The 68,312-nt window shown below is 33.2% G+C and overlaps 4 protein-coding genes, 1 non-coding gene and 1 pseudogene across 13 annotated transcripts; 2 read left to right on the forward strand and 4 right to left on the reverse strand.

The window, feature by feature from the left end:
• Positions 1-13,142: 13,142 nt before the first annotated feature.
• On the reverse strand, positions 13,143-14,729 carry LOC115992017 (ATP synthase gamma chain, chloroplastic). The gene has a single exon (XM_031116053.1). It carries the CDS (start codon positions 14,596-14,598, stop codon positions 13,474-13,476), a length of 1,125 nt encoding a protein of 374 aa, XP_030971913.1. The 5' UTR covers positions 14,599-14,729; the 3' UTR covers positions 13,143-13,473.
• A 3,947-nt stretch (positions 14,730-18,676) lies between these two features.
• Positions 18,677-22,253, reverse strand: LOC115991967 (pentatricopeptide repeat-containing protein At1g11710, mitochondrial). 2 transcript variants are annotated; one of them, XR_004092392.1, is made up of 3 exons: positions 22,130-22,253; positions 19,078-21,151; positions 18,677-18,993 (listed from the first exon to the last, which is right to left on the reverse strand). XR_004092392.1 is itself a non-coding variant. In XM_031115980.1 (3 exons), the coding sequence occupies exon 3, from the start codon at positions 21,111-21,113 to the stop codon at positions 19,152-19,154; it is 1,962 nt and encodes a 653-aa protein (XP_030971840.1). In that variant the 5' UTR covers positions 21,114-21,151; positions 22,130-22,145; positions 22,184-22,249; the 3' UTR covers positions 18,677-19,151. The 2 variants fall into 2 exon arrangements, 1 of the variants encoding a protein (XP_030971840.1); XM_031115980.1 differs by having other exon boundaries at positions 18,677-21,151; positions 22,130-22,145; positions 22,184-22,249.
• Positions 22,254-30,269: 8,016 nt separating this feature from the next.
• Positions 30,270-40,263, reverse strand: LOC115992043. Of its 8 annotated transcripts, XR_004092403.1 has the most exons (9): positions 40,099-40,263; positions 39,697-39,759; positions 37,940-39,470; positions 37,469-37,830; positions 36,696-36,889; positions 33,859-33,915; positions 32,845-32,904; positions 32,522-32,744; positions 30,270-31,962 (listed from the first exon to the last, which is right to left on the reverse strand). XR_004092403.1 is itself a non-coding variant. In XM_031116082.1 (3 exons), exons 2-3 carry the CDS (start codon positions 38,490-38,492, stop codon positions 37,523-37,525), a joined length of 861 nt encoding a protein of 286 aa, XP_030971942.1. In that variant the 5' UTR covers positions 38,493-39,759; positions 40,099-40,263; the 3' UTR covers positions 36,920-37,522. The 8 variants fall into 8 exon arrangements, 1 of the variants encoding a protein (XP_030971942.1); XR_004092406.1 differs by lacking the exon at positions 39,697-39,759 and having other exon boundaries at positions 37,940-39,406; XR_004092404.1 differs by lacking the exon at positions 39,697-39,759.
• On the reverse strand, positions 35,167-35,265 carry LOC115993439. Its single transcript, XR_004092975.1, has one exon. It is a non-coding gene; the product is annotated as a small nucleolar RNA snoR80 (small nucleolar RNA).
• A 347-nt stretch (positions 40,264-40,610) lies between the features above and the next one.
• LOC115992305 lies at positions 40,611-41,540 on the forward strand (annotated as a pseudogene).
• Positions 41,541-52,590: 11,050 nt separating this feature from the next.
• On the forward strand, positions 52,591-53,589 carry LOC115992347 (transcription factor CPC-like). Its single transcript, XM_031116529.1, has 3 exons — positions 52,591-52,851; positions 52,970-53,060; positions 53,250-53,589. Exons 1-3 carry the CDS (start codon positions 52,803-52,805, stop codon positions 53,341-53,343), a joined length of 234 nt encoding a protein of 77 aa, XP_030972389.1. The 5' UTR covers positions 52,591-52,802; the 3' UTR covers positions 53,344-53,589.
• Positions 53,590-68,312: the final 14,723 nt, after the last annotated feature.

Raw genomic sequence — 68,312 nt, forward strand, 5'->3', positions numbered from 1 at the left:
GAGGTTGTTCTTGTACTGTTGTACAAGCCTGAAGGCTTTTGTTGATGTAGTGGATGATATTATCTTTACTGGTCTTGCCCTAATTTTTGTAAATTCTTTTTTTTTTTTTTTTGCTTTAACCCTAGTTTTTGCAACTGATGGCTCTTGTTGATGTATTTGATGATGTTTCTTGACATAATAATTTGTGGGTTTTTTTTATTTATTATTATTAAAGTCATGAGGACTATTTTTTAATGGATAATCTGAACTGATTATGGAATTGGAATTCACTATTGTGGATCTATGCCTTGCATTCAGTTTGGATTTATATTTGGTTTGATCATAAGAAGTAAAAGAGAAATTCAAGGTTTTTTTTTTTTATTATATTAATCTTTTCTAAAACCACTAGGTTATATAAGTGTGTTAGCACCACAAATAAATCATTAATTTACACAGATAATGTAGTAAACAGTTTATTGTGGTTAATAATTATACCTCATCAATGGTTTAAATGGTTGTATTTTAAGTGTTATTATTTTTAATATACTTTTCCTTGATGATATGAATGTTTATGCACTGGCAAGATCTTTAAACATTGGCCACAGGCCTGTTTTGAGGGTTGAAGGTTGTGCTTGAATTAGCTTGTTAACCTCCAAAAGATAGCATGTGCCATAAGATAACTTAGTATCCTTACTACTTATACAAAAGTATCGTATGCTTGATCTTGTTTGGCTAAGTGTTCATACAACTTAAACAAAAGAAATTAAGGTTTAGGTTTATTTGAGTTGAGGTTCTAAGTCTATCATTGTCTTGGTTTAGTTTCTGCAAATTTCTAAAATTTAGTTTTTCTGTGTTTAGTAACTCTAAAAATTTACATTGTGTTGTCTATGCAACTTATGATAATTTAAGCATAAGATCAGAATATACATATTGAAGTTTTGAAAATATGACTTTGAGTTGAACTTTTAACATGGGGAATAGAATTGATATTTTGAGTTTTCTTTGGTAATCATAGTTTGAATTGAGAGTTCCATATTTGAATGAAGTTTGAGAAGATGACTTTGATGCTATCGTGGATTAATGGTTATTGTGGATTTGGGTGTGTGGTATTGACATTTGAGATATATTTATATTTTTCAAAATGTTTGACATATTATAAGTAGCTATAAGAGCATTCACAATGGGCAAACTATATGCCAAATGTAACCAAAATTTTGCATTCAGGGCCAATAACTCTCAACAGCCGAAAGGCTAAACATGAAAAAGTGTAAATTTTTTTGACATAGTACTACAATGCCATCCTAAATGTAGGATGGGTAGCAAGCTTGTAAATATTATAATATATTTTAATCTAAAATATCAGCCTCTTTTCACTCTCTTCAGTCTCCTGTCCCCTCTCTCTCTCTCTCCATTGCTCATCTCACCAAGCCTCTCTCTTTCTCTCCATTGCCTCTGCCAAGCATTCTTTCTCACTCCATGGGTCAGTTGGGTTAATTTTCTCAGCTTCATCATGGTGGTCCCTCCCTCTGAACCCAAACCCAACTCTCCCCTCTCTCTTTTTGATCTCGCCCAACTCATTGAGTCGAAACTCCATGGCCAGAGCTTCGAGCTCCACAAAGTTTTTGGTCTTTGTTTTGGCCATGCAAAGGCCATGGGTGGCTGAATTTGTGGTGGCTAGGTTTTTTTATCTTTGAATTTTTATGATTGCTAGTTTTTTTTTTGCTTGGGGTTTATTGCTGAGATTTTATTGCTAGTTTTTTTGTTTAGGGTTTATTGATGAGATTTTATTGCAATGGTGGCTGAATTTTTCTGGCGTGGTTCGTGGGTTGGTGTGTGGGTGGTGGCTGGGTTGCTAGCTGGTGGGTAGGGTTTGATATGGGTGGTGGCTAGGTTGCTAACCAGTGGGTATGGCTGAATTTTTCCCTACTCTTTCTTTCTTTCTACATATGCCTAATTGGATAGATCTATGGCGTTAAATCCTCATTGTTTTAAGGCTTGTTTGTGAGTATTAATTGACATTTTGAGAGCACAAGACATCAAGGCTTTTTTCAAAGTTGCAGCAAGGGTTGTTCTGGGTTTTTTGTTGGTAGTGGGTGGATGAGAAAGAGAGAAAAAGGGAAAGACAAATTAGATAGAGAATAGAGATGAAGAGGGAAGAGAGAGAGATTTTTTATATTATTTTATTGTGTAATTTATATTATTTTAATGTGTTGTATTATAAAATAAAAATTGGGATGTTGAGAATATTGTAAAATAGTATGATATAATTGATAAAGTAGTTTTTTGAGATGATAAAATAGGATATGATACAATTTTCGGATGGAAATGCTCTAAGAGCTCAGGCCTTATTGAAAGGTTAATAGTCTGTGATAGGATACCCAAGTGGCGAGGAGAGGTATCTACCAGGAATTGACACATCAAATGGGGACATGCCACGTGAGGACAAACTTAAAAGATAGTTTTATAAGGTTCTCTTAGTACTATAATTTAGTAGTTGTTTACACGTGCTTAGCTAAAGATAAAAAGGGGTTATATTTGAGTTTCAATTTTTTCTTTTTTTGAGAAAAGCATGAAGTGTTATGAAGCAATCATTAGCTTGATTGCAATCAAGCTAATGATTGATTTTCATATAAAAGTTGGGGTGCTAGAGGATCAAGCCAGCTAGAGGATTGTTGAAAACGGATATCTTGTTCATAAGAAAGGGTGGTGTTGAAGTATTCTTCTCTTAAAATAAATAAAAGAATTGGCATTTTGAGAGTTTTTGATTGATAAATACTTTTTTTTATTTATTTTAAAGTGGAAAAAGTTTTACTCCAAATTAATTTAGAGCTATATTTTTGATTTCTTTCAACCCACATTATAAGTGTATAAAGCTTCCACTTTTGTAGGATCTAAGAATGAAACCCTTTTTTTTTTTATGATGTAAAAGAACTTTACTTAGATTAGTTGCACGTCATAAAGCATTTTGTACAGTGCTCTTTACGGCTAATAATGGGCAACTAACCCTATCCGCTAGAACCAATTACTGAATAATCCAAATATTTTTCACTCCTGACAAACTAAACAATTTATCTCATGAGGCATCTAGGAGTGGAACTTGTTAAATTGAAATATAAAATAATTAAGTTGAAATAATAGTATCTTGTTGAGTACTTGAATTATGTTAGAATGATGATAAATAAAAATATGTGAATAATTTATAGAAATTAACATTATCATTATTGAATTCTGTTCAAATGACGATAAATATGTCATAAAAATAAAAGTGATTAATTTATAAGAAATTACATTGTTCTTTTCACAATATATTCTTAATCATTCAATCGTGATATATCTCTTTACACAAACCATCCAATCTAAAGACCCTTTTTTGAAGCTGATTATCTTCTAGTTGTAAATGTGCCTCCATAAGCTTTTGCTTTCAAGTCTCACTAAAATTACAAAATTCTAAATGAAAAGAATTATACTACAACTGTAGAAGTATAAAGCATAAATTTGAAAAACAAAGTAAAACTCATGCAATTAACCAATTAAGATGTGTTCCTTTAAAAGTTACCATGACTTTTGAGTGGAACTGTGGTGTGCTTTTGTATTAAAATCTTTTTCCCTCTCTTTTATGTGTGTGTTTGTTTCTCAAAAAAAAAAAAAAAAAAAAAAAAAAAAACTAATTAAGATGTGTTTGGGGCCATTTTTTGACAAACCTAAAAACGAACCGAACCAAGTAAAATAGGAGGCCCAACATTAAAGACTACCGGTCTAATGGGCTTGAGCCCATTGCACTTCCCTTTCTTTTGTCAAGCCCATGGAAAATTTAGGATGAAGAGGTATTTTTCGACTTATATATGGGACTAGATTAAAATTTATATTCTCCCATTTTGCCACAAATCTCATTGTTCAAAGTTGTGATCCTCTCAAGATCCACCAGCTAAAGCTAGCCCTCACTTCGTGTAAAAGGATTATCCACTTCGATGAGGGAATATCATGCTAAGATTCACCACATTTATAAATATAATAATAATTCTCAATTTTATGTATTATAAACTTTTGTGGGATGCGGTAGAACTAACCACGAAACCCATTGTGTTTTAACTTTATATATTATATATAATATACTATATAATAAAAGTTGGCTCTTAAAATACGTGGTTATAATAAATAATACCCTTTCCATCTGTCAAGTGTAAAATAAAAAAGCTCTCACCACACTATAAACCAGATAACATTGTTAAGCTAATGTTACCACACATGAAACTCTATTACCAAATATTATTGTATTAAATTACTATTTCAATTAACATTTTATTATTAAATGTTTGAGTATTTTTGAAGAAATTAAATATCACAATTTATTTTAAATTATTTTATTTATCTTTCCAAAAAAAAAAGTTTTGATACATGATAGGCTTCTATCAAGTGTCAAATATATCCTTTTTTTTTTTTTTTTTTAAGTCATGCCCAACATAAGAAACTCCCACTTTTTGGTAGGATCTAAGAGAGGTTATGGTAGACAACCTCACCCTTAATTTGTTTTGAAGAAACTTGTTGGGGAGATAAATACCTTGAGGAGACTCCTTGAATAGTTAATATAACATATTAAGACACACTTTAATTCAAAAAGCCTAAGCTCAATGGATATGTACTCAATTATGTTATATTAACCAATCATTCTTCTTATCATTATTTAATGTGGGACTTCACTTACACATGTATACCCAACAATCTCCCCCACATATGTGAGTCTTTACCTCTTTGTGGACTTTAAGACCTCTCTGAAGGTCATGAACAAGTCCTACTCACTCCCTCTTGCCTAATGGGTCTTTTCCTTCACTAGTACATCATACATGGGTCTGCACGAGTCAATTCCGCACGTTTTTTATCCTCCATGGGAACTTCACACCTCATCATTGTCTAACACCATTGGCAATAATACTCCTTTGTTGGGCCTTTTTCCAAGATCGTTTGTGTGGGCTTTATGGGCTTTCTTTGGTGTAATATACCTTCCCCACTCCAACTGTGAAAGGGAACCACCGTGCTCCATTTGCAAGAGGGTTTCAAATACACACACCCTGTTCCCACTCCAGCTACGAAAGGAATCTCGATTACCTTGCCACATTTGCCTCACACCTCCATGGGCTCTGATACCACTTGTTAGGGAAATAAACACCTTGCAGAGCTTCCTTGAGTAATTAATATAATATAAAGACATATTTTAACCCAAAAGGTCTAAACCCAATGGGTATGTCTTGTTACTACAGAAGGTTCAACATATTCTTGACTTGAAGAGGAATCTCATTTGTTGGGTTTTGTGAAGCCTAATTGTGTTTGATCCGGATTATGACCCAAACCGAAATAATATTGTTACAGTTTTGAATATGAGATTTTTTAAGGCTTAGTCCATGGAGCGGAGGCATGGGCCATTATGAATCCTGTGCATAGAATAGAAAAACTGTTGTTTTGGAGAGTACGGTTTGATGTAGTTTGTGAGAGAAAAACTTTACTGTTACATCTTGTATTTTTCCCTTAGAATAATGAAATCCCTGTAACTACGTGGACGTAAGCAAATTGTCAAACCACGTAAATATTTCTAGTGTAATTGTTTTCTTTGGTGCATATTTTTATCTATTTTTGCATCTCACAAATCTAAAAACTCATGATATTCCCCTTCAAAACTGACTCTCATACTCATACCCGCAACATGTCGCTTTTAGTGAAAGACACTATCCATTACACCAAGACTTGTCCTCTTTCTATCACATATCTTAAGTTAATTTTTTATATATCATTTTAAGGTTCTATTTCATTGACATTTGTACTATTTATTTTACTTTACATTGATTACTTTGTTGTTCCAACCAAAACTCATCACATCAATTAAAAAATCTCTCTACCAAAAATAAATCTCTATTATATATCTCTAGACTTGGCAAAAGAGATTGCGTTAGGCAAGTTCAGGCTTGACCGACTACGGACAGAAACATGTCAAACTAGAATTGATTACAATTTTTATGACCTTACTCAGTCTTTGATGGGTCGGATCAACTTGATATCACTCTGTATTTTTTTACAGTAAATAAAGAAATAAAATAAACTTTTTTAAGAATAGGTTAAAATTTTTATTTATAATCTTCAAAGGAATCTACATTATCTGCTAATCAAACATAACAAGAGGAAATGTTCTCTAAATGAACATTAATATTACAAGAAGATTCGTGAGGCCATCAAAATAGACACTCTATTCCATGGATGTCAATACCGTACCGTACCGGCCGTACCGGCCGGAATATACCGTACCGGCCAGCAATCCGGTACACTCGACCCCCTTGTTTCGTACCGGAAAAAATACCGGCCGTACCGGCCAATTTCGGGCAATACCGGCCGGTACCGAGCGTACCGGCCGGTACAGAAAAAAGTTTTTTTTTTTTTTTTTTTTTTTAAGTTTTGTAATTTTTGAATTTTTGTTAAGACAAAATGGTAACTTATTTGTATTAACTTATTAGTATTATTTGTATTCTTAGTATGCAATGGTAACTTTTAAGCTTTCTATTTTATTTTTTTTCCCTTTTAATTGATACTAAAGTCTAAAACCATGAATAACTAGTTCTAAATTGAGGAAATGTTTTATGGTAAACTTTTATATTTATTATAATATATATATATATACACAAACACATACATACATATATATATATATATATATTTATATTTATAAATATAAAAAATAGCGGTAAACCCGAAACGGTACACCGGTATTGACCGGTATCCGAAATATATCGTACCGGTGGCCAAACCGGTACGGCCTCCGGTACGGTATTGACATCCTTGCTCTATTCCCATTTCTATGCACAAAAGCAAACTCTCAAGAGCAACAATTTGTCAAAAGTAATTGGATCTCTTAAATCAAATGACCAAACAAGGTGGTTAATTTGGCAGTGGCCATTTTACATGACTTTGACAAACTCAGCATCATCACACTCACAGATGGAATCAAAAATACCAATCTTCTAGGAGAACTTGAAAGTCTAAATGGCTCCAAAATATAAGAATTTAGTCAGTTAATTACCAATGGCACTCGTGATTCATGAACACAATGGACTTTCGGGAAAAATAGTTTAGGATCCCAAAAAAAAAAAAAAAAACAATATAGGGGAGAAATAAAAACTAGATTCCAACTGACTTAAAATAGTACCGAAAGAAAAACATGAAAAGGACCACTATAAATATATATATATATATATATATATATATATATATATATATTCTTTAAGACATAGCATCAAAAGGATAAAACACAAGAGATGTTTGTTAACGAAGATGAAAAAAAAAACATATGTGAAGATTTTTTTTTTTAAATAAAAATAAAAACAAGAATGAAATTACAAATTAAGAAAAGAAAAAAAAAATCATGAAATTCCTTACTTGTTAGTAGGCATTGAAGGGAAGAGACTTGAACATATGGCAAGATAAAAAAAAACTCTTGTATCAACTTTTTAAAATTAGAGATCTTGGAGGAGAAGAAGAGTTAAATTCTTTTGTTAAGATTTCACAAAGAGATGGTTTTGATATGAATTATTAGTCAGAGTGATCTAGTGAGAATAGAGGTCGAAACGAAAGAGAGAGAATCACGGGGTTAGGAAAAAAACTCTAAGACAAATAAAAAGAAACAACATATTATTTTTGTCTTCCTTTTTAATATAAAGAAAGAAAGCATATCGGCCAGCAATAGTATCTATTAATAAAACAACCACAATTATTTATTTATATTATGCTAAACAAATGATTGATGAGATTAAACAAATGTGTATAATATTGTACACATTTGAAAAAAAAATGTACAATACTATTTTTTTTTTATTATATAGAATTATTGTACACATTTGTTTAGTACCTAGAATGTAAATTTTTATTGATATAACCATGTAAAGTACTAATTTTCATAATTTTTCATAAAATAAGTTTCCCCTTTGATAAAACAAACATAAATGCCTCGTGTGAATTAATTATACATTGGACATAGACAGCAATATTAAAACCTTAGATGCCATCCCCCACGGCTTACCTTATTTGAATTTTGAAACCCAATCCACCCTCCGAACCGTTCTTTCCCGCCACAACCTTCCACTTTATAAACCACCTTAACCCTTCACTCATTTCTCATCAACCACAAATATCATTCCCCAAACAAAACCCATCTCTCTCTCTCTCTCTCTCTAACCAGTAACCATGAAGGGAAGCCATAAGAACACCACTGGCAATAGTTATATGACAACAAAGAGAAAAGAAGGGTTTTATAGATATCTAAAGCCAGGAGCACTTGCCCAACTCAGGGATTCCAAAATCACAGCAAAGTGGCACCAAAAACTTGATCTCGAAACCCACATGATCTCTTCTTTTCAACTTGCACTTCATGGTGCAACTCTGTCTTCGCCTTCATCGCCAAATCAAAACAACAACACGCCATACCCTAGTGATGCTGTACCTTGTTTTGCTTCAAGGATCAATTACCACCCTCGGTGTCTACAGCGTAAAAAACTCTTTGCAGTTAGACCAGTTTTTCATGAGACCGACCAAGTATAGTCACAGAGGTTGTTCTTGTACTGTTGTACAAGCCTGAAGGCTTTTGTTGATGTAGTGGATGATAATATCTTTACTGGTCTTGCCCTAATTTTTGTAAATTCTTTGTTTTTTTTTTTTTTTTTTTGGTTGCTGTTACCCTAGTTTTTGCAAGGAGGATTTATATGCCTGATGGCTCTTGTTGATGTATTTGATGATGTTTCTTGACACAATAATTTGTGGGTTTTATTTATTTATTATTATTAAAGTCATGAGGACTATTTTTTAATAGATAATCTGAACTGCTTATGGAATTGGAATTCACTATTGTGGATTTGGATCTATGCCTTGCATTCAGTTTGGATTTATATTTGGTTTGATCATAAGAAGTAAAAGAGAATTTCAAAGTTTTTTTTTCTTTCTTTCTTATATTAATCTTTTCTAAAACTACTAGGTTATATAACTGCGTTAGCACAACAAATGAATCATTAATTTACACAGATAATGTAGTAAATAGTTTATCACGGTTAATAACGATCAATAACTATAACAGACATGAATTGCTAATAATACCGAATTACTTTTCATGAATAATGTATACTTTGATGATTTGATCCATTTTTGGATAAAAATTAAAAACAAATTGCTTTAGAATTTGCAGTTAGTGAAAGGGATTAATTGATTTACATAATATGTTCCTCTATATAGTATAAGGTAATTAGATCTAAATTATAATTAAGATTCTTATGATTAATTTGGGTGTTATATATTGTAGGGGTCAGACTGGTTAAAAAATTGTTGCACTCCATCTATCTTGTGAGGAAAGCGGTTGAAGAAGATATATTTGGGAGAAACCAATAGAGGGGAAGAGGGAAAGGTAAGTAAGATTTTTTTTTTTTAACAATTAAAAATATATTCTTTTTTTTTCCCTTTTAAAAATATTCTTTTTATTTCCTCATTTCGATACCTTGAAAGGCCCATATTGAAATTAGAACGTTTTAGTTCCAGTTGAGTATGAAATGTTACATACATCTAGATTTCTTACTAGCATTTTTTATGTTCTTATATATTATAAGTGTTCTTTTTGTGTGTCCATTATTGGTTTGAATCTCTTTACTGGCTCGTGCTCTAGTGGTTTGCAAATGTTAATTTCTATATCCAAGCAAGCATAGATTGAAGGAATTTTCTTTCATGATTTTAAAATTTTACAAATGTTAACTTTCTATCGGTTATCTTCTCTTTCAATAAATTTTCATTTGAAGTTTGAACCAAAATAAGCTACATACAGGTAGTAAGAAAAACAAGTGCATATGAATGAAGTTTGTATTCTTCATATAGTGCTTTATGAAAACAAGTGCAGTTTTTTTGTTAAAAATATTATTTCTGATTAAAACAATAATCATGCACTTTATTAGTGCTTTTTCGTTACTCTATAGTCTATACCATTTTGCGAACTGCATTATTTTGTTCTTGCAGATTGACTACAATTTTATCTGTTGTTATAGTCACTGGTTAATCAATCTCCTCCACTGATCTAGTCAAAAATCTAAGCAAGGCATGTCTTATTCACTATGCTTAATTTCAGCTGCAAATTAGTGAATCATTACTTCATGTTGCAAATTCTTGAATTGTTATATAAGTTTTATGGTAAAATACACATTCATTACTATTTTAATGTACTTTTCAGATAATGCAAATGGTTATGCACTGGTAAGATCTTTGAATGTTGATTACAAAAGCATGTTTTGAAGTTATAGGGTTGTTCTTGAACTTGTTTACCTCCAAATTAATGATAGCATGCTTAATAACCAAGAGATTGCATATCACATAGAGAAACAAAGATTTAGTATCCTTACAACTTATACAGAAGTATTTTGTGCTTGATCTTGTTTGGCTAAGTATTGATATCATTTAACATAAGTAATTAAGGTTTTATATTTTGGTTAAAGTTCTAAGTCCGTCATTTTCTTGGGTTAGTTTACAAATTTCTAAAATTCTATTTTTATATGTTTAGTAACTCTTTGATTTACATTATATTGTCTGTGCAACTTATGGTAATTTAAACATAAGATCAGAATATGCATTTTGAAGATCTGAAAATATGACTTTGAGTTGAACTTTTAACATCTGGAATAGAATGATATTTCAAGTTTTTCTTTGTAATCTTAGTTTGAATTGAGAGTTTCATATTTGGATGAAGTTCGAGAGAATGACTTTGCATGGCTGTGTCATGTGACCTAGATTCTGTTTTTGTTTGCCTTATGTGGATTAATCAACGATGATAAACATAATAGCAATATAATTAATGTGAATAGCACAAAAGGTAATTACTCGTTTATGTGTAAACCTTTATAAAAAGTAAACACTAATGCTAGCTACGTCTCAAATTAGCATTTTGTTTATTTCCTTGTGTATGCTGACACTATCATTTTGTAAAGTTTGCATAAATTAATATGTTAACTAAGTTTGTATCAAGTTTTCATTAATTTTCATAATCCACTGTTAATTAATAGACATCAAATGTTTGCATCAGTAATAGGCAAAAACATATACCTCATTAGTGGTTTAAATGGTTGTATTTTAAGTTTTATTATTTTTAATATACTTTTCATTGATGATATGAATGTTTATGCACTGGCAATATCTTTAAAAATTGGCCACAGGCCAGTTTTGAGGTTTGAAGGTTGTGCTTGAAGCTAGTTAACCTCCAAAAGATAGCATGTTCCATAAGATGATTTAGTATCCTTACTACTTGTACAAAAGTATCGTTTGCTTGATCCTGTTTGGCTAATTATTCGTACAACTTAAACAAAAGAAATTAAGGTTTAGGTTTATTTGAGTTGAGGTTCTAAGTCAGTCATTGTCTTGGTTTAGTTTCTGCAAATTTCTAAAGTTTAGCTTTTCTGTGTTTATTAACTCTAAAATTTACATTATGTTGTCTATGCAACTTATGATTTAAGCATAAGATCAGGATATACATATTGAAGTTTTGAAAATATGATTTTGAGTTGAACTTTTAACATGGGGAATAGAATTGATATTTTGAGTTTTTTTTGGTAATCATAGTTTGAATTGAGAGTTCCATATTTGAATGAAGTTTGAGAAGATGACTTTTATGCTATCGTTTTTCATATGACCTAGATTTTTTTTCCTAATGTAGATTAAGATTAATCAATAATGACAAATATAATAGTAATATAATTAATATGAACAGCATAGAAGGTATGTTGATTAAATGTTTGTGCATATATAAAAAAGTAAACACTATCGCAGGCTAGATCTCAAATTACCATTTTGTTAATGTTATCACCTTGAAAATGCTGAGATTATTATATTGTAAAGTTCACATAAATTAAGAGATCTCAACTGTTTATATCAAGTTTACATTAATTTGCATTATACACTGTTAATAGACATCAAATGTTTGCAACAGTAATAGACAGAAACATATACCGCATCAGTGGTTTGATTGGTTGTATTTAAGTGTTCTGGTTCAGCCTTAGCAACATAGGCTTTTTACTCTTAAAAAAATTCCAAATAAGTTCTCTCTCTCCCTCTCTCTCTCTCACACACACAAGCATGTATTGACTTGGTTGGGAATTTTAAAATATTTCTTTCTTTCTGGTTACATAATTAGTTCCATTTATGCTTCTTTTATTGTCAGAAAACTGAAATCAAAAGAGTTGCTATATTTATAAGGACTTTTAGGGAGACTTTCAGTTTTGATAGATAGGTTTCCTCTTAACTTGCTGAAAACAGAATACAACACATGAACTCTTTTGAGGATTTAGTACACATGGAATTAGATATAGATAGCCCAGACTTTTGTAATTATATAGATAATTTACCTTTTTCTTTCTATGGTCTTTAAATTTAATAACAAAGAGAATTATAAACTATTTATTTTATACAGTTGGATGGAGAGTATTCCATTCTAAGCTAAACATTGCAGAGCCACACAAGTGAACACCAGTGGACAATCTAAGGACCAATTCGCAGAAGTGGGAGATGATGATAGAGATTTAGGTATCACCTCTTATTACTTCATAGCTATACAATCAAAAGGATTTGAGGCCAAACAAACACATGATAAATAACCAAATTAGGTTAGAAACATTTATGAAAGTCCTGCTTTATGGAAGAGGAAATGTTTGAACACTAGGATCACTTCTGAGATGTTTTTATAGGAAGTACATGCTAAACCTCCTTATGTATTATGAATTTTAGAGAACCTTATTGGTAAATTGCTTCCCTCAGCTTCAATTCTTAATTGGATAGAATTGTGGCCTGATATGCCATAAGATTACTAAAGTGCATTCTCTGATTGCTACACTAATGGTGCCATATTTAGAAAGATCATCCTAAGTTAACTGTGAATAAATTGATTCTGCTGTGTCACAAGTTAAAGGAATCAAGTTAAACTAATAGTGAAATTCCAATTTCAGAAAATGTTTGTCATTAGTAATACTGAAACTCAGTCTTCAACATCAACCCTGTTTGGGCACTATGCATAATAATAGCCATTTCATATTATGAAAGCCATAGAGTAAATGAATTATACTAACAAGAACCAACATGTGGGATATATCAATTATCAAGTGACCATGGAAATTAATAAGAGCTGCAATAACACAGCAATGTACAGTTATTGCATAGATTATAACTCTGCGTACCATGCAATGAGAATCTCAAATAATACAAGTTTATAATGGTAGAAAAAAAAAATGACATAAAAAAAAAAAAAAAAGTAGAATATTGCTCCTATGTTCCAAAATACATTGCAGTTCTCATTGTGCACAAAGTTCATACGCATGAGAATTACAATGAAAAAGTGTAAATTCTGAATAACTGTTCTTAAACAAGCATATTTGAATAAATTAAGAAACCCCCATAAAAGTACCTACTAAGAAGCAAACTGTGGGGGACACAAGAACCAGGGTTTCACTAGATTTGAGCATTGGCACCAGCAACAATCTCCAATATCTCGCCTGTAATTTTGGCCTGGCGCTGCCTATTGTAGACCATAGACAGGGACTTCTTTAGCTCAGATGCATTATCAGATGCACTGCTCATGGCACTCATCCTAGCAGCAAGCTCACTCGCTAGTGATTCCTGCAATGCCCTCAAAATCTGACTGTTCAAATAGAGAGGCAACAAAGCATCAAGAATCTGAACTGGGTCCTGCTCAAACTGCAAAATTGGTGAGAAATCTACTGTCTCAGTCCTCACAACATCTCTCTCCACTGTCAATTTCCCCTCCCTAGTTGTTAGCCTGAAAAACTCATCCTCAGCAGCATCCACACATGTTCCATTTATATCACAAATCTCTCCCTTTGGTGAGAGTGGAAGCAAGGTATGAATAACTGGACTAGACTTAACCAAAGACACAAACTTGGTGTACAAAAGCTCAACTTTATCAACCTCCTCACTAACAAAGAATGAGAAAACATCATCAGCGATAGCCTGAGCTTCTTTAGCAGTAGGAAGTGAACCACCCTCAAGAAACTTATCAACCGGAATATAAGGCCTCCTGCGGAAGTAAGAGTTACCCTTTTTACCAACACTAATAACAGTATAATCAAGACCAAGATTCTTCAATTCAGCAATCCTTGCCTCAGCTTTTTTGATGAGTAGATTGTTGAAATTACCACAAAGACCCCTATCACCAGTGACAACAACCAAAGCAACCTTCTTGACAGGCCTAACCTTTGTAAGAGGGACATCTACATCATCAGTTTGTAGCTGCTCATTGATGTTGTAAAGTACTTCTACAAGAGTTTCTGAGAAAGGCCTGCCATTAACAACAGCTTCTTGTGCTCTCCTGACTTTAGCAGCAGCAACAAGCTTCATAGCCTCAGTGATCTTCTGTGTGTTCTTTACAGAATCAATACGCTCTCTGAGCTCACGGAGACCACAATGGATTGGAGTTACAGATCGAGAAGGATTGCAAGAGGTTGAGTTATGAGAAGGAACCTGAAAAGGGTTGAGGAAAGAACGGAAGGAAAGTGCAGATGCATCAGAAAGGGAAGGTTTTGAGGACACCCACATTGTTAAATTTGAGCAAGACATGGTTTTAATGGAGGTTTTTGAGCTATGGAGGGACTAACGATGGGGAGAGAAAGAGGGTCTGCTATGTGGGTTTGGTTTTTTCTTTTTGTGAAGTCTTATCTTCATGTTGTTGTTTCTGGTGTTAGAGGAAATGAGTGGAGGGAAAGGGAGAGAGTGGATGAGGTTTTGGGATAAGGATTTTGACCGTTGGAAATTGCTTGGGCAGGATTTTGATTCTTATTTTATCTTTTAATTCATGGTGGGATCCTGTCTGATGTGGCATCATCTGATTGGGGGGTATTGGTCTCTGACTCTCTGTTACATGAGATGAGAGGTTCCTAATAAATAAATAAGAAGGTATATGCGGCTATGCGACTGGGATACTTTCTCTGAGCCAAATTGAGTTCAGTACTGTGTTTCTTTGTTCATTTGGGATTCAGCAGTAACCAGTAAATGTAGAAAGTAAAACATAGCTCTCAAATAGTAATAACTAGATAAAGCCGTCATTCTCATATGTTGTTAAATGTAGAAAGTAAAACATAGCTCTTGAATAGTAATAACTAGAGAAAGCAGTCATTCTCTGAGCCAAGTGCTAGTTTGTTAGATTTAGCTAAACTGACACCTTTTTATTTGAGTCTCCTGTTGTAACTATTGAATTTATCAAAAATAAGAATTAATGGTTTGTTACAAGGATTTGATATGTTGTTGTTTTTCGATAATCCGAGTGCTAGTTTGTTAGATTTAACTCAGCTGACATCTTTTTATTTGAGTCTCCCGTTGTAACTATTAAATTTATCAAAAATAAGAATTTATGGTTTGCTACAAGGATTTGGAACTGTAAATCAAGCAAATATCATTAAGTTACGAGACTCTTGACATTCTTGTATATTTTTGTTTTACAATAACTTTGTTTATTTACTTATTTTGATTTGGTATAACTTTTTTCTTTATTGGTTTTTTTCTTAAAAAATAACTTGGATAAAAGTGGGACTACACTTTAAGAAAGTGAGGCTTTATAAATGACACAAACTAAATCTGTATATAAAAGGAGCTGATGCTTTAAAGCAACAGTAAAAACCTATACTAGTTTTTGGTTTGTTCAACCTGCATTTTTGGCCTCTTCTTTTCTTTTCTTTTTTTTCTTTTTTTCTTGGGGGGGGGGGGGGGGGGGGGGGGGGGAGTGTAACATGGTTGTTGAACTCTTTATATTTTTTAATATTTTTATTTACATAAGTAAAACTTAGTTGCTTATTGTTGGAAGATGATGATTTTTGTTATCATTATTAGAAATTTTTAGTGATTGGATGTTGCCTTTAACAAATAGATATCAAAATTCTTATACGAATGAGATTAATTTTGTATGACATACATTTTTTATGTATATAGTTTCATACTTCTTCATATAAAAATTCTATCTTAATTTTCTCACTCAAGAGGTAGCACATGCCTTGCACGTGCCACCTAAACTATATATATAAAAAGAGCCAATGAGTATATATAGCTACAGTAATTTTGATTTGTTCAATGTTCTCAATAAAAGCTTATGATTCTTAAAATATTCCATTGTGTATTATCTAAAATACTCCACTAAATTTTAACTTCTCAAAAATTTTCTTCACGTATTTTGAGTTTAAGATAATAGTGATGTTTAGAAAGTTGGAATGATAATATAAGATGTTGTATTTGCTACCTAGAGAACATTAATTATCTAGGTTTAGATCTTCGAATGTTTTGTTTTTGTTTTTCTTTTTATGCCTAAAATGGATCTTCATTAAAACCTAATTAAGCTAAAAATTACACTTAGACTCATGTAGAATGATAAAAAAAGAAAGTATGAATGACAAAATTTTCATTGTATCTGGTTGAAGATATTTGGTGAAGAGTTTCAATTATAGCATATGACATCATTTATTGCGAAAATTTAAATATATGACAAGGTTTTAGCAAAACTCAGTTGAAGAAAACGGCATTTTCACTGTTAAGTAGGTGGACATGTGTTTTAATTTTAAAATGGATATCTAAGGTACTGTATCTAAGTTTCGCCCTTATTGGAAAATGATGATGTTCGTTATCATTCTTAGAAATTTTTAATGAGTGGATATTGCTTTCAGCAAATAGGTATCAAAATTTTTATATGAATGTGATTAACTTTGTATGACATATATAATTTTTATGTATATAGTTTCATACTTCTTCAAATAAAAATTTTATTTTAATTTTCTCACTCAAAAAGTATCACATACCTTGCACGTGCCATCCACACTAGTAAAATAAAAATAAGATAAGCCAAACACTAAAAATTATTTATTTTGGTTTAGTTTATTCAGCCTACTAGATAGAGTAAGTGAGTAGGCATCCATGTCACCAGAGGAATGCCTCATATTTCTTGTAAATTAGTCACTAGTATTTGAAGAAAGGATATTCCATGTAATTTTTTTAATTTTTTATTCTTTTTGTTTTGGAAAAGTGGTTACTTTTAAAAATAGAAAAATAACAAAAATAAATAAAAAGAGCAAGTTATGGTCCATCGCATTTTGCTGGTCATGATGTGTGTCACATTGGCATTATTTGGCCACAACATGACAACAAACTTGAATTTTGAGAATTTCACAATTAAATTAATAACAAAAAAGACAAACTAAAATTAGGGCACCACACAATCATTCTTACCGGCAATATATTATTATCATAGTCCTTGACCATATGGACAAAATATCAATTTTTATGTGTACAAACAGATTAATGTATGTCATCACATTTGACATATTGATGTAGATAGTAATAATTGTGTACAAAGACCATACCCTTCATCATTAACACAGTTTTTGGCTTAGTCTAGGAACTCACTCAGATTATTTTATGTCATCATATTTGACATATTGATATTTGACATGAAAGTATCTTCATATAAGATGGAGTACTTGCTTCGGAGATGCTTATACCAATTTCGCTCAAGCTTAGTAGAAAATATGCATATGTAGAAGTGGATCATGTATGTTTCCTTATAACATTTGATGTTAAACAGGTGATAAGTTTACTTGTCATGTCTTTTATTATGTTCTGAATATCTGTTAATTATTTTTATGGAAATAAATATCATGGTAGAAACAAGTAGTGTATCTTTATTTCATCTAATAAAAATTCATTTATTTTGAACTAGAATTATTGATTTTTATTTATTTTTTAACTCAATGTTACATTGAACAAAGTGAAGATATTTAACATTTGCTAACTATCTAGTACATTGGACAAGATAGCAACTAGTTTCGTATAACAAATTAGTCACTACTCTTTAATATATATTAGTCACCATTCACTAGTATTTGAAGAAAGGATATTCCATGTAATTTTTTTTTTAATTCTTTTTGTTTTGGAAAAGTGGTTACTTTTTAAAATAGAAAAATAACAAAAATAAATGTGTGTCACATTAGAATTTTTTTTTGGCCACTACAAAATTGAATTTTTAGAATTGCACAATTAAATTAATAACAGAACGAAAAGACAAACTAAAATTAGAGCACAACAAAATCATACTGGCTATATATTATTGTCATAGTCCTTTGACATATTGATGTAGATTGTAATAATTATAAACAAAGACTGTAACCTTTATCATTAACACGGTTTTTGGTAGTCTTGGCACTTACTCATGATTTTGATCCAAAGTTTAGGCAGCAGGGAAAAAGGGAAAGGGGGAATGATAAAGATATTTAAAATGAAATGTTAAAATTTTAAAAAAAAAATTCAAATGAATTGTTAATACAATTTAGTTTAAAAATTGTTAGTAAAATATATTCCAAAATGATTTTTTTTTTTTTTAAATTGAAGTTGGAGGGATCAATTTGTTTTTAAACCAAAGCTCAGGAGATATTTTTGCATTTTTTGCTTGATTTTAAAAAAAAAAAGGTGAATCTGTATGAGGACATGCAATTGCCAATATGTGCAATAGAAAATCTGCCTACATGTAATTTCAAGAATTTAAGAGCAGCTGGAACTTCAAAACTATTTCCAGGGAGATCACATATAAAGTATTCAATCCCAAGGAGGAAAAAAAAAAAAAAAACTCTGATGGTAGAAATATCAGTAAACCACTGGCATGGAAAATCAGAAAGAATAGAATTCATTCCAATATTAAGAGCTCAGATCATCTGAAACCCCCTTTAGTATGATGTTTAAGAAGAAATTTTTACATCATTTTTTGGATAAACCAGCAAACTCCTTTTTCCCCTCTTCTTCTCAAAACAAGGGTAGAAGAGTTTGAGTACTCTCTGTGATCTCCAAGAAGAAATCCCTGATAAGTGCATACCTAAGTGACCCAATAGAGCTAGATGCCATCCTTTGGCAATATGAGTCCCACAAAATTCAACCGCAAGCACAGAGCAAAGAGATTGTGTACATTGACCACTCATCCACCTGCTGCAACGGTAAATCAGCACATTCTTCACTGACTGTCTAGGTGTCTTGAAAGCACAAATTTATATTGGAAGAATGAAGCCTTACATTAAGGAGGTGATTGTATAGGCAGCTTGCCATGCTAAAATGTGTGATTCGAAGCTCACTTTGCCATTCCGAACTCAAGTTTCCGCATTGTCTTCTTGAAGAAGTGGGCTAACAATGGCCCTATATGTTGGTCTATCAGGGATCACTCCCTTAAGCACCATCTCATCATGTAATTCAATCACCTCCTCTGGAGTGCAATTCTTGCTGAAATGGGTAATGAGTGTTGTGTATGATATGGAATCAGGAACAACGCCATGATGAGCCATCATCTTCATAAGGTCTTTTGCCTGTTGAAAACACCCAAACTTGCACAAGAAGTTGATTAATGTATTATAAGTGACTCTGTTCTCTAAAATCCCCAACTTTCTCATTTCTGAAAATAAAGCAAAAGCCGCTTCAATCTTCCCACTGAGGCAATAGCCATTAATCAGAGTATTATAAGTTATCACATCAAATAAACCCATGCTCTGTAAAACATTTGTCAAGAGTTTTGCAACATCCATCGCTGCCTCTTTGCATAAACCATTTATAACAGAATTATATATAACCAAGTTGGGATTTTCTTCCGCCTTTATCATTCGGTCGTAAATCTGTACTGCATGCTCTACATTGCCTTCCTTGCAGTACCCATCAATCAAACTACCGTATGTAACAAGGTCAGGAATTAAACCATGAACAAACATACTGCCTAACAGTTGCTTGGCTCCTGCCATATTTTTGCTTCGGCACATATAATTTATGAGAATATTGTGAGAAAAAGCATCTTCAAGGAGGTTCTTTCCTATTACCTGGTTATTCAGTCTAAGAGCTTCAGTCACATATCCATTTCTGCAAAGCCCCTTCATGAGGATCGAGTAGGTGAATTGATCAGGGCATATATGCTTATCAATCATGTCAGACAATAGCAAAGAAGCTCCCTCCATATCTTCTACCTTGTAAAGCCAATGGATAACTGTATTGTAAACAACAGTATTAGGAATTAAGCCCCTTTCCACCATTTCATTACACAACTTAAAAGCCTCCTCCAAACTCCCTCCTCTTGCATGCCCATCTATCAAAGTCCCATAGGTCCTTTCATTGGACTCAATACCCACCTTAGTCATTTCAATACGCACTTCTTCTGCCAATGCTATGTTCCCGATCTTACAAAACCCATTAATGATACAATTATAAGTAACTGAATTGGGCCTTACACACCCCCCTGACATCACCCCCATCTTCCTTACAAGCTTCAAGGCAAGTTCCAAATTGCCCATCTTGCAAGCTCCATCTATGATCATGTTAAAAGTAACAACATTGGGCCAAATTTCATCCTTCAACATCCGGTAAAATACTGAGATTGCTTCTAGTAATCTACATTCCTTACAAAGAGCATAAACAATCAAATTGAAAGTATTTACATTTTCACTATACCCATATGAAATCATTTCTTTATACACCTTCCGAAATCTATCAATCTCATTCAACTTCAAAAGGTGACCCAGAAAGTTATTCCAAGCGTGAATTGTAACCCAAAAACTGTCCATTCTCAACTTTTTGATCACTTCATAAGCACCATCGGTGGCCCCAAACTGAGTACAGGTCCTTACCAATGCATCAAACACCGCCGGACTTGAATCATCTCCTTCATAACTATTAATTAACCCTTCCAAAACATCGAATGGAGCCAATCCTCTTACACACATTAAGTTCCCCATATGAGCTAAGGCCTCATCGAACCTCCTCAATTTCACCAACAAATGAATTACAGCACAACAAGATTCCAACGAGTACGAAAAATTCTTCTTTCCAATCCAATTGCAGAACTCCAAAGCTAACTGTGGCGAGTTCCAAAACTCGCCAACCACACGACATACTAATGAGTCGGTGATACTCAGAGACATTTGCTCCAAAAGTTTCCATCTCCTCTGCTTTAAATTAACACAAATTGCTCTAAAAACAATGTCCTCAGTACTCGGATTTGAGAACTGCTTACCAACGTGAAAACCTCGGCATATAAAAGTACTTCTTTTCCTTAAACAAAAGCTTAAAAACATAGAATGTCTAAAACCCAGTGCATCAAATGGCCTAAAATCTGCAACAATAACAAAAGTAAAGGAAAAACCAAATTAGTGTAGCTGATAATCCCATATCTTTTTCTATTTGGAATTATGGGTAATCCCCAAAAGATGGGTTTGCTCAAAAACATAGGATGGTGAAACCCCAGGTCATCAAATGGCTTAGTTTCTGCAATATATAGTCAAAGTAAAGGAAAACCAAAAAAGGTATAGCTAACAAAGTTTATATCTTTTTTGATTTGGGATTATGACCCACACCCAAAAAATGGGTTGGCTTAAAAACATAGAACGGTTAAACACCAAGTCATTAAATGGCTTAATTTCTGCAATATATAGTCATAGTAAAGGTAACCCACATAAGTGCAGCTAAGAAAGTTTATATCTTTTGATCAGCTATGCTATATTCATCTTCCAATACAATGATTTCGCTAGTATCCATCATCTATAGTCAAGATACATATTCAATATTCAGAATCAAATCAGAAAAAAGGAAAATATTTTTTAAAAAAAGTATTCCAACATTCAGGGCCCATTAAAGAATTCTCTCAATGAATTACTTACAAACACTAGAGTTGTGTTTTAGAATGTCTAAATCTAGAATCCTATATTTTTACTTGCCCTCAGTTACTTATATTTTTGAAAATCAAGTCAATATGAACAAGAACAAATTTTGTTTTATAGATGAATCAAAGATAAATTCAATACTAAAGAAAAAGGAATACAATTCCTACAACACGGCCGGCCCTTCCCTTAGGCGAGTTAGGCAATTGCCTAAGGCCCCCAAGTCCCAAAATGTTAGAAAAGAACCAACCGGGTAGTAGAAAATTTAGTTTCAAAAATAATCTGGCACATCCTTTTAACCAAAAAAAACAAAAATTTTGGTAAATCCTATTAAACATTGGTTCTAAACAAAAATCATTGACCAGATAAACTACAAATCCGGTCTAAGAGATTAACCACAAAACAATCACAAATCAAAACCCTAAAAATTTTACCTTTCTCTCTAGTCTCCAGTCTCCACTGTTCAGTCTGGTCTCTCTCTGATTCTCTGCTCTCCGCCTCTCTCAAGTCTCAACTGCTCACCTCACCGTATCAGGAAGGAATCAGGTATAAAATTATAAATATTTGGGCTTTTATTTGTTAAGAACTTAAGATAACTTTGTTTATTTGGGCCCTCCTGGCTCTGGCTGCTTTTGTAACTTTGTTTATCACTTATCAGTGGCTGCCTGGACCCTCCCTGGACTGGGCGTTAAGTTTGGGCCTTCAAGTTTTTTTTTTTTTTTTTGTTTTTTTTTTTTTTTAGAGAATGAAGCTTGCTACTATTATTCTTCAAAATTGGCTAAATCAGCCTGCACAATATGGTGAATGTCTGGTGGTATATCTTCCATCCAGACAGTTAGATTTGGCTCACTCAGAGCTCTTCTTGCCAATGCGTGTGCTACATTATTCCCTTGACGGTATACATGAGAATATCTAACAAATTGAAGAGCACTTGACAAACATTTAACATCCGGGAGAATATGCCCATGTAGAGCTAGGGACAAATTTGTTATAGATAGGATTTGTTTTGTGTTTTTTTTTTTTTTTTTGGGTGGATCTTATTAATAAGTCTTGTGTTAGTGTTATGGCTATGCTTAAATTTTTGTTATGCTTGTGCTTAATTTTTTTTTTTTTTAATTTATGCAGGTTGAGATTGCTAAAAACTTGTTATTGTTCAGTGAAACTACAATAATACTTTTTATATAAATCAAGTTCTATTTATCATTTGCTCTACACTTGAAAGTTATTTTTTATTTTAGTCTTTGTAAATATATTGTTTGATTAGAAATGTTTATTATAAAATATGCATCTGGATATGAAAAACTTAAAAAAAGAAAAATTAATTGAGTCTAAAAAATGATCAATGGATAAATTTGTTATTAGTAATAAACAAAATTTAACACAAAATTTAGATGAAAATATCACAAATGAGCAAAAAATTCACCAAAATAATTTAGAAGAAAATGATGTTCAATTTTGCAATACAACAAATTTTGATAATGAATTTCAAAATAATTTAGAAAAAAATGAAAATAATGATGAAAAATATAATATAAAAATATTAAATAAACATTAATTTAATTAATATATAAGTATAAAAAGGGCCTCATTTTTAGTTCTCGTTTTAAGCCCCAAAATGTCTAAGGTCGTTCCTGTTTCCTTCTCATCCTCTCTCTGCCTCAACTCACGTCACACTGTGCTCCATGGCTGGCCACCAAGCTCTCCTTCTAAACCTCCATGGTCGGAGTTTTTCAAGCTCATCACCTCCAACCACGCACCACTGCCGAAACCCAGCTAAAATCAAATCACGACCACCACCACGACCAAAACCCAGCCAAAATCAACACATACATAAACATACACATACACATACACATACACATACAAATACACATAAACATACATACACATACACATAAATATACATATACATAAATATAAACACACATACACATAAACACGTACAAACTCACATAAACGTAAACATACACACACATAAACTTAAATATACACACATATAAAGGCTCAATTTAGCACACCAAAGTAACTAACGAAATTGTTTAAGGATTGATATTAGTTTGCAATTTTTTCGAGTCTATATGAGGGTTTAATTTTTCTCAGTCTGTATTTGTGTTTATGTCTATGTATGTTTATGTTTATGTGTGTGTGTGTGTGTGTTTATGTGTATGTATGTTTATATTTGTTTGTTTTTGTTTATATTTGTTTATGCGTATTTATGTGTATGTATGTTTATGTTTGTTTATTTGTTTTTGTGTATGTTTGTTTGTATTTGTGTCTATGTATGTTTATGTGTATGTTGTTTATATTTATGTTTATAAATATAAACATATATAAACATACACACATACATAAACATAAATGAACATAAATATAAACACACATGCACATACACATAAATATAAACATACACATGCACACACATAAACATACACATACACATACACACTCATACACATACACATACACATACACATACACACTTATACACATACACATACACATACACATACACATACACATACATAAACATCCACACATACATAAACATAAATGAACATAAACATAAACACACATGCACATATACATAAACATAAACATAAACATACACATACACACACATACACATACTCATACACATACACATACATAAACACACATACACATATACATACATTTTTAGTTCTCGCCTTAGGCTCCAAAATGTCTAGGGCTGCCCCTGAACACCAATACCACAGTACAGGACAGCAAAACCCTCTTCTACACTGCACAAACAATGCATTAATAATCAAACAAAACCAGCAAATCCAAAACTAACATTAATAATCAAATACAAATCTTTCTGGGAAAAAAAATTAATAGAAATAAAAAAAAAATAAAAAAAAAGTAAGTATTTCAAATATAAGAATTCAACCACATTAATCTACAACACTCCAAATTTTACAAAAACTAAAAAATAAAAAAAAATTGAAGGGATAAAAGTTATCAATGAATAAAACAGAAGGAAGTTTAGTATTACTGGAAGACCAACCTTTAAAAAAAAAATGCAGATGTCTATGTTCGTCTGTAAAAGGGTGGTAGTTTTGACCGGTGAAGCGGCGGAGTGAGGTACAAGAGGTGGCTTTAAGAATCGGAGACTGGGTGGGCCGGCGGTGGAGGGAAAAGAGGGCTTGGGGTGACCGTTGGGAGCTGGGTTATTGGGTTACAAAGAAGTCGACGAAAGAGAGTGCACGTATTAGGTTTTTTTTTTTTTTTTTTTTTTTAATAGGTGGTATAGTTAAGTACTTAAGTTAACTGGCAAAAGTCTTGTAGCAATTTTTTTTTATTTTTTTGAGCAGCTAGCAAAAGAAAAATTCTAATACAAAAAAAAATGGTATAATTTGTGTCACAATTATCCACATGAGAGAATATAGGTGGTGAAAAAAAATTTGTAGATCTATGTGAATATAATAGACAGTCAATCACAGTCTGACACATAAGATAGTTGCAGCAAAAATTGTGCTAGTTTATATGGCACTAGAACTACTTGTAGTAAAACTCTTATGGGACTCACCTATTAGTAAGACAAAGGTCTCATGCGCCCGACGCATGAAATACTTTCTTAGTTAATTAGGGTTTGTTAAGTTAAGTTTAGTTAAATAATCATATGCAGTGCACATGTTATTGTTACACATGTCAATTTTATTAGAGCAGCTTATAGCTTTATACTAAAACCAATTTTGTAACTAAATTTTGTCTTATATATATTCACACACACACACACACACACACACACACACACATATATATATACACGGACAAAAGTACTTTTCTTTTTGCTAGTTTTTGGATGACAAAATCGTTGTTTTGCTTTTTAAAAGGAAAAGTTTGGGCCTAAAACCTTAGTATAGTGTACACCTTGGCTTAGTTGGCTGTCTTTTGGATGTGATGACTTAGAGGATTGAGCTTATATCTGCTGCGTTTGTGGGCCTGTTGGGATGGCACTTTTGCCCCCAAAAAATCTCTCTCTCATGGATCATGATCTTGCTCAACATACAATAGACAATAGTTTTTTTTTTTTTTTTTTTTTGCCTTATAGATACCATAATATTGACCTTACCATAGTTTGTTCCATAATAATTGCTCTTTACCATCAAACAAAAACATCAATAGATATTTTTTGGTATAAGTGATAAAAGATTTTACCAGTTGAGTAAATTAGAACTCACGTACTAGATTAGGTTGAAAAGCTACTTGCAATTACCATCATCAGCTAACAAATGGCAAATTCATCCAAGCAGAGTTAGATACTGGCTTACTTTGTAATAATATCACCCTAACACTGCATGATGGGTGATTGAAGGCTGGAGCAAAAACGAGTGTTTTAACAAAAAGGGTATGAGTATGAAAAGGTGAAGCTTGAAAACAAATGGTCAAAGGCAAAAGTGCATCTCTAATATACCAAGACTTCACACAAGAAACTACAACTTGTTAGTAAGAACTGTTAAAATTTTCCATAATGTTATGAACAGTTTTTGCCATTTCGTGAAACTACATTATGTTAGCAAAAGTGGCCCCAAAATGAGAGATCAATGGAGGATATACAAGCAAAATATCTGTACACAAACCTAACTGTCAAAACAAATTGACTGATAATGATTACATCAACCAATGGATTAACATAGTAACTGCCCATGTGAAAAGCATACCCAGAGCCCTCCACCCCAACTTCCCCAAATCACTCCTGCAATTTCTCATTCCATTCACGAAAATATTCACCAAATGGAGAGAGACCTTCATCATAGTCTTGTATGCAGATGTATGAATCACCAGTCCCCTAGTTCAAGTTTTTGGGAAGATGAGGACTCCATGAAGATCAAACTTCCTCACCTTTCTACTTCCACTCTGACACCTCTTGGTTGTGAAAATTCGAGGAAATATAACCAACACTGACTAGTATTGATAGATCAACAATCAACCTAGTCTATCTCTACCATCACCACTGCCAGTATGTGTTTTTGGGTTTTTAGGTCTTTACTCTTTCGGGTCTACGAGAAAAGAATTGGACCCAGTTAGACCCGATTTGACAATGGATCAAACCTAGACCCAAACAGACTTTAGTCAAACTCTCTCTCTAAATTGACTTACTTAGCAATCACAAATTTCTCACTCTTTCTTTGAGCCCACACTCTTTCTTGTAATTCCCTTTCTCTCTCTACACACACATTCTCTCTAAAGTAGAAGTAGAAAAAACACCTACTTACTCAACAAGAAATCACAAATCACTTTCTTTGGTTGAAAATCATCGTGTCTCACTCTCAGATCCCTAGTGCCACCAAATAAGTTTAGACTCTCAAACCTTGATATGAATTGAAACCCAAAATTGAGTATTGTGAAATCAAAGAAAATGGTGGAAGGCGAATCAAAGAAAATAGAGCGAGCCAAGAGAGGAACCAAAGTTGGAATGGACGAGGATCCAATAAAAGAAGGTGTCTTTGATTTCAGATTTACTGCTGGGATGTGTTTTAGGGTTTTTACCTTTCTAGGACTATGAGAAAAGAATTGGACCCGCTCAGACCCGATTTGATAGCCGGTCAAACCCAAACTTGAATTTAGTTGATCTATCTCTTTCTCTAATAGAAAAACCGACTTACTTAGCAATCCCAAATTTCCCATTCTTTTTTTGAGCCCACACTCTCTTTCAGAATTCCCTTTATCTCTCTACACATACTCTCTAAAGTAGAAATTGAAAAAACACCTACTTACTCAGCAAGAAATCACAACTCACTTTCTTTGGCTGAAAATCATCGTGTGTCTGACTCTCAAATCCCTAGTGCCGCCAAATAAGTCTAGACTCTTAAACTTTGATTTGAATTGAAACCCAAAATTGAGTATTGTGAAATCAAAGGAAATGGTGGAAGGTGATTTGAAGAAAACAGAGCGAGCCAAGAGAGGAACCAATGATGGAATGGACGAGGAGCCAATAGAAGAAGGTTTCTTTGATTCGTCTTTGATTTCAGATCCACTACTGGTATGTGTTTTTGGGTTTTTAGGCCTTTACTCTTTTGGGTCAGCGAGAAAAGAATTGGACCTTATTAGACCCGATTTGACAACGGGTCAGACCCAGACCCGAATAGACTTTAGTCGATCTCTCTCTAATAGAAAAATCAACTTACTCAACAATCACAAATTTCCCACTCTTTCTTTGAGCCCACACTCTCTCTTGGAATTCCCTTTCTCTCCTTACACACACTCTCTCTAAAGTAGATATAGAAAAAACACCTACTTACTCAACAAGAAATCACAAATCACTTTTTTTGGCCGAAAATTATCGTGTCTCACTCTCAAATCCCTGGTGCCAAATAAGTCTAGACTCTCAAACTTTAATCTAAATTCAATTTTGGGTTTCAATTCAGATCAAAGTTTAAGAGTCTAGACTTATTCGGCAGCACTGGGGTTTGAGAGTGAGACACGATGATTTTTTGGCAAAGAAAGTGATTTGTTATTTCTTGCTAAGTAAGTATGTGTGTGTGTGTGTTTTTTTTTTTTTTTTTTTTTTTTTTTTTTTCTACTTTAGAGTGTGTGTGTAGAGAGAGAAAAGGAAAACCAAGAGAGAGTGTGGGCTCAAAGAAAGAGTGGGAATTTTGTGATTGCTGAGTAAGTCAATTTTTCTGTTAGAGAAAGAGAGATATCAACTAAAGTCTATTCGGGTCTAGGTCTGACCCACTGTCAAATCAGGTCTAACCAAGTCCAATTATTTTCTTGTAGAACCAAAAGAGTAAAGATTTAAAAATTCAAAAACACATACCAGCAGCAAATCTGAAATCAAAGGCGAATCAAAGACACATTCTTCTATTGGCTCCTTGTCTATTCCATCTTTGGTTTCTCTCTTGGCTCGCTCTGTTTTCTTCGAATCGCCTTCCACCATTTCCTTTGATTTCCCAATACTCAATTTTGGGTTTCAATTCAGATTAAATTTTGAGAGTCTAGACTTATTCGGCGGCACTAGGGATCTAAGAGTCAGACACACAATAATTTTCAGCCAAAGAAAGTGATTTGTGATTTCTCGTTGAGTAAATAGGTGTTTTTTCAATTTCTACTTTAGAGAGAGTGTGTGTAGAGAGAGAGAGGGAATTCTGAGAGAGAGTGTTGACTCAAAGAAAGAGCGGAAAATTTGTGATTGCTAAGTAAGTCAATTTTTCTGTTAGAAAAAGAGAGAGATCGACTAAAGTCTGTTTAGGTTTGGGTCTAACTCGCTGTCAAATCGGATCTGACAAGATCCAATTCTTTTCTCGCAATCCCAAAAAGAGTAAAGACTTAAAAATCCAAAAACACATAACAGCAACGGATCTGAAATCAAAGGCAAATCAAAGACACCTTCTTCTATTGGCTCCTTGTCCATTCCATCTTTGGTTCCTCTCTCGGCTCGCTTTGTTTTCTTCGATTTGTCTTCCACCATGTTCTTTGATTTCACAATACTCAATTTTGGGTTTCAATTCAGATCAAAGTTTAAGTGTCTAGACTTATTCGGTGCCACTAGGGATTTGAGGGTGAGACACAATGATTTTTAGCCAAAGAAAGTGATTTGTGATTTCTTGCTGAGTAAGTAGGTGTTTAGTCTATTTCTACTTTAGAGAGTGTGTAGAGAGAGGGAATTCCAAGAGAGAGTGTGCGCTCAAAGAAAGAGTGGGAAATTTGTGATTGCTGATTAAGTCGGTTTTTCTGTTAGAGAAAAAGAAAGATCGACTAAAGTCTGTTCGAGTCTGGATCTGACTCGCTGTCAAATCAAGTCTAACCGGGTCCAATTCTTTTCTCGCAGTCCCAAAAGGGTAAAGACCCAAAAACACATACCAGCAGCGGATCTAAAATCAAAGACGAATCAAAGACACCTTCACATGTCACTTAGATTTTCAAATGCAATATTCTGGTCCTCCTATTAACAAGAGACAAAATAGAAAAAAAAAATTATATATATATGAAAAGGAACATAGACTCTTAATCCAAAATAATAATTAGCTTCTCTCCCATAAAAAATAAAAATAAAAATGAAGTTCACGGAAAAGATGGGGGTTGGGGTAGGGAGGGAGAGAAAGAGATGGTGGGACAGTAAAAAATAAAGAGACCAGACCAACATCTACACGGCCTAAAGCATAACACCATAATATGCTTTAGGCCAACATAGAATATAGAAGTCCTAGAAAATGAAGGAGGGCATGTTTGCAATATCAAAACACAAGGTGCATTTGATTTATCTTGGCCAATTAAATGGCACCTGGGGTATTGGATTCAGTAGTAAGAGAATGGCTGGGGCTGGTTAGGTATGTCTTAGATTTGAATCTTGCCTAAAAATGAAAATGGAATAATCCTAGTTCATTATTATAGTTATGCAAATTATCAAAATAGGATTCAATCATATGCAATTATTCAAAGAAGAAACGGTCATGCTAAAGCTTTATAAAAAGCAATTACTTTAATAGTAACTATTCTGTTTTCAACTGATCATGCCTACTTTGTAAGAAGAAATGGACCAAAGATAGAGCAAAATGGCTGAAAAGTTTGAAATGGGAAACCAAGTTTTTTATTTTAAAAAAAAAAAAAAAAAAAAGGTCTGTCGAGTAAAATTTTGTGTTCAATCAATCATCTTGAGAAAATATGAGAGGGCGAATTTTATAGTAGTTTTAGTTCTTCTGTGAGGGATGACCCTGAAGCTTTCAAGATATAAAAGGTCAAACTTTACTTTGGAACACCAAATTTGTTCACAGCCTGATCCATCCTCTCCTTCAGAATCAGCCATCTCCTCACACTCAAACTCTACATGTTCAGATGGTCTTCAATTTCTTCATCAGGGTCGCTCAATTCTTCCTGCTCCATCACAATCTCCGGATGAGACCGGTTACCTATATCATCATGTGATATCTGCTGATGTTATTACTTGGTATCGGCAATCCATGGCTACTTGAAACAAGGTCAGTACTAACTGTGGGACAAATATCACCCTGCTAATAATGTGGGCCATTGAAGTTTAGGGTTTTCATTGTAGACCTGGAGTGTGATGCTGCCAATACTGACAGTTGGATTACATGCAGTCACATCTTTACTTTCCATGCCTTTCTTCTTTCTTGATGTATAGCTTAGGTGTATCTCCAAGTCCAGTTCATTAGTTTTCTCTGTAGGGCTTGGAAGATTAACACCAGTAGCCAGATCAAGACTTAATAGTGACTCAGTCTGGACAGCGTCAAAAACTTTCTCAGTAGTCACTGAGTCAGTATATACATGATCGGTTCTTTGTAGCAGTGGATGGAAGTCAATGCCAGAAGATACTCTAGATTCCTCTTGACTTCAGAGATTTATTAAAACCTTCAAAATAGTTTTCTAGGTAAGGATTATGGAAGAGATTTAGGTTCAATTGAGGCTGATTTCCTGAGAAGAAAATGAAAGAACTAGAAGTACTAGTGCTGCAGTTCAATCAATAATAGGGCAGACGTCTATCTTCAGGGGACTGGAACAGTAAAGGATGCATCTGAAGATCAGAATCAATGCGTCTTCCCTCAGGAATACATTTATTCTTATCAATTTCAGATTCTTCTGGATGTGAATGTCTAACATTGTCTTTCAGTAGACTATTTTTTTTCTGTACAGCTTTTACTGAATGGGTGCTTCCCAAGTTCACAGCATGAGGAATTCGAGAAACTAAATTTTCTATTCCAGAATTACAAATACCACCTCCAGCCACAGAAATCTTGGTAGATGCTCCAAATTGAAAGCCTTTGAAGTCTGCCTGTGAGACTACACAAACAGATTGTGGAAGATTCACAGGAGGCAAGTCTAGCACTAATTTCACTAAGTGGGAATTAGAAGCACCACTTTTTCTACGACCACGATAAGGCTGAAAAAAGAATTGGGATTTTCTGGTATTCAATGTCATACCAGAATCTGGATGATTTGGTTCCATTTTATTAGATGTACCATTTCTAGCACTAGCAAACTGAGATGAAATACCCAGGTACACTGATAGAGTTGAAAACTTGTACATGATTCCAGTCTGGAGTTGAGTCTCTCTGGACCCATCATAAATTTGCTGCTCCCTTATATGAGTACCCTCTTGTTATAATGTATCCCTAGGAAGGCTTTTGTCTTTCACATTTCTGCAAGGACGGGCAGAAGAATTGAGGTTGAAGCCACCTGGCCTCCAATCTGCTAAAAACGCTTGATGAACATAACCTTGCCCAGCATTATCTGTGCTCTCATCTCCACTTTTATTCTTTCCTCCAGCATTTTCAGCTTGATCATCCTGTAGCAAATACAACTGTATAAAGTTAAATTATCATTTACAAGATGAAGCTGAGCTTTATAGTAAGGTTTATGAGCCAAGCCCAGTCTGAGACCAACTCTTCTAGGGTTCTACCTCATTGAAAATGAGTAATGCGGAGGTGCACTCAGTACAAGAATACCATATAATGCATAGAAACATGCATGCACATAATAATATATGAGTAAGAACACATTTACACATTAACAAGGTTACGTGCAAGCATTATTTAATAAGTAAATTCATGATTTCTGTTTTTCTAATTCAATAATTTATAGACCATATTTCCCATTTCTATTCAACATTATCATTACACTAGAAAGCTTAATAGATGATGAACAAAGATTTCACTAAGTGCCTCATAGCAGAGGCCAACTAGTTTACAGCAAAAAGCACAATTTTGTGCATGTTTTAATAATTATTAGCAATTCAGACAAAGTTATCTGATCCATGGAAAACTAATTAGAATACTGTAAAAAGCAATGGGAAGATGTGAAGAGTTGAATTTCAATGAAGATTTTCTAGCTCAAAGTTAACAAACCTCCTTTTCAGATGCAGTTTGCCAACTTGCCAAACCTCCAGTTTTGCACTTTTTTTCTTTTTGACTCATACAAACACTGCCTCTCCTTTTTTGCTTCATCCTGCTTATATGACCTCTGAGTTCCAAAGGCAACGAGCCACTGCCGAGGTAGCAAAGATGGTTCTCTATGTGGGACAAAAAATCGCTACACAGACATCCAATCTAATTTATAAACCTTACGTCCCTGGGAGATTTGGATCAGATAGTAAATCACACAGCAATCAATCAAACAGAAATCCTCTTAAGAAAAATAATAAATTCAAACATCTCTAGGTTGAATTTACCTCCTGAATACATGTTCTCTCTTCCACAGTCAATGGAGAGGTCTTCATTCTCCAAACTGCCTGCATGAAGTAGAAAACAACTACATTAAAAGTTTACCAACAAACAAATTGCTCATCTGCTTTTGCCATGTTCAGATGGCATATTTGTTTATCCACCAAAACAATCTAACTAAAGACCGCCTCCAGCAATGATATAAGACCTAAAAATTAACTATTACAATTTTCAAACATCCAAATACCATAGATTTTTCTCAACCATCAGTGGATGAAATGTTTGGTTGAAGAGTAAGAATGCATATCCACTCAGTTTTAATTAGAGTCCATGAGATCACAACCAAGAATGATAAATTTTGGAGACAGAAAAAGATGGAAGTAGCAAACAAAAGGAGGACATAACCCAAATGCCCAAAATGTTTCACCAAGTTCAGATGGCATATATGTTTATCCACCAAAACAATCTAACTAAATACCACTTCCTGCAATGATATAAGACCAACAAATCACAAGTTAAAATATTCCAACATCCTAATACCATAAATTTTTCTTGACCATCAATGTGATAAAATGTTTGGTTGACAAGTCAAGAATGCATATCCTCTCTCTTAGATCTTCCACTTAATCTTCTTGTACTTTTTAAAGTTACTTTGTGTTCACTATCATGGCCATAGAGAGTTTTTATTTTGCAATAAAACTCTTATTACTTTATCAAAAAAAAGAGAGGCCATGAGATCACAACCAAGAATGATAAATTTTGGAGATAGATAAAGATGAAGCCACAAATTAGCAGCATTGTTTTATACAATTAAAAAAATTGCTATATCTCCTCTATTTATAAGTTCTAGGTGGAGGGTGATGTTGTGGGTTCAAGACCCATTGGATGCATGTGTAACTTAACAATATAAAAAATAAAAAATAAAAAATAAATGCTTAAGATGACTATCAATTAGGATGAGATAAGATGAGATCAAAATAATTTATAATTTATCTTGGTTGTGCTCGAGGTTGTTGAAATACCTTTATGGGATTTTCTGGTGCTTTAGATGAGCAACGATTCTTTTGCCTGACAAAAATCTACAACAAAAGTGGTACATGTCAATTAAAATAGTCAACAATTGCTTAATCATGACAATTATGTTGATGAATTACAACACACCTAATGCCAACGTGACATTAAACTTCAGAACTTAAACGAACTAACAAATACTACGACTCCCTATCATCACGATCATGAAACTCTAAAACCAACCGCAATATTTATTCAACAGTGTACATAATGACCAAAAAAATAATTGACCATATTAATCCATTATCATGTGAAAAAAAAAAGAAAAAAAAATCCTCAAAAAGAGAGGATATCGAATACACAAACACCCATAAGTAAACTCACATCTAGTAAAACTAATTAACCAAAAAGCTAGGAATGGAAATGGGACTTTTTAAAAGGATAACCTGCACAAACCCTCTAATTCAAGGAGCACAACCAAAATTATTTCAGAATTTATTTCTTTAAATTTTATTGTTGTTTGAAAACTCATATTTCTTTTTTTTCTTTTTTCTTTCTTTAGATTTTTCAGGTGGGGATCGGTGAGGATCAGATTTCATGTTTTTTCTAATAGGGATAAGATTTCAGTTTGAGGGGGTTGTTAATGTGTATAGTGTTATGAGCTTTAAGCCCAACTAGATTACTTGTATAGCACACATTCTTGTATTACACTCTTACTTGTACTGCACTTATATGCCTTCTATATAAAGACACTCATGTGTATTCTTTTACTGAGAAATACAATACAATCATTCAGTATTTCTAACACGGACTATTTAATTTATTTTTAGTTGAGGATTTTGAGGGATTGTATGATTCATATTCCTAGAAGCTCTATAAAAAGGCTCCAAGTGGTGGTTTTTTCTTTTTCTTTTTCTTTTTTTATGATGAAGGGAGCACAAACAAAATTATTCCAAAATTTATTATTTTAGATTTTATTGTTGTTTGAAATTCAGACAGCTCTCGGCAGTGAAGCCTGGGCTGTATTGCATCACCTACCAGTGTGAAGCCAACCAAAATGAGATGGATCAGAATTGTGGATTCTTAGTTTAATAAAAAGCAGCTTCCGAACAAAGAGGGCTTCAAGGGTGCAATAACAACAAAGCCTTTACTCCCAAACTTTTGGGCTCAACAGAGTATTCAAAGTCAACTATATGTATTTTTATTCATTATTCTGTCGTAGCCAAAAAAAACATTCTCCTTGTAACCTCCTTGTTAACATGTCATTTTTTTTTTTTTTGGCTTTTTTTTTTTTTTAATAAGTTAAGATTCTCTGTAATAAATGTATGAGGTGTTTCCAGGATCATATGGGATTGAAGAACCATTGATCAGGATGGCCACAGTTTGATATAGAGCCTAAGCCATCTACTTTTACTAGTGTTATTTTAAGTATTTCTCTACTTCTTTTCGTTCCCTTGACTTAAATGAAATATTCTTCCTCGCTAGTGCATTAGTTGCTCTCCTTTGCACATGACCATACCATCTCAAGAAATTCTCCCTCATCTTTTTCTTAATAGGAGCCACCTCAATCTTTAAACGAATATATTCATTTTGTGTCTATCTTTCCTTGTATTTCCATTTATCCATCTTAAATCTTAACATTCATCTATGCACATTTTATAAACATATTGCTTCTTTATAGCCCAACATTCAGTACCATATAGCATGGCTAGTCTTACAGCAGTCTTCTAAAACTTTCCTTTAACTTAATAGGTATTTTACAATCACACAATACTCCAGACGCACCTTTGCTCTTATCCTATAGTTCACATCCTCTTCAATCTCTCCATCATTATGAATTACAGATCCAAGAAATCAAAAGCACTAACTCTTTGGTATCTCTTGACCATCAAGTTTTACAACTCCATCTTTATTTATCCTTTGCTTACATTTTATGCAATCTATTTTAGACCTACTTAACCTAAAACCTTTAGATTTTGAAGCATCCCTCCAAATTTCTAATTTGGAGTTGACTCCATGTCTAGTTTCATCCACAAAAACTATATCATTTGCAAAAAGCATACACCAAGCAACTTCATCTTGAATCAATCTAGTAAATTCATCTATAACCAATGCAAAGAGATGGACTTAAAGCTAATGCTTGATGAAAAACTATAGTGATATGAAACTCACTTGGGACAATTCCATTTGTTCCCACACCATTACAACCACATCATATATAATCTTAATATACTTTAGAGGAAAGTTTTTATTTTCTAAAACCCACCATATAACCTCTCTAAATATCTAGTGAGTGGAAGAAATGTACTTGCTAAGAGAACCTCATCTTTAATAATTTTAATATTAGTCTTAGATGTGTACACATACACACACAAAACACATTACCATATCCATCAAGCAAACAATAATTTCAATTGAGTATTACAACCTATCTAGTTTCTTTCCAATGAGATTTGGCTCAAATGGTACTTCCCCCTTCCACAAGAATGGTTGGAGGGTGAAGTTGTTGGTTTAAAAACTACTAGGTGCAATTGTAGCTTATCAATGAAAAAATAAAAAGCATCTAGTTTCCTTTCATCTTTTGATCGAAATAAAAGACTTTCATGCTCTTAGTAGTTTGGACCCAAGAAAACAAATATATATACAAATATATATACATGCATTCCTATGCCATAAGTAATATATATATATAAATTGTTTTGCATTCCTATGCCATAAGTAGCTCCATCCCTCCTTTACAGAAAGAGCAGGAGGAATAGAAACACAAATGTCTAAGCAAGCTTAGAATTCTGTCTAAACAACGATTACCAGAACAATTTTGTGTTTGAAATTCAAAGTCTAGAACTACCTGATGCCTCGATTTGCATGGAAGAAACCATTGTTGAATAGCCTTCCAATTCGTATTGTATTCCATCAACCCCAGCGCTAATAGCCGGCATTAACCATGACCATGGCACTTGGAAGTAATTACAGGAAACAAATCTTCAACATAAAGGTTAATGCGTATCACCATCATCAACAACAGAATTAAATGGGACCCACCTAGGAATAAAAATGAAAAAACTTTTTGTTATTTAATCACATACTTGCATACTTGAAATAAATTTAATCATGAATAGAGATCTTAAAGCTACAGTTCCACCATTAGTCAGACCTACAGTAAAATTTACTATGCAGAAAAACCTTTTTTAGATATACTTTCATCTCCCAGTATATAAAACAATATTCCTATTTTAATAGGTGAAGAAAGCATTAAGGATTGTGAAAAAATTGTGAATCATAAGAGAGATTCCTGTTAGAGATCAAACCCAAGATTTTTCATTTTTTATGATGTTATATCTAAGACATGGATCCTAACATCCCATCAACTCCATTATTTTTGTCAAAAGAAAAAACCTATGCCATTAGTATCCATACCTAAAGTCAAATGCATTAGCCTTGATTTCAACATTTAAATTTCATGAGTCTTTTTCTTATACCGTGACAAAAGTATGACTATGAAAAGCAATGCACCTTGAAATGAAGGCATTTTAAAACTGAAAATAGTAAGTAATCAAGATCAAGTAAAGCCACCAATTCAGCAATAAAACAGTCAAACAGAGAAGAAAACATGTAACTCACTCATCCTCTGCATCAGTGAAAATCACCCTATTTATAACAGCTGCAGAGGGTGGCTTATGTGGAAATAATGAAGGGTTGAAGAAAGGAAAAAAATCTCTGAGCTAACTTTACAATTTCCTTGGTAACGAAAACAACTGATTTCTTCATGGTGCTTTCTACAAGTGCAGCAGCCATTGTTTTTTTAGGCAATTGTTGACTGGCTGTAGATGAAACCATGTTAACAGCTGAGGTAATGGGTCCCCTTAAAACTTCAGAATTAGCTTCAGTATACAACGGGAAAGAAGGAAGGGGAAACAGTGGTTTTCTTTCAAAGGGAGCATCACTACTAGATTTCACAGGACGATGTTGATAGTGCTGAACAGCTATGAAAAGAATTTCATATCAATGGAAAAGCATACAGAGGTTAAACTTTTGAACAAGTATATGATTGTAAAAGCATGAAAAACACTTGAAAGCTTCTAAATGACATACCAGTAGAAACATCATCCATAGATCTTCCAACTATATTGAGTGGAGCCACATCCAAGATGGACAGTACCAGACCACTTATCAAGGGCACCCAGAAAGAGTCCTCGATGTTTTGGAAAGAACCCACTTGCTCATTGAAAACATGTACACATCTTCCTTTAGAAGGATACATGTTTTGAGAAGCTAACATCTGGTTATTTACAGGAGAGCAAACTCTTTGTGTATTAAATGAAGGAAATGATTCTAAACTGCATTGTGCTGGGGCGACTCTGGGATGTTCATCTGGCACTGATGAGCAAACATATGGAGGGTAAAAACAAATACTAGGATATGGGACACTTTTCCAGGCTAATACTTCATTATGTTTTTTAAGCATCTCAAAAATCAATCCCTGAACCTGGGAGGCAATGTGTTGCCGAGAAGAGTCAAGAACACACACAGAAAATACTTGAATGAGAAGTTGCACATGTTCATGTATCAAACAATGTAACTGGCCTATTTGGTGGAGAGTAAACCCATTTATAGAACCATCTTCTGCTGCACAAGAATGAGGCATCAAAGTTATCCCACAATTAGTAGGGAAGATTGCAGTTGGTCCATTCTGCAAAACTGGCAAGAGAGGACCTAATGGCCTCTTCTCCTGTCCTGAAAGCTTCTTTTTATATTGGGCAGAGTTTTATTGGCGCCTGTTCTGCCTAGTCTCTGGCCGCCATCCAGCTCCCCCATAGTTCTTTTGGGTTTTATCTCAAGTACTTTCATCAACATCACTCTCAAGCAACTCTTGAATTTCTGTCTCAAAATCCGCATCATTATATTCATCTTCATCATCAACAATTTCATTCTCTTGATTTGACTGACCATCACCATCTCCACTAAAGTCATGAGTTCATCAAGTGTGAAACTTGCAAGGGAATAACAGACCCTAGTACGTGTGCAGACAGCATCCTCATTCTCTAAATCTATTACAGGCTTCTGGGATTGTGCTGTATTACTTAAGTCTCCTACCAAAACATCAATATAATCAATTTCACTAACATTGTCCTTTGTTTGAACAGTATCAGCTTTTGGTTGGGAGTTTGAGCAAGATTTTCTCTTCTTAGGAGTTCTGGAAACAGAATCTCCAACAGCTGAGTTTTGCACCTCACTAGTTGGCTTCAACAAATTAACTCCCAAACTATTATCAAAAGTCTTTCCCCAACTGTCAACTTCACCATCCAAACCATCAATTTCAGAGCCCAAGCTCAAAGAAGTTTCTGGTGAAAGGGTTTCCTTTAGAAATGGATTGAAATCCACATCTTCATCCTCATCCTCCTCCCCTGTCCTCCTCATTGCTCAAAGAACTTTCATTACATTCATTATCACCAGAAGCATTTCGACGACCACAATGCCCAACCTCAGTTGATTGTGCATTTGAACATAAAGACATCTTCAACAAAAGGAAAACTTTGTGCTCAAGATCCTTATAGACATCTAGAAGCCCCAGAAAGCCCAATCATCCAAAAAAAGCGTTAATCAACACACATATAGTACCATCCTGAACCAATGCCAAAAGTATAGATTAACCCAAAAAAGACAAAATTTCAAGCTTAACAAAGCATCGAGTCCTGCCTTACCATACACATTCAACTTAATAATTAATCAGCCTACTTTTTTAACAAAGGCAAATCCTAAAAAGCATACTACTTTACATCTTGTACAATAAATTGAGTAATGCTACTAACACCCAAAAAATAAAAAATAAATAACAACATTTTTCACACCAAGTGAGTTGACGAGCTTTTCCTGACTCTCATCCGGGTCTACCACTAACATCACTTTTTTACCTATAGCAAACAATTTATCAAATCAGCACGTGTCAAATTTTAAATGTCTCTAGACTTTCTCATTAGAATTACATGTTTTTACAATTAAACTAATGTAAAAACGAATCCAATTCATAAATTCTAGCAATGGGACATTAAGAACAGCAAGTTGTCCTATAAATATAAATATATATATATATATATATATATATTCAAAAAAAACACACACACACAATGTGAGATTAAATTAAGAAACTAATTTGAATGCAATGAATTCAAGCTTCAGAGCCCTAAATTTAAAATTTTAAATATATATATATATATATATATTTATTGAGTGTGGGAAAATTGAATACGTACCAGTAAGTAGCAGAGAGAATGGTGAACGAATGAAGGTATTGGGAAGCTTTATGGCGCTCACGAACGAAGGGGTTGAAGGAAACAGAAGCAAGCGACGTCGTTTTGAAACTCGATAGGCAAATCAGCCATGCACACTTTTTTTTTTGGCGAAAAACACATTTTGGTCCCTACATTTTCAGTCGATTTCCGTTTTAGTCCCTAAGTTTTTTTTTTTACCGCTTTTAGTCCCTCTCCTGAAAAACGCTTCCATTTTAGTCCCTGCCGTTACATCAGAAACGGATATTGCAGACGTGACAAACGGCAAATTTAAATAATAATAAACTAATGTCCACGTGGCTTAAATTAATAAAAAAAATTATTTTTTAATGCCACATCAGCATCTAAATTAAAAAAATTAATTTATTAATTTTAACTAAATAAAAAAAATTAAAAACAGAATTAAAAACTAAAAATCTTATGAATTGAGATCTAAATGTGTCTTGAACAAGAACAACAAGAACACAAATCCAGATCCAAGAACACAAACCTAGAAATTATTTAAAAAAAAAAAAAAAACCCAAAGCCAGAAATTCCGATCTCCACAACAACCCAGGCCAAGAAAATCAACCCACAGCCACAAACCATTCCTCACCCATTCCTCACTCCCTCAGATCCCATTCTCTAAAACCAAAAATTCAAAATGTCACACAGCGACACCATACCTCTCCACCAATCTTCCCAATCGGAAATTGACGAGATCGAGAACCTAATCCACGCCAGCGTCCAATCCAGCTCCGCCACCGTCCTCCCCGCACGTCCTCCAAGTCCGCCGTGCGCTTCCATCCCAATCTCATCCTCTCCTTCTCCTCTCCCTCCCCCTTCATCTCCTCCAACCTCCCTCCTCTTCCCCCGACCAATCACAAGGTGCCATCTGTCCCCACCGCCCCTCCTCCGCCTCCCCCTCCCTCTTCCTCCTCGCGCGGCGTCGCTCCCACCGAGTTCGGACCTGCCCCGAACACCCTCACCGAGCCCGTGTGGGACACGGTGAAGCGGGATCGGGATCTGTCGAGGATCGTGAGCAATTTGAAGCTGGTGGTGTTTCCGAATCCCTATAGAGAGGATCCTGGAAAGGCTTTGCGTGATTGGGATCTTTGGGGTCCTTTCTTCTTCATTGTCTTCTTGGGCCTCGCTCTTTCTTGGTCTACCTCCATCAAAATGGTTTTCATTCCTTTCTCTACTCTTATTATGCTATAAATTTAGTCTTAAAATTACCGATAGATCGCGTATTATTTGCTATTCAATGCTGCTTTTCCCCTTTGTGGCTGTGGGTTGATTTTCTTGATCTGGGTTGTTGTGGGATTTATTTTAGTGGTTGTGGGTTGGCTTTGAGATCGAAATTTCTGGCTTTGGTTAGTTTTTTTTTTTTTTTAAATAATTTCTGGGTTTGTGTTCTTGGATTTAGATTTGTGTTCTTGTTGTTCTTGTTTAAGGCACACTTAGATCTCAATTCATAAGATTTTTAGTTTTTAATTCTGTTTTTAATTTTTTTTATTTAGTTAAAATTAATAAATTAATTTTTTTAATTTAGATGCTAATGTGGCATTAAAAAATATTTTTTATTATTAATTTAGGTCACGTGGACATTAGTTTATTATTATTTAACTTTGTCGTTTGTCACGTTTGCAATATCCGTTTCTGATGTAACGGCAAGGACTAAAATGGAAGCGTTTTTCAGGAGAGGGACTAAAAGCGGTAAAAAAAAAAACTTAGGGACTAAAACGGAAATCGGCTGAAAATGTAGAAACCAAAATGTGTTTTTCGCCTTTTTTTTTTTTTTTCCCCTTCTCTCTGACCAAAACGGTGCGCTTTGGGGAGATTTATATTCAAACTCAAGATCTTAATGCTACTGACCCACTATATATATACCGTTTGCTTCCAATGATTCCTTTATTTTTTTGGTTATTTTTTTTTTTTTTTGTGTGTGAATGGGATTCGAATTTTTTTTTCAATAACAAAAAAAAGTTTTTTAATTTGGTTAATTGAAACTCATTAAGTAAATAAATCTTTAATTATACTATTATCTTACTTTTTTTTTTTGTGTAACTTAATTTAGAATTGTGAGTGTAAAAATTGGCAAACTTTCTAATTCAAAGATATTAAATCAAATTCTGCTCAAACCAAAGAGTAGGTAGAAGAACTGAAGAAATGTACTTATAAGGAGGTGAGTAATGGTTCATTCTTAAGTAGGTGAGTCATGCTTCACGTGTAAGTGGATGACTTATGTCTTGTTTGGTTTGTCACTCACTCATATTCCAACACCCATAACTTAAATCTCCTCACTCAAACTCATATTCCAATATCTCACAACTTTAACTCAATAAAACTCATAACTCACTTTCATACTCGTTTGGCTGAAGATTTTCACAACTATCTCAAATTCAAAAACCCACCTTTATGTCACTCACTAGGTCCCACTTAGCATTGATTGTATTGCAAAAGCACTACAACGGAAACAGACTACCTGTGTTTGCTGGAAATTTACAAAACTGCTACTAATAACTCAAAACTCTTAATTTGAAAACAGTCTCACCGTGTTTCCCAAATTGTTCACCTATCACTCAAAATTATGAGATATCATCACTGAGTTAATGGTTTGGAAATTCATCCAAACAAGCATGCTACCCATGGGCTCCACCGATTTTGGGTTATAAGTTAACAAAATTGGGATTTGTTAACTTAGCTCAGGGAAATCCAAACAAGGCCTTATGCTTTTTCATAAAATTATCTATGTACTCCACTAAGTCTCATTAATTTCCATAAGATCCACAAACAATTTTGCAATAAGACCCTATTTCTTTTAACATATTCCAAAAGTTTTCACAATTACTTATATAGCCTTTAAAAATCTCAAATTGTGTAAATTCATCTTTACCCAAATATAAGAAAGATGAAACTAACCAAGTGCATAGATCAACAATTGCAGCAAGAATAACATTAGTATGAGCAATAAGAATAAAGAAAATAGATAAAATGATGCTTGTCATTGTTAGTTATTAGAATTATAGTTACGGGATAACAAAACCCCTCATCCTTCTCACCCCTCTACACCACCACCTCTCACCCAATCTCTTTATTTCAGTTACACCCTTTGAAACCCTATCCTCTCACCCTTTTCTCTTTATTATTAATCCTCCCTTTTATTAATCTACAACGAGAAGATGAAGAAGATAATGTCGTAGCCATAGATTTGAGGTCTTTTTTGTGTCTTTTTTAATAGTATTATTTACCAATATTGAATTATCTTGAAAGTATTTTATTTGGAATGGGGAGTTATGGGAATTTCAAAATTGTTAATTCAGTTAAGAATAAGGAAAAAAGAAAAGAAAAAAAGAATGATACCAAAAATGTTATTGAAAAATGCAACTAAAAAGAGATAGCTAATGGAGTGGTTGGTGATTTTATTTTTTAGAAGAATGTTGCAGATTTTACTAAGAAAACTTAGCCAAATCGGCTATAATTACAGCACTAAGGTGTGGAGGAACATTCTCCATCCACACCAAGAAACCATTTGACGTAGGACAACCACACTATTTCAATAGAAACAATAAAATAAATGAATATGACCTAGGAGTCAACACCTAGGCCTTACTTGGAGTCTGCACCAAGTGGGGAAACCACTAGGAGTTTGCACCAGACCAAAAGAAACCAAACGATCATTTTTTCATTCATCAAAAACCAAACCAAACCTTGAAGGATTAGGATGCTGACAAGTAACACTTGCTTCAAGTCTGGAATCACCCTAGGGAGCATAGAGAAAAGAAAAACCTTGAATTCCATCATGTCAAACTCTTCTGGAATAACAAAATCAATGTGTGGAATTAACATAATCTTATCTTGAACCATTGGAAGCACTATGTTATCCACTTTCTCCACTTTAGCAAACCGTTTACCTTCATGCACCATGGAAGGCTAATCAAAAGCAGATTCATTAGCTTCTAATATCACATCATGTGCACCCTCTAACATGTTGGATAATTTCAACAATTTACTTTTGTAATAAAGTAATAGGAACAATTCACAAATCTAACAATAAGTAATAACACAGATAGATGTGAAAGGCAAATACAATTAATAAATATTGAATACATATAAAAATAGAAATATGCAAATAATTAAAGACTCACAGATCAAATATGTGAAAGGATGAACAATTGAGATCAAGTCTTGTGTTTGACACAATCTTCTTAAAGCAGATTTCGCCTCTCACACTTTCACCGTGGTGGTTTGAGACTAGTGGACATCTGCCTCCCAGGATAAAATGATATTCAGCACGAAAAAGAAGCACACAATGTCGTGCTCTGCGAACTACTCAATGCCTCTTTCTCTCTCTTTGACACAAAATGAATAAACAAAAATCTCACTGGGAGAGTTTCTCTGAAAAATTCTTTTTCATGAATGAGGAACGATGAAACTATACGTAACTTAAAACTGAAACACTGTTTTAGAGATAACTGCTGTATATAGACTTACTGACTCAAAATAAAATAATAAAAAATATTATTATTAATTGGATAAGTGGGCCTAGTCCACACATGTCTAAAGCCCAACCCAATATCCAACACAAACTTATATTCTCTATCATTTCCAATGTGGGACTCAAGGATTTTCACCACTTATAATAACATCTTCAAGTGAATATAGAAAACATCAATTTCTTATTTATTCCATACTATTTTTCCAACATAACATAATACTCTCTTTAGGCATCATCTCTTCACCTTGCTGCTCTTCAATAGATTCATTTCCTTGCACGCATGTTAAAGCAACACTTGTCGAGGCATGTACGTCTATGTCAACATTAGGCTTTGGTGTTGCTGGAGGATTCTCCACAACCAAGATATCATCATCAATGTTGTCTTCTATTGGGGTAGCAATAAGTTCATTGTGATCAAGTATCCTTGGTTTCCCAATTGAATTAGTTTGAGTCTTCTTTTGCTTCATCTGAGCAATCCTATCTTGATCATCTTTCATGATCTTTACAGATAATTCCTTTAATTTCTTGGTAGATAATTCATTGATAGATTGTTCAAAAGTGCGTTGAGGACATGAAATGGGATGAGGATGAGGATTCGTCGTATTTGCTTCAACTTGAAAAGTACCATACTGAGATTGGAGTAGATACTTAGCTTGATAGTATGGTGACAAATACTCATCACAAAACTTTTCTTTCATATCTCCTCACACACAAATGGCAGGTTCATGCCTCATATAGCGGAAATATTCAAGATTCTCCCAAAACCTTTGTGCTTTACCTCTTAACTTCAACTTGGCATACCTAACCTTTTTGTTATCTGCAAAATTTGCTTCCTCAAAGAATTGCTCCATCCCATTCATCCAGTTGACAAAATCTCGTGGATAAGTATTACAACCATCAAAATAAGGTACTTCTAATATTACCATAGCTCACTGGGCAAAAAGATTGTTGCCAACTTGACTTGTTAAGTATGGCCCACTAAAGAAGGGATTGTCATGGCATTAACCAAATAAAGCTTCACTGTTTGAAGTTTGAACACCAATAGAAAAACCGTGGACTGGACTGAAGGCTTAGAAAGCTAGACTTGATTTTTTTATTTTTTTATTTTTTGTATACACGTAGAGAATATATTGACAATATTTCAAACCAGCAAGTTAAACCAAAAGAGAAGAAACTTCAAACCCAAAGTGGCGTGGCCCACGTGTCTGCCTTGTCCTGAGGTGTCTAATAAACACAAACAGCAAAACTGCAAAACGCAATATAGGTTGTGTAGACTTAGGTGAGGCTTGCAATAGGTCTTGGCGAGAACAACAGTGAGCTTTGGTTAGATCTACATCGAAGTTTGGTCCGGCAGTGGTGCACCAAACGAAGGGCTTCTGGCGGTGCAACATTGACAAGGATCAAGATCGGGCTTACGGGTCGATGGAGATGGTCTGGCTTCGATTGGAGCAGGTGAGCAGATGGCGGTCTAAAGGCTGGATCATCGTCATGGTGGCGCTGGACAACAAAATTAGAAGTTGCTAGTGTGATGGGGACGCTGCTAGTGATGGAGGTTGATGGCGACGCTGACTTCTTGTGGATCTGAATTGTGATTTGATGGGATAAGAAACATGACAATGAATGATTTTTTTTTTTTAATACTTTTCTAGTTGGTGACTGCAATGATGCTTCAAACAGATCAGTATTTGCTCTGATACCAAAACTGACATAGGACAACCACACTATTTCAATAGAAACAATAAAATAAATAAATATGACCTAGGAGTCAACACCTAAGCCTTACTTGGAGTCAGCACCAAGCGGGGAAACCATTAGGAGTCAACACCTAGGGTAGACCTAGAGTCAACACCAGACCAAAAGAGACCAAACAGTTATTTTTTCATTCATCAAAATATCAACTATCTCCTCAAGGAGTACAATAAGTTGCTTATAAAGGATTACTAAACCCTAGTTCTAATTGGCTAGGAAATCCTAATTGTTTTATTACAAAAATAACCTTGCTTCCAAATTAAAATACTAATAGCCCAATAAACTAATATGACCTAAAACATAAAAATACAATTGACTTGCAAACATAAATAATACTAAATAATAATTTTCTTGCGTCTCCCATATCACCATTGACATGTTTAGCATGCCTAACAAGGTTATGAGCAACCGAATTTCTCTATCTCTTGGTATGAGAAAACATAACATCAATAAACGAAGTTGACAAAAATTTTGCCTTGTCTATGAGTTGACCAAAAGAAGCAGAGAAGTATCGTGACAAAGAAAAGCTTTAAAGATCACTTCCAAATCCCCTTCAAGAATACTAGAAGAGGCACCAGTATCTTTAGCAAAAACTAAACTAAAGCTCTAATGGCGGCAAAGATTTCATCATCCTCCACTGAATATGGTAGATGATTATTATTAATAACAAAATTGTTATGATGATGGAATAAATCTAGAGTTTATATTGTTTCATAAGTAACAACCATGGTTTTAAAAATCGAATCAGATGAATTAGTTCACATTTGAACTTGTCTCTATGTTGGTTCGATTATCATATAAAACTGAATAAATGCCAAAATTGGAGGAAACCAAGGAATTGTCAATTCAAACAGTAAAATTCGAAACCACAATAGTTAAACTATTTCCAACGGTATTTTGATTCAAGCAAACCCGGTTACCTCATCGATGCTAAATCAGCTCTTTGGTATTATTACTCTTTGCAAATTGAACTTGACTCTTGTTTTCTTGTATTGTTCTTAAACGACTCACATCAAATGTATTTAATGAACAAGAATGATGATATGACAAGAGAATACTTCGAATTGTAAAGGTTTTTTTTTTTTATTAGATGTCATCCAAGGACGGAGCCAGGACTTGAAGTTAGGGGGGCAAAAGTATAAACAAAAAAAAAAAAAATTGAAACTCTAAATAAATATTCATTTTATAAACCATCAACAAAGAAAAATACACAAAATTATTGTTTTTAAGATATTACAATGCAATTATTTATGAAAATAAGACATTAAATTTTCCTCAACATTAGTAGTTGGTAATGTTGCACCACTATTATTAGCTTCTAAACCATTTGAAATTTTTTTTTTTTTTTGAAAAAATCAACTATGGTAGTGGACTTTTTCATAATTTACAAATAAAATATAATTTGAAATTATCATGTTATTATATGATCAATAATCTATAATCATTTCACATAGTAAACAAATACCATGCACACAAGTAGTCAACAAATAACCAACAAATTTTAAAGTGGTAAATAATCTCTTTAATTATTTACCTGGAAAAAAAAATCTTTCAAATTTTTTAAAAAACACTCGTAGGCAACAACACTACCGAACAAAACTACAAATCTACACTAAAGTGCACAGAACTGTCCAAATATCACATGGGCATTATATTGTTTTACATAGTTCACAGTTGTTAATCACTAGACTAGAGACAAGACACCACCTGACCACCATTTATTATAATATATATATATATATATATATATATATATATTTATATATAACATTGGCCTTATTAAAGATTGAAAGAAAAAGATCAAATTCAGAGTCTACCTCTCTCTCTCTCTCTTTGACTCTTTTTTTCTAGTCTCTTTTTCTATTTTCGGATGTGGTGGAGTCTCTCAACTCTGCTTCTCTTTCAATTTTCTTCATAACACTATCTACACATATGATTAAATCTAAGTTAATCAACCAACTAACCAAGCATTAGAGATTCAGATATGAGAGAAGGATAAAATGTTACCAGGTTAGGGCCTTTGGGCGGTGCTAATTGCTACGGTGGACTAGTGGTGGCCGATGGTGTCAGGCATGGTGCACTGTTTTGCCTTTACTTCTACTACATTGTTGCTCTGATATAGTGCCGCTGCCCAAGTCCTCGATTTTGAGGTCTTCACTCTTCTGCCGTAAGTTAGGTTTTCTTTTCTTTTTTTTTTTTTCTTTTTTTTTTTTTTGGTAGTGGCTTAGAAATCCCCTGTTTTTTCCCTTTTATTATATGTGTGTCTTGCCTTAAGTTGGCTTAGAAATCCCTTCTAGTTAGAATCCGTTTTGAGGTTTTTTTATATTTTTTATATATTTGTTTTGGGCTGTTGTTTAGGCTTAATTTTTGTTGTTGGGATAATATTATAGCTTTTAAAAATATCAATAATATTGTTGAGGGGACAAAGAGCAATTTTATTGAAACAAATTGCTAAAAATAATAGATTATATATATAGTAAAAATTAAAAAAAAAAAAAAATCTGGGGGGGACCACTGCCCCCCCAGGTCCAACAATAGCTCCGTCCCTGATGTCATCCTAGCTGGGCGGGTGGAAGTCAAGTGAGAAATAGGATCACTTTTCCGTTCATAGTTCAGCACATCAGATCGTGCAGCTGAGGTCTCTCAATCAAAGTCAGATGAACTGAGTTGAATCCTATACTTCAACCCGGGGTAGGTTTGTCCACTCGAATGGCGATGGAGCTTTCCCCCTTTTGTTGTAGTTTGGGTTTCAAGTGTGGAATGCTCCTTCCATGCCACAAATTCTAATTGAACGAGTCCCAATATTTAGATAAAGTGACAATTCTCTTGTTTGCTCTAACTTGTGGGAGATTTTTATTTATCCTAGCTAATGGCAGATTTTTATTCTTACATAAAATTTACACAATGATGCCACTTACAGCCGTCTAATGAGATTATTTAATTTTATCTATAAAAAATGAAGATTTTAGCCTCATATTTCCTTGTTAGATATTTAGAATTAGATAAGAAGAATTAGGCGCTACAAACCCATATCCTCTTTCTCGAATTTGAACAATTGATCTCAAGTTACTTCTAATCATAAAACTGGTTTATATCTGTTAAATTACCGATTTTCCCAAAAACTTAAATTTTTAGGAGATGGTGAATTTATTTATTTAATCTAACACTCTCCCTTCACGTGTGAACCACCTTAGCTGCCATTGAGTGAGGGCCTAACATGTGGAAATTTAAATGGAATGAGAGGTGATGACAAAGGACCCATGACCTCTTACTTTGATATCATGTGAAAGTCTAAAAGACTATATATTAAACTGTATTATGGGAGATTTTTAATTGAAGAGTCCCAATATCTAGATAAAGTGACAATTCTCTTGTTTGCTCTAACTTGTGGGAGATTTTTATTTATCCTAGCTAACAGCAGATTTTTATTCTTACATAAAATTTACATAATGATGCCACTTACAGCCGTCTAATGAGATTTTTAATTTTATCTATAAAAAATGAAGATTTTAGCCTCATATCTCCTTGTTAGATATTTAGAATTATATAAGAAGAATTAGGCGCTACAAACCCATATTCTCTTTCTCGAATTTGAATAATTGATCTCAAGTTACTTCTAATCATAAAACTAGTTTATATTTGTTAAATTACCAATTCTCTCAAAAGCTTAAATTTTTAGGAGATGGTGAATTTATTCATTTAATCTAACACTCTCCCTTCACGTGTGAACCACTTTAGCTGCCATTGAGTGAGGGCCCAGCATGTGGAAATTTAAATGGAATGAGAGGTGATGACAAAGGATCCATGACCTCTTACTTTGATATCATGTGAAAGTCTGAAAGACTGTATATTAAATTGTATTATGTATATAATAAAGTACAAGAGTTTGCCTTATATAGATAGATAAGATGTGATGTACAAGGTACCTATAATTATGGGCATAAGTCCATTGGGCTTATACTCTTTAACAATATTCTAAGAGTGTTCAAACAGTACTAGCAAATAAAATAGGCTTTGAGAAACCACTATGTAAGTAATTTGTATGAATTTTTTATTCATTATGTATTGGAATTAAAAGGGGCAGCATGACATTGAAACTTGCTGGTATCTAGATTTATGTTTGTCCATTGGGCTTATACTCTTTAACAATATTCTAAGAGTGTTCAAACAGTACTAGCAAATAAAATAGGCTTTGAGAAACCACCATGTAAGTAATTTGTATGAATTTTTTATTCATTATGTATTGGAATTAAAAGGGGCAGCATGACATTGAAACTTGCTGGTATCTAGATTTATGTTTGTATAAATCAAAAATTAAATTTTATATAAAGCTAGAATGTGTGATTTATGATTTTTAGTAAATAATTTAATAGATCAATCCTATCTTAGATTATAAGAGGTTTAAAATATAATATGCATCTACATCATATGGTTATGCCTTCATACCTACTCTACATGCTTATTTTTTTTGTTGATAGAACCTACTCTACATGCTTTGAACATGGATAATGGCTATGCATGCCTACTACCTAACGCTTCTGGATCCGACAATTTTTGTCAGAACCATTCATAAGGAAAAAGGGGAGGGGGGAGGAAAAAAAAAAAAAAGAAGAAAAGTAAATCCTTTACATCTACTTTTAGACTAAAACACGTTGCAGTTTTCCTCAAAAAATAAATTAAAAAAAAAACACTTTGCCGTTTGGAGTTTGGACCAATAAAAAAGATATTTCTTAAGAGGTGCACGTTTATTATTATTTTTTGTTTTGTTTTTGTTTTTTTGTAAGATTTGAAGAGTTTCAAGTTTATAGCCAACTAGCCTGATAGATATCTCTAGATTACCACTGAAAAATTAATGGTTAATACAGTAATTTATAGAAAATAAGAAGTTCACAAAATATAAAACTCCTTTCCAAAATGTGCATAGACTTTCTACATATTCAAATATTATCAAAAGTTTTTTTTTTTTTTCCTGTCCTACTCGTATTCAAATATGTACAAATGATTCACACAGAAATAATTACATGGCAATCAACCATGACTGTATTGTAAACTAATCACTAATGACTAATTACTAAAAGATGGAATTGCAATGAACTTGGTTATAACTTATAACAAGTTATATGTTCACACACATAGATGTACATACCTACTCACCCCTAAATTCATGAATTATAAAAGTTATAAAATAGCATCCAATTCTCTTTGCCAATTAGATAATTGAATTAATAAATACTACTATAGGCTCTTATTGTCATCTTATAATTGAAAAGTCTTTTTTTAAAATAAATAATTCTACTCTAGAATAATCTAAGTGTATATATGTGTGAAACACTCTCTTAAAAACTTGAACTCTGTGAGCGGTGATATAATTGAAAAGTCTTAACATGTGAAACATATGTTCCATTATCATATATCAATTATATAAAAAAACTTAAAATTCCTATTTTCCAATTAAATTATTGGATTAATAAGTACTACTATAATCTCTTATTGACATCTTACTATTGAAAAGTTTAACATGCAAAACAAAGTTCTATTATCATATATCAAAATAAAACATGGGATAAAAAATAAAAATAAAAACGTTTGGATTAGTCTTAACATGCAAAACATATGTTCTATTATCATGCACAATGGTATATTTGAAAAGTCTTAACATGGGAAACATATATATGTTCTATTATCATATATCATTTTAAAAAAAACTTATATGGGATTGAAAAACAAATCGTTTGGATCCTATTCCCATTTGCCAATTAAATAATTGGATTAACAATTACTACTATAGTCTCTTATTGACATCTTATTATTGAAAAGTTTAACTCAAGAAACACAAATTCTATTATCATATATCAAAATAAAACCCAAATGGGACTAAAAAATATAAAACATTTGGATTAGTTAAAAAAAAAAAAAAAAAAAATCCTCCTTATTAGCTTATTTACTTATGTTTATTTTTTTTATTTATTTTAAATCCTACTTTTTCAAGGTATAATTATATGAATGAAAGGAATTTCCAAATTTGTATTTAAGGTCAATTAATCAAGGCAGAACAGATTGTGGACAATTATAATACGTACGTTGTTCCCGTGGGGTAGCTGTATTGTGTACAGTTTGAGGATAGGGCTGAATGAGTTGGCAATTCACAAAATCAAAAGAGAAAGGGATACATATCTTCAACAGAAGGTAGATAAAGGGCCAAATGAAACAGGCTTTATTAATTATCATATTGCTTATCCACGAGATTGGTTTGTGTTTTTTCATTTAGTCACATAAAGCCAACTCAACCAACTATTTGATGTCCTCAACAACCCATCAAAGTTGATAACTACCAGTCTTTATGCTCTCATTTCTCAACCACCAATCATCATTATAAATTCCATAATTTTATGTTTCATCGCATAATGAATTTCTGCCGCTTGACTCATCTTTGTGGAGACTAATGGGAGACTTAGCTCAGACCACTAATGACAATAATGAAGAAACCAAAGGTACCCCATTTGAAATTTGGTCACTTCTAGTCTTATTTCAATCAAGACTATTGCTTGTTTTTCAATTTAGTGACATGGGTTTGTTCTTGTTCTTGTTCTTCTTTCTTTTTTTTTTCAGAGGAAAATAAACAGGAACAGGATTCCAAGCTGGAATTCTCTGAAGACGAAGTCTCACTCATTGCTAAGATGTTTAGATTGGTTGGAGAAAGGTTTGTTTGTTATTGTCATTCTTGCCACTCTATATATACACAATTAGGCTGTTTAATTCTCAATTATGTGTGTGTGTTTTGCTCTTTTTGGATGTGGCAATATGTGCTAGGTGGTGATCAACTACTTGACCTATAAGTTTAAACAGTCAGGAAATTATGAATTTAATTATTTACCTATTGTTCTAACAGGTGGTCTCTAATTGCTGGGAGGATTCCTGGAAGAACAGCAGAAGAAATTGAGAAGTACTGGACTACAAAGCATTCAGCTTCAAGTGAAAGATGACTGAAAATAATTCAAATGCTGCTATGGTTGATTAGCTTTGATTGTTTATTGTAAATGATGTCTAGGTGTGGGATATAAGTATAAAAATTGTTATTATATGTTAGTTGCTTTCTATGATATTATTGATTTATGTAATTATATTAGCTAGTGTAATCAGTAAAGCAACGATGCATGGTGAATGTTTCTGCAAATTGCGAAGTGCTTGACATGTAATAAGAATCAACTTTCTCTTCTTCTATTTTTTTTTTTTTTTTTGGCAAATAGTATTTATATAATGAATTGTTCTTATTTTCTTTCAAATTAATCCTTGGAAGAATTTTGTTTTAACCAATTATGTTACAACTCAAATAGTTTATTAGATTAGATGTCTTTATTGAAAACACGACAAGATTAGATGTCTTTATTAGAAACACAACACCAAAAAATGCCAACGAATTAAACTACACAATACTCTTATCTTGATTTGTTTGTAATTATAGGCCAGGAGAATCATCATCCAAATAATTATGTAATGTATTGTGGATAAGATTCGAAAAAACTTTGTCGATTTTGATAATTAACTATTAACGTCGTTGTTTGTTGAAAAAAAAAATTCGGAGGATACAGTCAAAGTAGGCAAATTATTTTTTATTACATGAGACATTAACACCTAATAATGAAGTATAGCTACTTGTACAAGTAGACACCTAAGCTCGTGCAAATCGCTATCATACAAGAAATAAGTTTTTGTTCACCTTTAATAATGATTGTGTCTATCTTTTTTCTGAAAAATAATAATAATAATAATAATAATGATTGTGGTTCAACGTGGGATTTTATCATGTAGTGTGGGTCAGGGTTGGATTTGTCCAATAGCCAGGAATGATAAAGAAATGAACAGAGCTGAGCCCATCGATTTTGCTGTAAAACAGACAAATTGGGCCCATAACTCTAGTCCTGATTAAGGCCCAACCCACTCTTGTAGTTCTTTATTGAGAAATTCTACACTCCGGAGTCCTTTCTGTTTGCGTGTTAAATGACAGAGTAGTGGGATGGAGTTTTTTTTTTTTAAGGAGGAGGGAGAAGAGTTTAAGGGGATTAGGGGGATATATATTACCCTCTTCCCATATTTTTAATTCTCCCAAATTGGAAGAATTTAGAGGGGGGAAGGAACTAGGAGGAGAGGGTTTTCATTTATTATAAAATAAATGGTAAATTACATAATTGGTCTCTATCATTTATACGAAATGTCAATTTGGTCATTAATTTTTTTTTGGTAAGAGGTCTTTAACTTTTTAATTGTGTTAATTTGGTTCCTAACGTTTTAATGTCGTGTCAATTTAGTCTCTATTATTATTTATTGAATGGAAAAATCTAATGTGCCAAACTAAATAATAAAAATTTTATTTTTTCTATTTAAAAAAAAAAAAAAAAACCAAGTTCTGTTCCCATGTGAGTTTTAAAGTTTGAGAAAAATTCTAAAATCTCAAATTCCTTCTCCTTCAATAGGCTTAACTTCATCTGAGATGTCAAATCTGAGAGGAAATATTAGTTGATGTTCTTTTAAAAGTGAATCGTAACTTCCTAAAATCTATAGTTTGTTTCTTCTCTCTTTGATATATGTGACCACATAAAACCATTAAATCTAGAGGCAAAGTTTCACAATTATATCTCAGAGAATTGAAAAAACAAAAACATTGTTTTAGGAAAAGGAAGGAACTAGTGGTGACCATGTAAAGCTTGATGCCTCGGCTTCCAAATAGAAGCAAATCTTTGGCTCGTCCAAAGCTTCCTTGATAAAAACAAGTGCCTTAATTGTCTCTTCAGAGATTTTGATATTGATCTCCTCCAAATCAGCAAATCTTTGAACAAAGGTTTCGAGAGCCTTAATCTCCTGCCGAGATTGTGACACTGCTTCCTAAAAATGCATCTTAACTCAGAGATCTTAGAGATCTAGTCCACAGCGTCAATGAGATTCCCAAGTAGCATAACATTTTGGTCCTCCATACAAAGTAGGAGTAGTTTTGCTTGGTGCCATTTTTTGTTTTCTAAGCTCTAAAATACTAAGATGGACTTGTAATTTAGGTTAAGCACCATAGAGATTGCGTATTTTTTTAACACACGTGGGAGTAAAAATTTGGGTTTATATATATATTTTTTTTTAAATTTTAATTTGACGTGGTTGTACACTTGGGCATTGATATGCAGGGAAAATCAATTTTTTATTATTCTGTTTGACACATCAGATTTTTCCATCCAAATGATAACTACAAGAACCAAATTGACACGGCTCTAAAATGTTAAAGATCAAATTGACACAATTGAAAATTTATGGACCAAATTGACATTTGATGTAAAGGATAGGGACCAATAATGTAGTTTACGCTAAAATAAATTAGTATGTAATGTGTATATGAATAGTCAATTGTAGTGGTACTATTGATGTTAGCTTGGGTTATTAAACATGTAGGACATTAGTTAATGTATGTGTGTGTGTGTGTGAGAGTGAGAGAGAGAGAGAGAGAGCTGATATTAATGTCCCATGTTACTTATGAAATCATAGCAACCCAACTATCCTTCTTAGCAACCAAACATTGAGATAAATTAGATACCTTAAGTTTTGATTCATTCTTTCAATGAATAAGTTGATTTATCACTCAAGAATCATATACAATCAATTCAATACAAATAGAAAACACTGAAGAACAGAAATATGAAATTGCACATATTCAAAGATACACACCAAGCTAGAGATGGTAGCAAATCTAGACACCAAAGGAAAAAAAATAAAATAAAATAAAAAATGAAAAAGAAGAGATTTTTATAGCAGAAACATAACTCTAAATTGTGATATACACTTTCAAAATTATAACAATACAAAAAATTAGTTCTTCGAAGGGCCTAAAACAACACAACACTAAACACCAAAAAAAATCCATCACTTTTCACATGAAATTGGAATTTGTTCTATTCTTAAGATTGCATTAGAGATTCTCCATATTTAGTCAACTATCCCAGTCAATAGAGTTGTAGAATTTACTATTAAACTAAAATTTATTCTTGATTTCCCACCTAATCAATTTCATAATGTCTTCCTTTGAGTTAACCTTGCTTTGATGAACGGTAGCATTTTCTCTGCTTCTAAATATGGAAGAAGGTAACCCATGGGGCAAATCTACAAATAACAGTATGTACGTGCAAGTTAGGCTATAAAGTTTAGTGTGTGTTTGGCTCTAAATTAAAAGGTCAGCTTATTTTACTATTTAGCTTATTTTTGCTACTATTCATGAGCCCCACTGCACTTTTTGGTACTATTCATAGGTCCCACTATTATTACCTTTATCTACAGTATTTTTAGCAAAAAGTTTTCAATTTTAGCAAAATAAACAGATCCCAAACAGACTTTTAATGAAAGAGAATGAGTGATGAATCTAACTATACATTTAAGTGAAAAAAGCTTAAGAATAATAAAGATAGAAACTTTAACACTTTAATGTTAAGAGAAATGCAAAAGTGAAACAAAGAAAGTAAAGAAGGCACTGGAAATACGTGGAAAACCTTTTGAAAGGGATGAAAAATCATGGGTGAGCGAAGGGAAGAATGTCTGTCTCTCTTTAGAGCTCTTTATTATGTGAAAGTTAAAGTTTTTACGCAATAGTCATGTTCTTCCCAAAGAAAGCCTCTCTTTTTACCTCATTTTCCTCTCTAGACTTTTGCTCCTAGCTCTTTATCTTTCTAGGTTCTTGCCCTAATTTTCAGCAACATGTTCCTCTTATAGTACGAGGAATGTTGTTAGGTACATTAGGGCAGGTGTTAGGCCCCCATTCGCCTATTTAAAACCCTAATATAGTTATTATACTATACTACGACTAGAGGACAGAGAAGACACGTCAATGTTAGGGTAGTGGAATGGAGGCCAGCTCTGCTACAACGTGGGGAGAAAGCCATAGACAAGGAAAGGGACATCAGGGAGGCTAGGAGTGATGCATGTGTCCTCAACAGTGGTTCAGCACAAGCTCAGCCAATAAGAGGTGTTCTATAGCATCTGACCATAGGGGGTTGCTATTTCCCTTTTACGTTAATGCTGGGTGTCCATGCCAGGTGCATTTTTCACCATTCCCTAAGATGGTCACACCATTGGTACGAACCAAAGATACTCTCCCTCAGTCAACGTTCTCTTTCCTTTCCTCACAACTAGCCCACATGTAGGGTCCGAATCCGGCCATGTCAACACTTACAAACACATCATGGTCATATATAAAAAGTAGAGTTGATAAAAATTAATTTGAAGATAAACATATATTTCAACATATTTCAAGATTTTAGGTGTAATTTATAAATTAAAACTATTTCACTATTTCATGTTTGTAGGTGTAATCTCAAGATGCTATTTTAATATAAGCAATCAATTTTATTTTTAATTTAATTTATTTTCTTGTAGGTGTATTGTAAGCAAAATTGGATGTTCATGTATGGTATAATCTGTTGGAAAAGTTTCAAATTAAATTAGAAAAAATAAATAAAGGTATAACAGCTGGGTCATTTAAGACCCAACCTGACTTTATGTGAGGGCAGGTGAGTATTAAACTCTCCCCTCTATCATCAGATCATTTGGTCCACCAATTTCTCTCATCTATTCCTTATTTTCACCTTAAAACATGCTCTTTCCTTTGCCTCAACACAATCCCAAATACACATCAATCAACATTTAATTCTATAGCTATGAAAGGAAAGTTTAAAAATGAGAAATTTTAGGGGGACATTTATCACGGAAAATTTACAAAGATGTATTAGTCAACCTTGTTATACACTTATAAAAACAGAGGTAAGAATATCTCTTAATACATACAAAATAGCAAAAAATTCTTTATTCTGTGTCTTACTCTTCCTTCAACTTTTGTGGGCATTAATACGAGTTCAAAGCTTTGGTTTGTGAGTGCACACAACCATAGCTTGCTGTTGAATCTTGGGGGGTGATCGCCAGAGCCATTTTGCACCAAGGACAAATTGCATCCAATGGGGTGAAATCACTTTTTAGGATAGTGGATTGAGTTCCACGCCTCAGCTCTCTTTATCATCGATAATTTTCCTCTAATCTCTTGAATTTCATCTATTGGTTTTGTCAATTAGTCTCATATATTTCCAACATAATCTTATTTGTAACTCAATTCATTTTTCCCAACCAATTGTTCAATGGAACCGATTATGAGTGTAAACATAAATATAAACATTCACATTTTTTCTTAAATAAAACATAACAATAAACATATTCCCTTGCTAGTAAACTCAATTTGGCCCACGAGGACCCCGCTCCTAGTGAACTTTAGGATCTCCCACTGATAGGGGTGTTTATATCTCAGAACTTAATTTGGGTGAGTTTTATAATCATTGTCGAGGTCTGTTTTTTCGGCCTACATGGCATTACTTCATTGGCAACCCATGCCACATTAACATATTATTGATTTTTTAGGTAAATCTATTTAAAGCTCAAAAGAAGCTCATATCTTATTCAACTACATGGATTGGGCTCACATGGCCTGCAAGATCCTTAATTCAAGAGACAGATTCATGGTCCACATTTCCTCTTCATCAATTGGGATCATAACCTCACGACATTATCAACATCAACATATGGATTGGGCTTAAGCAATGAATCAAAACTCACGGCCCATATTACCTCTCTTATACTCATGGCAAGCGGCTTTTTCAACAAGAGCTCATATTTACATAAAATGACAACAAAACTTGAGGTATGTCATCTCATCTTCAGCTTATGACCCAAACTCATAAGTCTCTTTGGGGAAATTTTGGGAGTCGTGATTTGGAGGGCCAAGAGGTATGTTCAGTAAAGTTCCAGCGGTTTAAAGTTGATAAAAGAAACATGTTGCTTGGCATGTCTTCTCCAACTCCCTAAACTCTGACAAATCAGTGTGTAGTGGGTAACATATGGTAAGCATCTCTTATCACATAGCACTTTAAATGATAAAATTTCTCATTGCACATTTCTTAAAACTTAATATTCATCATGTAACAAATACTCAATATCTCCAGCCATCTAACTGCTGGGTAACTGTTCATTCAATCCCCAATTGTTGCTATACAAATTTAGAAACTTCATTATATTATTCTACATAAATCTCATTACTACTTTCAGCTAAAATCCAACTTAAACACATGGCCTAATCTGATTCGCTATCTTTTATCTCCAACTATATATAAAATATTCATGATATCTTTTATACCCAGCTGTTGTCTGCCACAATCAGGCCATATATGTCTCTGCCAGCTGTCATAGTAGAGCATTAAATACTCTTCTTACTCACCAGAATTATGTCACAACACAATGAGACCTTGACTAAATCTCTAAAACTTCCTTAGCCTTCAACCAATCCTTCTATTACTTGCTAGAAATGTGTTGTAATAGAACCTTGGACCAAAAACACAAACATCCGAAAAGGAAACATTTCCAGTTGAACCCCAGCAGTGCATTTAGCACTTGACACCTAGCTAGAAGTGATATCATCAGCCATTTAATGCTGAAATCCCAACAACTAGCTGTTATAACAAAAATAGCAAGATACCCTTCAAAGAGATCTTACCATTTTCAACCAAATCCATCCAATAAATGCTGAATGTCATTTTTAGCAGTCTGAAATCACCCATTTGATCTCATTGGCTTCTGCCCAAAGCAAACAGCTGTCTTATGACAGTTGTGACAATTGTCTCATGATAGCTGTCACAGCTTTTCCTGATAGCTGGGACTGCCTTTTCAGAACAGCTGTGACAGCTAACCTAGTAGCCTGAACATTACTAATTTTTCCACATTTGGCAAAAACCAAAACCAACTATTGGAACTACCTTTCTCTTATGATAACTGTTACAGCTTTTCCTAACAAATGGGACTGCCTTTTCAGAACAGCTGTGACAACTAACCCAATAGCCTAAACATTACTAATTTTTCCACATTTGGCAAAAACCAAAACCAACTATTGAAACTACCTTTCTCTTGCTAAAATACCTTCATTTTCTGTTGCTCTTTCCCTAGCAGCTCTTATCTAAAACAGCAAGAATATCTTAAAGCTAAACTTACCATTTTTGGCCAAATCTTAAAATGGATTCTCTGAAGATTCATTGCTGTTTGGAACAGATTTTGACTGATATTCTTTGTTAAAAGACCCCTATAAACTCAGCTAAATGGAACCCTTCATCAACACCTCGGGGGACACCAATGGAGGAAGATAACTCTCTCATACACTTCCCTATTCTTTCTCTCTCTAAGGATCTTCTTAAGCTCTTAATGAAGTGTTGAACTTCTGAGTTTTTTTAGTTTCCAGATTAGGAACTAAACTCTTCAGCCCTTAGCTCATAAATGCCTTTATAAACCTTCATACAATCCCAACAGAAAATCCTAGCAGCTTTGCTAAACACACTACAATACTATTACTCTTATATACTCATTATCTCACTCTCCATATTATGAAAATACATATCTCTTGTTGCCCATATCTCTAAACATCTCTTTCTTCACCTCTCTTACACAATCTCATATACACTTACTACACCATTATGTATAACACATCACAACTCTTCTAAGCTCCACTCTTATACTCTCTCACTTTGAAATTCTATCGTTTTGCTACCCATAAACACATCTCAATACTCTTCTACATCTATCTTACTGCTTCTATCTCCAAATACTTAAACACATCTCCATACTCTTCTCTTACAAAATCTTTCCTCTTGAAAAGTAATCTCTACAACTTTTCTAGCGGTTATATTCTCATATTTTTACTATTATTAACCTCCATATCTCTCATACTTCCATATATCATACATACTACATCCCACAAAACATCTATGTTTTTATCATCTCCACACTTCTCAAAAGATACCAAACACTCATACTAAAAGCCCTTCTCCTGGAAGACATGAACTTATATTACTAAAGCCCTTCTCCTAGAAGGCACTAAAATCTCATATCAAAACCCTTCTCTTAGAAGGCATAATTACTTCTTACAAAAGCCCTTCTCTTAGAAAACACAAATACTCCATACAAAAGCCCTTCTTATGGAAGGCAACACTATTCATAATTCCAATAACTAAAAGAGCATTGTCAACGGAGAAACTCATTTATGTGCATGATAAGAGAAGTAAGCTTAACCAACCCCTACACACAGCTGGGCATACTCTCTCTCCCTCTAGTTGCACCCATTTTTCCCCTTCAATCTCGAAGTCATCATGGCAAACTACCTCTCTACCGCTGGGATATTATTAACTCACAGAAGCTATACAACTGGGGTTACAAATCAAACAAGATAAGTGACTTTGCTTTCATATTTTTAAATTTACATTATTGAGTATATGATTACTTCACATTTAAATACATATTACTTTATTCCAACTGCTATTACAACTATTAACCAAGGCTTAAACTCATTTAAATGCATGATAAGAGGGGCAAGCTTAACTACCCTCTACTGCTCTAGAATCTCATCAACTCATTAATGCTATACAGCTGGAGCTATAAACCATACAAAGATAAGTGACTTGCTTCCATATCTTTAAATTTACATCATTGAGTAAATGATTACTTTACTTCTAAATAAATACTACCTTATTTCAACTGTTATTACAACTACTAATCAAATTTATCATATCAAACACGTATTACATATTTACTCAACCATTATCGTAATTCTTAAATTTTGGCCTTAATGATCTTGTAGGCTTAAGGTAGCCGTTGGACCACATGGTCCAATGTTGAGTTCCGAATGCAACTCCCCAAAAAGAACCCGGGCCTAGTAAAGTCATCCCTCTAATGGACCACACGTGGCTAGGCAAATGAAAAAGGCCCCCGAACAATCATCAAATAAGTAGATTGTAAAAATAAATAAATAAATTTGCAATGCTCTTAATTCACAAGATGTGAGGATTACCATGTTATGGTGTAATCAGCCATCACAATTGTACATTAACACATCATGGCTATATATAAAAAGTAGAGTTGACAAAAATTAATTTGAAGACAAATATATGTTTTAACATATTTCAAGTTGTAGGTGTAATCTCATGATTTATAAATTAAAATTATTTCTAGTTTGTAGGTGTAATCTCAAGATGCTATTTTCACATGCGCTTAGATTGTATAGCTATTTAGAAGCATCAATGACTTCAAAAAAATCATCGTATTATTAGTGGCTATCAAACTATTGTAGTTGGTCTAGTTTTTCGGCATATTGTCTTTGGAAGATTATTAACTGAAGTGGGCGTAGGGACAAGCATAATTGCCCTAATTTTGGTAGTTCTCTAAAGATCCTTAGGAATGGCAATTCTACAATTACAATTGCAATCTATTATACAAAATTGGATGCTTATGTATGGTATAATCTAATTTGTAACTCAATTCATTTTTCCAAACCCATTGTTGAATGGAACCAATCGATGAGTGTAAACATAAGCATATACATTCACATTTTTTCATAACTAAAACACAAACATTTTTCTCTCCATTTATTGACTTGAAATGTAACATAACAATAAACATATTTCCCTTGTTGGTAAACTCAACTTGGCCCATGAGGATGACGCTCCTAGCGACCTTTGGGATCTCTTACTAGACAGGGGTGTTCATATCTCAAAACCTACATTAGGTGAGTTTTATAATTATCACATAAGTAGATTTTAAAAATAAATAAATAAATTTGCAATGCTTTTTAATTCACATGATGTTTTTTTTTTTCTTTTTGCAGATAACTTGGAGTATAATGACTCTTACGATTGGTATTCCAGCAATTATTCAACTTGCCGTCATTATCTTCACTAAGAAGGTATGTTAATATTGCTATTCTTTTTAAATTTTAATTTTCATCACATTTTCATAACACTTTCACAACAAATTGATAAATGGTTATTAGTTTGAATCTAAAGTTTAAATCACTTAAGATTTATTATAAAAAATATTGTGAACATAGCATTTCTTTTTAATACAATTTAGCAATTCCAATGTTATGCCATAATTTAGTGACGGTTGATTTAGACTATTATAAAAAAAGAAATTAATGTTTTGAATGTAAACATAAACATATACATTTGCATTTTTTTCATAAATGAAACATGTACATTTTTCTCTCCATTTATTGACTTGAAATGAAACATTACAATAGAAATATACTTGTGATGGTAAACTCAACTTGGCCCACGAGGACGGCTCTCCTAGCGACCTTTGGGATCTCCTACTAGATAGGGATGTTCATATCTCAGAACCTATATTGGGTGAGTTTTATGATCATCCTGTGGGTGAGATCAACTTGATCATAGGAGTGGGGTTGAAATCCATTTTGTTCTTTGTATTCAATAAGTATTGCATACCGAATAATTTAATGAAGGGAGCACTATAGGGAGGATCCTTTTTAGTAGAGTAGCTGTTGGGTTAACGGAGTTGGACTTCTTCGAGAAAAAGAATTTGAATAACTTTGTTTTTCTCAAGATGCAATCAACCATGGAAATCGAGAATGTCCACTTTGATCTCACAATCATCTTGATCTCGATGCCCTTATAAGATAAGGCTCGGATCAAGAACTTCCCTATCATTAAAAAAATAAAAAAAGGCTGGAACTTCTTCTTCTTTATGAATAGTTTTTTATCATGTGATTGGATTTGAATCGGAGGTCTTTGTTCAAAGACCTATGGTGACATAAATTTCTCAACAAATCTATGGGAAGTATATTAAAAAAAATAATAAAGTATTTGTTTTTTGTTTTTTAGATGACTTGGAGTACAATAACCCTTACGATTAGTATTCCAACACTTATTCAACTCGCCCTTGTTTCCTTCACTAAGAAGATATGTTAATATTGCTATTCTTCATAAATTTTTAATTCCCCCACATTTTCATAACACTTTCACAACAAATTGATAAATGGTTATTGGTTTGAATCTAGAGTTTAAATTTCTTAAGATCTATTACGAAAATGTTGTGAACTTAACATTTTTCTTTAATACTATTTAGTGATTCCAATGTTAGGTCATAATTTAGTGATGATTGATTTAGCCTATTACAAGAAGCAATTAATGTTTTGAATGTAAACATAAACACATACAATCACATTTTTTCATAAATAAAACATATACTTTTTTCTCTCTATTTATTGACTTTAAATGAAACATAACAATAAACATATACATTCACATTTTCGTTTTAGGTCTTAACATTTCAAATATCGATTTAGTCCCTAATATTTTGGTATTATATCAAAATAATCCTGATCAATAAGTGGTGGATTAATGAAAAACCGATGTGGCCAACATGACTACATCATCATTAATTTTATATATTATTTACTTATTATTATTATTCAAGATAGACATGGAGAAGGTACCATGGATAGTGAATATAGAATTCTATCGAGTTAGATATAGGAGTATTAACGACTATATTGCTGGCATAGCAAATTGGGAGTCCAACTCATAAATCATAACAATGACATAATTGATATAAGAGTTATATATATTTTTTCTTATCACCATGATTTCTATTTGTATAATAGTTTATTTTTTAAAGTATTTTCCTTAAAAAAAATGATAGTCAATATAGAAGACCTAGAGGGTATCTAACACAAAATCCTCCTTGGGTTCATGTTCAAGTTTTTATCATTTTAGAACCACTCAAACATTTTTTTTTTAATAGAATTGAGTTGGATTGTCGCACGATTCATATTAGGGATGATTTTTGGAATTGCTCTCTATATGTTTTTCATAATGTTTCTATAATTGATTATTAACCACAATTTGATATTTTGGTTTTGGTCTTTGTTTCATGGTAAAAGTTTGTTGTATTGTCACTAAAGAGAATTTTTTGTCTAAAGACTCTAAACCATTATATTAGGAAGTTTATCTTCTATTCTCAAATACTCTAATTTCTTGCACGTTACCTCAATATATACAACCTTTAAATGAAGAATATTAAGATATTTGAATAATAAAAGTAAATTATTTTTTCCTATTCCAAATTTATGACCTTACTCATATTGTGGAAAATGCAAAAAAAAAAAAAAAAAAAAAAATCATCAGTTAAAGTTAAACTAAAGAATTTTAGTTCAAAATTTGAAGGGGGAAAAACATAAACAATCCATTCTCATTATTTGTATTGTAAGAATTCCATTAAAAAAAATGGAGATTAATTATAGCAAACTTTCTCTTCTATGTGAGTCTGTGACATCTTCCATAAGGGGAAATCCATACTCATTTCTCTTGGCAAATCTTTTATTCAACATTCCAACAATAAGGAAATCATAATTGTAAAACTTTCACCAATTTTAACAAACATTTTTCAGAAATCGGAAAAAGAAATTGTTACAAATCATGAAATTCATGAACGTTGTCTAACATTAAAAGCAAACCAAAGACTACGCTATTAAGTTATAGGAACTCAATTAACACAAACCCAAAACTTAATCCACAAGTTTTTTTTTTTTTTTTTTTTTTTTTTTAAATAATAGAGGTAAAGTTATGATATATCATATGGAATTACTTCTTTTTCTTATTCTAGGAGCTACTTGTGCTGTTGTTAGAACTCACAAGTATGCTTAGAGGTTTTTGTTTTTGTTTTTATTTTTTTAGATCTTTTTGCACATCTTGGAAAATAAGGAGAAAATACATATTTAGATAGATTTTATATTTTGCATAAATATTTAAAATTGTAATAAGGGTAAAAAAAATAAAAATAAAAACACACATTATAACAAAGAAAGGTTATGATGAAGCAATTAATATAAGGGGAAATTACAATAAACCCACTTGTGGTTAGACCCGTTTTCACTTTACCCACCCGTGGTTCAAAACTTAACACTTTGCCGACCTGAGATAACTTCTGTTAAGGATTTGTTATCCACCTCTCCCTTTGCCATTAGAAAAACATATTTTTAGGGAAAAACAAACATAACAAAAATAAAAAAGTTAGGATTTTTTATTGCTTAAGAACTTCATCTAAAGACTTTTCATCATCTGCTAAATCCATTTCATCCAAAGATTTACCATTGCTACTCTTTTCCACATGTTCACCAACAACATTTCGTTGATTAAAAACCCTCTGAGATTGTCTATGCCCTACAACTTCTTCAACATACCATTCAATTTTGAAGCCTCCCTTGACCCAAAACTTAAATTCCCACTATTACTCAACCCAACATCAAATTTCCTTGTTAGCATACTGTCAGAGAGCAATGCCAATGTTTCTAAGGGATTGTGTGTAAGGGACATGAGCAGCTACTAGAGCATACCTTGAATCAATGGCCTGCTTGATGAATCTCTTCCGTTCTTTACAGAGATGCAGAGCTTCATTTTTATCAGTTTTGGAGTTAGCACAACCCATTTTCTCAAAATCCAAACACTACCTCCACCACAACTGAACAAAAATCACTACATCAATAAGACCACCAAAAGCCACGACAATCTAGTCCTTGAAACAAACCCCATTATTAGAGCCTTCATAGTGAAATGAATCATTCAAAAAAATATTAAAAACCCACTTGAACAAAAGCTAGTGAAAACAGGGGAGGCAATAGCTTTGGGTTTCCAGCACTACATTTTGGCCTTAGGAACTGCTATTATGATCCCATCAATGTTGTCTTCTTCACTTTGTTTTTCTCTGTGGTCTACTTCTTGCTCACTCGCTGGTGTGAGAACATTCGTAACTCCACCCCTCTTCATGTCCATAACTCGAGATTGTTGCCATTTTCGCCTTCGTCACTTCCTTCATCTACCTCCACGGTTTCTCTGGAATCGATTTTGTCCAGTCAATTCTTCGACCTTCCACTGATCTTTGGCCTAACAAGGACGAAATCAACAATGCCCAAAACACAGACAAAATCATTCTTAAAGAAGACTCTCGTAAAGTCCCTTGTGGTGTTGGCCTCAATTGCTCACCTCCTTAGAACTCTGTCTCTCTCTCTTGATCTACTTTTTGATTTATACAAAAGTTCCGTTGAACTTGTTTTTGATTTATTTTTGATTCATGTGCTATTCCCCCACTTTGTTCAACCCTAACTTTTTGATTTTTGTTATATTTGTTTTTCCCTAAAAATATGTTTTTCTAACGGCAAAGGGAGAGGTGGGTAACAGATCCCTAATGGAAGTTACCTCAGGTGGGAAAGTGATAAGTTTTGAACTACAGGTAGGCAAAGTGAAAACGGGCCTAACCACATGTGGGTTTACTATAATTTCCCCTTAATATAAAATAAAGTAATGAGTTTTTGTTTTCTTACCAATTGTGCATTTACAGAGATGTCATCTATTATGTTGCCATTAGCTATATCCTTCAAGTTTGTAAGCAATTTAATATATGAAGCACTGATAGGATCGTTTGCAATAGTTTGATCACTATTGGCCAGTGTTTTTAAATGTTTAATATGAATACTATTAGAAGTAATATCACCTGAGTGTTTGTTAGACTCAAATTTAAATGCGTTTGTGACAATGTAAACTTCCCATCCCTCTTTGACATTGTAATCTTCAACTTTTATTTGGAATGTATAGAATTTTAAAATCAAGTTCTGAATTTCTTGAGGTACTTTATTTGGCTCTTGATTTTGCACAATGTGATGTAAAATTTAAAGTTTGTTAGTATTATAAAAAGGTTAGGCGTAAGTATAAAATTGGAAATGGTTAAGAATTTAGATTAGATACTTTTGAAGAAAGTTCTAGAGCAGTTATCAGAATTATTTTTTCTGCTTCGTTATCAAAAAGAACAAAAGAAGTTGTCAAAATGTGATCTTTCACTTGGATTTGTACTCTATAACTAAATTTAATAATGAAAGAAATTAGAAAATGTAATAAGCTTAGTTTTATCGCTATAATTAAAGCAATTATTATTTTATTTTCCTATGCAGTCATTTTCACAGTTATATACTATAAGTAATGAACAATTTCTACCGCAGAGATTGTCTAATGTACAAACAATCTATTTATGCATCAAAAGTTGTGAAGAGAAATAT

Source organism: Quercus lobata, chromosome 5 (genome assembly GCF_001633185.2).
Source record: "Quercus lobata isolate SW786 chromosome 5, ValleyOak3.0 Primary Assembly, whole genome shotgun sequence".
NCBI lineage: Eukaryota > Viridiplantae > Streptophyta > Magnoliopsida > Fagales > Fagaceae > Quercus > Quercus lobata.

Bases quoted from the DNA above. Each gene is read 5' to 3' on its own strand.
- LOC115992043 (XM_031116082.1), bottom strand. From the start codon at position 38,492: ATGCCTCATTCTTGTGCAGCAGAAGATGGTTCTATAAATGGGTTTACT. The intron at 37,831-37,939 runs GTATGTCATTTA...TTCTTTTCATAG, and splicing joins TATGGATGATGTTTCTACTG to CTGTTCAGCACTATCAACAT.
- LOC115992347 (XM_031116529.1), top strand. From the start codon at position 52,803: ATGGGAGACTTAGCTCAGACCACTAATGACAATAATGAAGAAACCAAA. The intron at 52,852-52,969 runs GTACCCCATTTG...TTTTTTTTTCAG, and splicing joins CAATAATGAAGAAACCAAAG to AGGAAAATAAACAGGAACAG. The intron at 53,061-53,249 runs GTTTGTTTGTTA...TTGTTCTAACAG, and splicing joins TTTAGATTGGTTGGAGAAAG to GTGGTCTCTAATTGCTGGGA.
- LOC115992017 (XM_031116053.1), bottom strand. From the start codon at position 14,598: ATGTCTTGCTCAAATTTAACAATGTGGGTGTCCTCAAAACCTTCCCTT.
- LOC115991967 (XM_031115980.1), bottom strand. From the start codon at position 21,113: ATGTTTTTAAGCTTTTGTTTAAGGAAAAGAAGTACTTTTATATGCCGA.